The sequence below is a fragment of the Chenopodium quinoa genome, unplaced genomic scaffold (assembly GCF_001683475.1).
Source record: "Chenopodium quinoa cultivar QQ74 unplaced genomic scaffold, ASM168347v1, whole genome shotgun sequence".
Classification (NCBI taxonomy): domain Eukaryota; kingdom Viridiplantae; phylum Streptophyta; class Magnoliopsida; order Caryophyllales; family Amaranthaceae; genus Chenopodium; species Chenopodium quinoa.
In genome coordinates, this window is record NW_018742899.1 from 2,726,248 (window position 1) to 2,787,195 (window position 60,948).

The following is a 60,948-nucleotide window of genomic DNA, read 5'->3' on the forward strand; positions in this document are numbered from 1 at the left end:
ACTAAGACAATACCATAAGTATCAATCCCAAAAGAGGACGGGGTCGACTACATGAACCAAGATTTTATCTCCTTAAGTCGTCTAATCATTTTTAACTCCTACCATCCAATTCATTTTTACAAACAATCAACAACAAATAAAATTAAAAACAAATCAACAAAGAAAAAAAAAGTGAAATAATCTTACCTCTTACTTGTAGTAGAGTAATGGAAAAATTCACCAATATGAAGAAGATCCAAGTAGAGATTCAAGAACCAAAAACTTAACTTTATCACTAAAATATAAAAACCCAAGTTAGAATTTTTTAGATAAAATATTTAACCTCTTGAAATTTGTATAAGTAAGCAAAAAAAAACTCAAGAAAACAGGGGAAGATATAAGAAGGAAGAAGAAAAAGGGGAGAAAGAAGGCAAGTTGTATTAGTTGGTAAGCAAAAATTTGTGGGTGAGAGAAGCCAATAAAATGACAGGAAAAATACAATAAACAAACCAAATCATATTTGTGGTTGAGAAAGCTTCTCATCAAAAAATGAAAAATTATTGGTGCACGTGTCATAAATGGGTCCCACATAAATCAAATTTGTGGTTCACCTTGGTTTGTGGGACCCAATCAACAAGTACTAGGTTGTTACTTGTATCTCTCCTTAATACAGTCATAAGGAATTGGTGTTAGATATGCTTGCTTTTAATTTAATCCCAAAAAGGTTAGGGTGTGAAAGAGGATTGGAAAGACTAAAAAAGTCAAAATGGGAAAAATGTGGGTTGAATTTATAATCAAAGTGTTGATTTGTATGATACTATGAGTCTATGATTAGTATGAGGTATACATAAGAAAGTGAAATTTTAAAAATAGTTTTTAAAAATTCAAATGGTATACAAAAAAAAAACTCGTTCTTTATTTTGTATTTATTTAGTTTGTAGTTTTTTAAACCGAAATGCTGCAACTATAAAAATAAATATGAAGGAAGTGCCAAATTATGTACTTCTGTAAATGTTTTTTGGTATTTGGTTAAACATTTGAGAAATTTTAACATAATTATAAAATGTCGGCCAACTTGGTCTCATACATATTGTAGTGAATTAATGACTCCTTCATCCATATATGAGTAGCTCCTATATATACTAATCGTAAATATGATTGCTGATTTTTATTGATCCAAAACATCACATATAGCTCACTTTTCTTAAGCTTAGATATTTTGTACACAAACTAATAGTTATAGTCCTTTTGTTTTAAGGAGACATGCCCCTTGATTAAAAAAATTGATCCTATAATTAATTAAGCTATAAACAAAAGTAATGGTTACTTGACTTGAAAGTCAAAAGAGGAGCTCAAACTTAAAGGCAAGCATGGTCTAATTAATTAATTTAAATTAAGAAATAAATAATCTAAAAATTAAAAATTAAAAAAAAAAATACTGTAAAAAAAAAAAAAAAAAAAAAAAAAAGCTCCTACAAAGAGGCAACAGCTGGGAAAACCAAATCAAGTTTGTGGTGGACGTTGTGTTGGGGTGGGACCCATTAAGCGAGTACTTGAGGTTGATAATTGAAGCTCTCATACAGTCATTCTAGATATGCTTTCTTTTTCTTTTCTTTTTTTTTAAATTTCAAGCTATGCTATTCAAAGAAAAAGTAGATGCTGAACTTTTTAATAATAGACTATGGTCTAGGATTGTAGAGGATATTATGAGTACAAGTGTGACATGTTCAAATAAAGTTCATTTTTATAATTAAATGATATGTGGATATGATTTTTTTTAAATCTTTATATAAAAAATGTAAAAAATAAAATGGTTTCAAGGGTGAGGAGAGAGAGGTCTTTATAAAAAAGGGTGAGGAGAGAGAGATGGTTTAGGAGAGGGGAAAGGCACGTGTGTGATTTCAGAGCATAATCAACCAAACTTATTCATTTTGTAGTCATTAAAGTATTTAGTGTAACTTTTGTAAAAGATCAAAGGTATTAGTTCCTCCATTTTTCTTTTTATTGCACCGTAAGAACTTTTACACTATTTACATAATCTTTTTTGACCATCTTTTATGATTTATCTGTAATGAAAAATATAGTCATGTGGGATCTAGTTAGATTCGTCTCCAAATGTACTTTTCAAATATTAACTTTTTATAATTTTTACAAAAGTGTAATTAAAGATATTAATAGTCAAAGTAATGCATTGACAAGCGTTAAACCCTTCATGGTGCAATAAAAACGGAGGAAGTGTATAATGTATTTTAAAAAGACAATAAACTAAAAAAAAAAAAACAACTGAATAACGTGCTCGTTTGGCATTACTGTGGTTTTTTGTTTTTTGGTTTTTTTTTTTCAAAATTATATAATATATGTCATATAATGAAAAAAAATTTGTCAAACTTATGTTTTTTTTTTAAAAAAAAAGAAAACTGAAAACTAGAAACGATGCCAAACAAAAGTCTTGCTCAGCCTTCCTTGCTGAAGTCATGTTCCTTCGTAATGGCCTCCTCTTAGCTAAGGATCACAATATTTATCATATTTTTATTAAAGGTGATAACGATTATTGATATTTTACAAGGTCATAATAGCTGACTCTGCTAATGGAGCTAGGATACCAAGACTATTTTGAAATCTTTTTTAGCCATCAATCCCAACATATCTATCGTAAAGGAAATCGAGCAGCTAATTGTCTATCTTGAATATTCTACCTCGATGCACTAGGATATTGACCCTTTTATAGATAGCAAATTCTCTTATTTTTTTCTTTACTTCTTGACAGATTAGGGCACGGTCTTGCAAGAAGATGTTCATAATCTACATCTCATGTCTTACCTTTAAAAAATATAAAAAATCTAATGCCTACTTGTTGGTTTATTATCATGGGAATTTACGGAAAATTAGGCATTATCAAGCGTAAATATTACCTGTAACAACATCTCCAATGGTTTATTGTAGGGACTTGCTTGCAAATTTAAAAAGCATCAAAGCAGTAGCTTTACCATTGGAACAACATTGGCAGACCTGCTTCAATGAGCAACATGCTCACTTGAGCAACACTGCTTGAAAATTCGGCAAATACAATTTATTTATTTTTAATTTAAAAAATAATGCAAATTTATTTCCATTATTTGGAATACTACTTTGTGTAAAATAGTTTGGCATGCAAAATGCTACAAAGTAGATGATAGATAAAATGTGCAGCATTGAATATGTATGATTTGCATCAGTTTTTTTTTTTTTTTTTTTGGGGTCCATCATCACGTACTTTTTAAACATTTTAATTTTTCTTAATCAGAAATTGTTTTTTTTTTGTGGTATTATTTGTAGACTAAAATGTAAACATATCATTTAAAAAAAATATCCACAATCATTTATGATATACGATTAATAAATAAAAATTCATTACACTATCCAATAATTTTAATAAAATATTAAACATAAAAAAAAGAAATATTAAACAAATGTTTGATGAGGCAAGCTACAAGGTGTTGTAGCCAACCAATGTGTAACTTTGTAGCTCGAAACCTTTGTAGTTTAATAATCTGATGTGACAAGACAAGCTACAATATATTGTAGCTTGCCATTGGAGATGCTCTAATTGGCTTGGTTTTCCATCACTTTGGAAGCAAAATCTTTGAAAAATAAGTGTTTTTGGTTGGAAAGTGTACTCGGTAATTTAGAGTATACTAAACTTTAACTAATTCGAACTCAAGCCAAGTCAATCCCTAATTGGGGGAAAACTCTCCTAATAGTGTCGTTGCGTTCTCAAGTCTCAATCTCAAGACTTTGGTTAAGTTACAACATCTTCCTTATCATCTAATTCAAGCACTCGTAGATTATGGAAAATAAACATAAAAAATTTATCCCATTTGCTCAACTTTATAATGAAATCTACCTTATTTGTGCAACTTTATTTGTTTTTCAATTTATTTCTTTGTAAAAAGTAGATATTGCAAAATAAAAAATTTGCACATTTTTAGTACAACTCACTCATTACTCCCTTAGACTATCTGATATTGCCTCGCCTAGTCCCTCCATGGCTTAGGTCTCTTCGGTTTGTTTTATTTTTCGCTTTTCTTGCTTGTTTTTGTTTGGTTTGTTAGCTCTGCTTTTCGGTTCCTTTAAACTTCAGTTGAATAAAAAAAAAACTATCTGATATTGCCTCAATTTCTTTTTTAGAATTTTATGGACTCTACCTCTTTAGTTAGTATGAGTGTATGAAGTTGACAATCTCTCTCTACTGTAAATTATTTATCTCATGTACTAAATGTCTAAACTACCTACCAACTCAATACAACTCTTAAAAAGGCGAAAGTTAAGATTTGAAACAAACATTACGGGATCAAAAATTTATTCATAGTGTGTTAACGTTTATGGTTCCAATGGGGACTTTTCATCGGGACCATTTGGGACCCGGCCCCCGATAAATTATTGTAATTAATTAGTTAATGAACCTCATTTTAATTATAAAATATTATAACATAGTGATTATTTTTGAGTAAGAGCTAAAAGATTTAAATCTCGACCCCTCTAATATTTTCGGCCAAGATCCGCACTATTTTTATAATAGATATTAAAAAGAGGGAAGTTAAGGCATAGTCAGTACTTTGTAGACACGAGTGTGTTAGCAATTGGCACTTAGAAAGTGGCTTCAGGAAACGTGGCAATCTGAATCTGAACCATCTGCCTTGGGAGAATAAAATAGGTGCTGCAGAAAAGTACTGAATGAATGATAGCAGTTGCAGCATCAGACCCTGACATCATTCAGTACTTTTTCTGCAGCGCCACCTCCTGCCTCAAGGGGCAGGGGAATGTGTCAGGACACGGATTACGAGCCCTTTTTAAAAAAAAATATTGTTATGGACACCGTATGTCTGGGTGAAATAAAAGAGGTCTTGAGATAGAATCTGGACATATAAAGCAACATTTGTTGAGAGAGCTTTATGCTACTTGAGACCGGTTCAGGTCAGATCTGAATTAGTTGGCGAAAAGGTAAACTGGTAATTTGTACTACATTAAAAGTAAAACTCTGCTGCCTTTTTAACCATACAGATGAGATGATACAGTAAAAATTTGGAAGATAGAGGTATACAATATAATCAAACATAGTAAGAACTAAGAACAAAGTCTACTTATGATGGTTATTTTTTGCAAGTTTACCTATAATGGTAATTTTTTGCAAAGTCTACCCAACTAAACATGGAATAAACAACTATGAGGGCTAAGCTTTTGCATAGGGTGGGAGACTAAATTTTGTAGATCTATCAACATCCAGGTCCGGTCACAGCCATAGCGCTTCAGCTCCTCACCCATTTATGATTTCTGCAAGTTACAAGAGTATTTAGTTTTTCAAAGCCAAGGGTGATAGGTAAATTTAAGAACAGCTCTGCATACTTGTATGGAATGTTTATTCAACTTGCCTGCATGGGGAGATATAGCTTGAACTCCGGAGGAAGTTCTTCTTCTGAATAAAGGCGGTCCGAGAAATAGATCCGCCTCAGGCGACAGTTTGCGTGGACTTGAACCCGCAATGTCTCTACATAGTTGGTTCCATATGCTCGTTTGGTAAAATCAGCAAGATTTAACTGGATTTGATTCCATCCTTCATCCAACTTCAGAGGCATGGTGCATATGTAAGGCTTCACTCGTGTCAGAGACTGCATTATTAGAAAAAACAGTCAATGATTAGCACTTCCTTGTGACCAAGGACAAAGGAAGTGAGACGTCAGTCGGAAGAAAAACACAATAAATATATTGCAAAAGCCAACAATGTGATCAAAGGTACGGAACAAGTGATAGTGACTCTGTCTTCAGGTCACTAAAAAAATTAATTTCAATATTGAGAAGAGGCAGTGGACAATTTTTCTCTGAGCTGCCACTCCCTTTAATAGACTCACTTTCTATTTTGGGATTTTTGCTCAGTTCCAGTTTATTCTTTATTTGGCAGCTCCATAATACCATCTTACCCAATTACCCCCCAACATTACACCTTTCTGCACTCTCTTACTTTATTCACCCGCCCACCTTTTCATTCCATCTCCCTTACTTTATTCACCGATACACCGACTCACGCTTTCTAAACTTCTCTAAAAAAAAGAGTATATGGTAACTGAATCAAACTTTCAGGTACAGAGGAAGTACTGAAGTTGGCGAAGTATAATAATTGCAAAAATATTGAATGCTCACAGTATGCTCCATCAACGTCAACCTTATCCTAACGCCCCTAAAAAGGTTCCCGATGAGGTAATGATAGAAGGCTGGAATGCTGGATGTCGGCAGTTGCACAAGGAAGCCTTACTCCTACTATAACAAAAAGGCTGGACCAATCAAGCATAGAGAGCAATTCTATTTAATTTATTACGAGTATCATTATTTTGTTTTCCAAGCAAAAAATTTATGTCATACCAATAAAATTGTCATGTCTTGCTTTCAAAAGGCACACTTATCTTAAGAAACTTTTATTCTTGATATAATAAGGGGAAAAAAAAACCGTCACATTCTTGCATAGAGATACATAGAAATCATTCCGTCTGGAGTTGCACGCATATCACAAATTCAAATTGGCATCCTATTAGTATCATAATGAATCCATGTCCCTGATGTCCTCACAACAGGAAAAAGATGCATCTTCCCCACACACAAATTGAAAGTGTCAAACAACATCACTCATTAAGTAGAATTCAATGAGGAGCTATTGTTTTCAGTAAGATGAACAATTATCAGAAAAACATAGTTTGAACACGGTCAACAAATGAATACAAGACAATACAATAATTTGGCAGACTTACAGACTTGATAATTTGAAGCACGAAACCGACGCCTCACATTCTTATCATCAAGGATTTGAATCTCAAAGGTGAAGTATTTCTTTAAATTCTTCACAATGATAACCAAGAATGGCAATTTTATACCAAGTGTTGCAGCTGGATCTGCAGGGCATGTGATATATGTCGACTGTATGTTTGATCCCACGATCTCAAGGACATTTGACTGAATATCCTCATCCTTCGGACGCTTGATATGGCCATTAGAAACTGCAATTAGTCAGATTCAAAACCTTTGAGAAACTTTCTTCTGCCACCTTCAATGGTAGAAGGGTGTCATTATAGAAAAATAGGGCATCACTATCTCTATTATGTAAAGTTGTTCAAACTTGTGCTTAGATTAACTACTCCCCCCATCCCTATTTACTTGCCCCATAGTCATATGCATGGAATTTTATGCAAATAAAAAGTAGTGAGAAATAATAGGTGTATGGGGCCCATGAAATGGGGCAAGTAAATTGAGTTACCCCAATAAGAAAATGGGACAAGTATTTTGAGGAGAGAGAGTACAAGTTCAATTCTTATTAGGTAGGAATGAAGTGAAAAAAAAAAAAAAAAAAAAAAATTCAAAACTTTACTCCCTCCATCCTTAATTTGATCATCACACCAAGCTTTGGACGGGGCTATGTTCAGCTTACCTACTGTATCTAAATAGAAAAGTAGATGTGATGGGAGATGGCAGAAGAATTTTTTGAGTAAATGTGAAAGGGTGTGGGACCCTAACTTTTCGTAGTGGGAAGAGAAGTAATAAGATATTAGTAGTTTCATGCCATATAGGACATATGACAATTAAATTGGAACTGATGTAAAAGAATAGTGTAAATATTAACGGAAGTACTATAAAAGCAGAAAAACTTTCAGACACCCTAAACAATAAAATGCAATGCAGCATTGAGTATCATGTAGCTGCAAACAATGGGCAGCTTTATTTGACTTTACTCCAGATGAATTATTTAATAATATACTCCATTTACAAGTTTTCATCCTTTTATGAGACAGATACTTCGCTCATTCATGGTCTATACAATTACATTGAACGTTCATGAAGCACACAAAAACAGAAAGTATATCATATAGAAAGCTAATGCTTAATCGGATTTCAAGTAAAGGCCCAATCAAAACAAAAGAAACAGGGAACATAAAGCAGATTCCAGAAACTAGAAAGCAGGAAATTGCATATATTATTTCAGAGGACACGTTATACCTACAATTTTTCCCATTTATTTTAAAGAACCAAGATATACCTACATAGTGAAACAAAACTATACAACCAATATCATTAATGTTTAATGAGGTTGGTAGCACATGGCTATAGGACTTGGGTCATCAAAAATATTATTTTGGATAACAAGTACTCCGTCTGTCCCATATAATTTTTTCCATTTGATGAAGTTCCACAGGAATTAAGAAATGGGGGGAGGAAGTACATGAAGTACATTAAAATGAGAGAAAATTACAAAAAATGTGAGTGGGCACAAAAAATTAAGTACATGAAAAAAAATACATGCACATGAGCAGGGGCACAAAAATGTAGAGAAAATATGAGGGTATTTTAGGTAGTTGAGTGAATAAAGATAAAAAAATGAAGGCAATTTGGTCTTTTCATAGTGTCCAAAATTGGGAAAAAATGAAACGGGAAGATTATTTTGGGACACCCAAAATGGAAAATGGGAAAAACAACATGAGACGGAGGGAGTATAATTTTGATAAACATTGAACATCAAGAGAGGACAATGTGAGTATATAACCTCTGATATAATTCAATGCAGTATTAATCATCATTAAGGACAGACTTATGAATTGCCCATACAAATTTGCAATTGCAGCGAGGAAAGGAATATAAATTAATCTATCCCGTAAAAACTCATGCCTAGGACAGCTTCCATGGTAAATTCTATCATTTTGCTCTACCAACAGAAGCCAAAAAATAGCTAAGCATGTTGATTGCTAAAAGTACTTTCCTCTGCCGAAATAGATGGCAAAGCAGGCCAAACATGGAACACCCATGATTTCAAACAATTCATTTTATAGACAAGCTGCCACCTTAGTTGGTTTCTTGTCTCACAGCACAGTATGCATAACATACACACATCAAGGGCATACACTTCACTGGACACCAAAAATGCATTGAACCTTTCACAATATGCCGTGCCCATAAAAATGTCTTTGCTTCCATATGAGGATTATAATGCTAACCATCTTTTTTACTTCCTTTGTTTCTAGATAAAAGCATCAATTGGTTGGGCAGATAGTTTTAGGAGGGTTAATTTTGTAGACTATTAATGTGCAAGTGGGTAAGCAAGTAAATTATTTATTGAAAGAAAATGGTAGTGGTTGAATTCTTTATTCTAAGAAAGTGATAGTGTGAATGGGTGAGGATTGTGGGAAGAGAGAAAAAGTAAAAGTATAGAAGTGGGGTAAGTAGGAGGACGAAGAAATGATAAAACATATACTTCCTCCATTCTTTTTTACTTGACCCGCTTTGACTTTTACACTATTTACCACTCCTCCTCTGACCGTCTTCTGTGAATAATATATAAGGAAAAATCTATTCATGTGAGATCTTTTTGAAATTGACTCAATAAGTACTATCATAATATATAACTTTTATAATTTTTACTTATGGAGAATTAAAGTTATTGATCGTGAAAGTTTTGCATTGACAAGCGTGATAAAAGAAACATGATAAAAGAAACAGGTCAAGTAAAAAACAAAGGAAGTAGGATAGTTACCATTTATGTAAGTAATGCACTTATTTGGAAATGATCGAATAAGGCACGTAATGCCCTTATTCAAAATGGAGGGACTATCGAGTATCTCAATTTTTAATTTATTAAACCTTGTCCCTGAGGATTTTGGCCAGCTCATGCAAATACATATAGACCAAAGAGGGAAGCAAAGAAGGGAAGAAACTTCCTATACCCTAGTAAACCTTATTGATGCATCACTACTAAGAAAAGTGGTCATGCCAGTCGCTCCTACCAACCCCTAGAAACTTCAACATCAATGTCACACAAAAGGCTACTGCAAGAAAACATGTTCATTTGTCATATTTGTATTATGATAAGTTGAACAAGCATCAACACAACAACCTTAAGAGCCCACCTCTACAGTAGGTTGTTGCCTATAAGTTTGATAAAGACAATGTTTCAAAGAATTTAAACAAAAGCTTTGACCTAGCCCTACTATGTGTTTGGATGATAGTCTGACACTAATCACACTATGGCTATGCCATTTAACCCATATATTTGGTTCAAAGGAAAGATTTAGAATCGACATGAATTCCAAATGAATTGGCGACAAGGAGAGGATGTGAGAAGTTAAGCGATGAAATTTTGGAGTTTAAAAAAATAAATTAATTAATTAAATAAAAAAAAACACACACACACGCACGCACACACTAGGCTATGAAATTTCCATTTTGGAAACAAATGCTAGAAATTCAGCAAGTGAAAAAGCAAAAAATTATCTAATCCCAACTTGTGAATATGTGACAAATAAAGGAAAATCAGAAAACAATAGAGCTATGCAGAATATTGAAGTAATATTACAAGATTTACGGCATATAGGACAATAGGCTATAGCGGCAAGAGGAAGGTGACAACTATATGAGAATTACCAGATGGTATCCTTCTACAAGAATATTGTAATCTTGTCTTTTTCGACTTTAAGATTCCCAAGAGACAAGAAAGAGAACCTTATAGGTACATTTCTCAAGATCCGCACAAATGTGGTGTATAAAGCCTTAATAAGGTGCCAAGGTATAACATCTGCTCTATAAGCCTCCTGATAACCATGCGCCATATAGCGCACAAGAAAGAGTCTTAATTACTAGAGAAAAAGATGGTACCCTCATCACTCAGCCCCTCTACCAAGCATCTTTCAACACTTCTCAAACCATCAAATAATGACATAAGGATGAACAGTAAAGAGGGGAAGATAAGTGAATTGTTTGTCTAGCACAGCTAGTTGCGTCCATTAAAGAGCTCAACCAATAAAAAAAACTGTATAAGAAGCAGAGCTCCAACATATATAATGACCTTTTGTGTAGCCACACTTGCCAGTCCCACAATATATACGATAATGAATAAGGGGAAGTCTGAGAATATACATACAGTTGCAAAAACTAAAGGAACTAGAAAACACAATCTGAAGCAACTAGCTTTTACCTTCGGTTTTATACTTTGTACTATAATATACAGTACAAATATCGTTTCTCAAATCCAGTTCTCCACGGTATATAAAAAAAAACCAACATCTTTCATATAACATACCAGATAGGCAGATACCACATTACAACCCCAATAAAACCTAATCGAGATTCGAGATTCTCAAATTGGGCAATTAGGTAATAGCACAGTAGGCATCAATGCATCATCATACAAGAAAACAAAAGCATCTAAGTGGTTTCACTAAATTGTTACTCGTATCATTTTCCAACAATTAAAAAATTACACAAACATAATGCTTATAACAATAATAGCATAATCGAGAACAATATAAACATGCAAAATCTCCCTCTTACAATTCTAAACTAAATCTTAAAACTTTAAAATCAAAAAAATACCTTCTTTATCCCATATTTGCAAAGGCTTGCTCCTGAACAATATACAAATTAGATAATGTATAAGAAAACCCCTAAAAAATATACTTCGTATATACTTATGACAAATAAATGCAAAAAAAAATATAGAATTCAATTGAAAATAATGAAAAAAATAGCATACCCAAGGCTGTATAAAATGGATAGAAATCCCGACTGGAATGTATTCTTAAACATTGCTGAGCCCCACAAAATTGAAGCTGAAATTACGACAAAAATACAATCAAAAACAATGTTACTCCGTAAAATTAAATGCATATGAAAAAGAAAAGGAAATTGTTTTTACCTAATTAAATTAAAATACAGGAACAATAATCAAAAGATTGTGAAAAGTAAGAAACCCTAATTTGATCGTTGTACCTTATCGTAGTGGGTGGCGACGGGATGGAGAACGGAGGAGTAAATACTCTCACAATGATGCGGAATTCTGAGTTTTTTTGTTTGTGTATATTTTATTCTTTAATTTATTTTAAGTTTTATGTTAATTTCTTTTTCAGTTTACTTTGTTAGTATTTTTTTAGTTTATTTGATTTGGTTTTTGGTAGTTATTTTTCTTATAATTTTTTTTATGTGTATAAATTTTTTAATTTTTTGATTTTTTGATTTTTTGAAGGTGTCGCATTTTTGCTATGGTGCGAGGAAGAATATAGATGACCATGATATGCCACCGGCCACTGCCGTGGATGCGGTATGTGTCATTAAACATTTATTGTTGTGTTTTTGTAATTGATATATATCGTTATTCAATATAATTTTTTTTTGTGTGTAGTGGATGGGAAAGTTGATGCAAGTGGGACAGAAACTCTCTCAGGAGAGGGACAACATGACGACTGTATCTTCACAGACGAAGAAGACTGGATGACGATGTACGAGGCGTTATCCTGATTGTATATCACAATCCTGTATTCTTATACTGTTATACAATCGTAGTTATCTTTTGAAGCCGCCTGAAATTTACCGAATTTGGGTTGAAGTCGTGTTAAATTTCTTCCGCTGCTTGTTAATTTCTTCAATTTTTGGTACTATCGTTCTTTTTTCTAATCAATTTCCTTGCTTTTGTGCTTGAATATCATTCAGATATACTTGGATTTATTGATTTATTTTGAAATTACATTGAATTTTTATTTATTGTGTAGTAGTAGAAAGCCATTGTATTTAAATCTAGGGTTTAACAGTATGGCGTGTTGCGTGCATGGGGTTTATTGAGCGTTTTAGTTGATTTACGTTTCAATTATTTTGGGTTTTAGTCTAATTGACTACCTATCTCAAATGTTGCAGAATTTCATTTAATTTGGTTTTGTTTTGTTACTCAGATCCTCCTTTTTCGTTTTCTCGGCTGGGTTTTGCGCTATGGACTCAAGAATTGGCCTGGATAGATTGGGTTTCAATTTTATGGAATTTCTTAAATATTAAATGACAATACATCATACCATGTCGCCGTCTAGAGTCCTTGAGAGATTTCTGAGTTGCTAGTACTAAACAAAAATCAGATCTAATTGCAACTTGTTTTGCCCAATCAATCGCTTGTTGAGCATCTTCGAAGGGACCATCATGTACAAAAATCCTACTATGCCATATTATTTTTAAATACATATAATTATATAAAGATTAATTAATACATTTAACACAAAATAACACAAGTAATTTCTAAAATTTTTATTTGTAAATTTCATTTCTATATATAATTTACACATAAAAAATTAAACATAATTTTATTAACATATATTTAAAACATAATTTCAGATTAAAACAATTATTTTTTTTGAACTTATTAACACATATTTAATTTCAAATTTATCAAAGTTAAAAAACCACAAAAAAAATTAAATAAAATTAAAAATTATGAAACAAAAAGTTTAAATAAAATAAAAAAAAAAGTTTAAACAAAATTACAAAATAAAAAAGAAAACAAAAATAAAAAAATTACAAAAAGTTTAAATAAAATTACAAAAAGTTTAAATAACATTACAAAAAAAAAAACAAAAAAAATTACAAAAAGTAGGAGTGGCGCCGTCCTGGCCAGGCGCCACAGCCATGGTGGCGGCGTCCTGGTCAGGCGCCACTGCCACGGTTACGTCCTCCCGGCCAGACGCCACCCCTACTTTTCGTAATTTTTTCCCCGGATTATCTCGCTTTCCGGCGACGATGACGGCTCTCCGATGTCCCTCGGCGATCCACTCAAGTTCCACATTCTACGTGAGAGTGAATTACGATTTCGGTAAAAATTAGAAAAGGGGCAAATGAGTCAAAGTAAAAATAATTGTGGGCTTTATGTAGAGATTTGTGGGCGATGTTTAACAAATCCCTTTATGGCTTCCCCATCTCTCACCTCAAATGGAAAATTTGTAATTAATTGAAAAAAATAAAATATTCTTGTGAAACGGCTAACACCCCCGGGAATTGTTAAACGTCGCACTTATGTTACTAGGTACCCGTATTTAAATATGAATGGACAAACATATCCTCGCATGTATTCCATGTTTTCTTCCCTGTCCTTTAACTCAATCTAACATTCTTTCCTCCCAACAAACCACCACCGACTGAGAGCAAGGTTATCGGATACATTGCCGGAATTAAAATCATTTATTTTTCCACCCGTAGAATTTTCCAGTTTTTTTACGTTTTTTGTTTTTATCATAACTTTTGATCCAGAATTCGGATTAAGACAACTAATATATTGTTTAAAAGATCTAGTAGTCTACTTTCTAACCCAATTGAAATCAGATCAATATCATTTCTAGATCTTAAGATATGGCTAAAATACTAAGTTTGGTCCAAAACCAACACCCTTTCACTATTTCGATCATAATTTAGGATCTAGAAATTATATTGACTTGATTCAAAGTGGGTTAGAAAGTAGACTTCCAGACTTTCCGAAGATTTATTATTTGACTTAATCCGAATTTGGGATCAAAAGTTATGATAAAAACAAAAAACGCAAAAATTCTGAAAAATTATATAGGGTAAAACGCCAAGAATCTTCGAATCTCCTAGAGACTTTTGAAATTTCTAAGAGTTTCTCCCCTAGAGTTTTGAAAGAATTAGGCGTTTGGCCTCCACTTAAAGAAAAAAACTATTTTAATTCCGGCGATGTGTCTGATGACCTTGCCCTCGATCAGTGGTGGTTTGTTGGGAGGAGAGAATGTTAGATTGAGTGAACATGGAATACACGCGAGAGTATGTTTGTCCATTCATATTTAAATGTGGTGTTACCCGATTAAATAAGGGCGTCGCTTAACTTGTCACAAAAAAGTTGATTAATGGTGTGTTTGGATTGAAGGAAATGGAGGAAGGAAGAGAATTAGAGAGGAGAGAAATTGAGGGATTAAATTGTAGGAAATTGATCCCTCTGACAATGGAGAGATTTGGAAGGAAAACTCACCATTCTTTCCTCCCCTCCTTTTCTCCTCCCTCCCTTCTTTTCCTTCCCCTTTCTTTATCCAAACACACTGCAAAAGAAAAAGTAATGCACCTAAAAAAAATTAACTAGATAAATCCCAAGCCATCAGTTTTTTTAATTAATAGTTTTTGAAATATTGATTTTTTATAGAGAAATGTAACTCAACGACCAATTATAATAATCAATAAGTAATAAATAAATAACTACGGAGTAATAAAGTTCTTAGGCAAATTAATGCTTTTGCAAATAAAATTAAAGAACCATAGTGTTTAATAGAAATTTACCTCTATAAACCATTTTAGTATAGGTATATGTTTTGACTTTGCAAATTTACCAATGTACTTGTTTGACCATAATTATCTTAAATTGCATACTAATATAACGATTGAATATTACTTCTTGAGACGAATAAAAAAAATTCATGTGATTATACTATATCTTATATATTTGTTTAAGTAGTGTGAGGTTCATTGTGCACTATATATGACTTGCTGGTCACAAATCTGTGAGTCTGACATTCAGTTTCAAAATGAATTAATTTGTCAATTATTGTCTGCTACAAACGTTTTCCCTTGAGCTCTAAAAATTGTTGTTGATCTCCCAATACCGTCTCTTCTTTTATAGTGTGCCTTTGGTAATGTAGTATATATTGCTATGCAAATTGAACTTTAAGAAATTAAGAAGGGCGGGTCTACTACAAGATTGTGCTTCTTTCATGTGTGCATAACATGTGCTCAATTTCTATTCACAGATTTTTCGATATTGATAATATCATGTCTCTAACAAATTCTATATATCTTCTTATAAATACAAAATTAATGACCTAATTTTTCCTTAACCCTTGTTGTATTTGAAGACAACTCTCAAACAAGTGGAAGTCTAATATATTTGCATTTGGGGGAAATTCTCTGTTTCTCATATTGTCAGATCATACCAAGATTACCAGCTGGTAAGTCTGCTCCAATTACTACATTTTGTATTATAGTTCACTAATGATATTCATCTTTTGTTGTATATATTAGGAACCATGCTTTAAATAGTGGCAGGCAATTAGATTTTTCTTTGTGCTTGGGTTTTTATCTCTACTCTGTAGCAGGTGAACTTTTGTAACAAACAAGCAACATTTTGTACTTTTAAATGTGTTATTTAAGACCATGAATCAAATCTTGTTTTGTGCTTGTATATACGAAGTGATACTCAGTTTAGATTTTTCAAATTATCCCTTTCAGTTATGTTTTGTGCTACTTTTCTTGTCATAAAACTAAGGTAGTTGATGGTGCCAGTTATTGCACCTCTGATTATGGAAAGATAGTATAACTATTAATCTATAATCAATCATCAGCGACATTGGTTATGTTTAAATAAACTTAATGTTTGAGTTGGAGGCTGCTTGTTTGAGACATTGTAGCAGCATAATAATTTAAGTCTGATTAAAAATATATAGATACATATCACTTGCAATGCAATTCTATCTTATAGGCAACTTAAAATCCTGAATAATTAAAAAGGAGATATGATTTCATGCTTACTAAATCTAATTTCATCATCCAAACTATAATTTTAAATGGTCATATGGATTTATTATGACTAAAATGTACTCTGTATTATTTACATTCATTTAGAAGAATATTTTTTACCAAAAACTTTGAAAGAATGGAGCAGAAAAGGGAATTTGAGCAATGTATTAAATATCTATCTTTTTCTCACTTTTTTCTTGCGAGGGAGACTGTCGGGTGTTCATAACCTGGACCATTATATTGGAGAAAGGCTTAAGTAATTGCCACAATTTTTTTTAGTCGATAGGTGTTACATCATACTAATTTCATTCAGAATATCTCCTACTTGTACCAGACTTGTTTCAGGATTTGAAATTTTTTTACGGTATAGTTTTAGTAGTTAAAACAGCTATGTAAAGAATATTATTCGAATCTTCATTATCATTTATACTTATTGATTATAAGAAATTGTTACAACTAATTTCAGATGTTGATGATATTGTAGTTATAAGTATTTGGATTAGAGCGCTAGATACTCTAGCTTTGCATATAGAGCTGACTCACAGGCCAAGTCAATTAAGTCAGCCAGTCAACACCAATATTGACTACTTCTTTTGTGTTACATATTTCTAAATGTGGACTACCTGAGACTATCTATATACCAGTACCTGTATTTCAAAAAGACCTTGTGTGTCAATTGTTCGGGTGGAAGTTGAGATCAACATTGTAATTTCATTTTCGGAATGGCATAATGGAATTTTCTACCTTTTAATGATCCTGACTAAAATATACTACTAGGACTATGCAATTTTGTGGTTAATATTGATATTTCTTAGAATGCAGCATTATGCATGTGTGTCGATATAACTACAACCTCTACTAATGCTATTGCTAATGCACGTTTTAGTTGCTCTTATTATTGCATATCTGTGTTCATGCTTATATGAATCAGATGACAAGTAATTAGTTACATCATAATGTCATTTAAATTCTCCAATAAATCAACTTAGAGTAGCCTGATATTAATAATAATATAAGTTTGACATAAATCAACTTAGAGTAGCTTGATATAAATCAATTGTAAGTTTGACGTAAAGAGCCCTTATATTATGCATAAAATTATAACTATGCATGGTATCACCACTTCTTTTCAATTCCAAGTAATTATTCATAAAATTATTTTATAACTATGCATGGTATCACAATTGCTTTATTTAACCATGCCTTTTTTTTCATTTACAATATATTTTAATAGACTTTACTATCCGTAATCACCTAAGTTCATCGCAATTGCATCTTCCCAAGGATAATTTGGCCAAATTGGGGGGATCCACAGTGGCAACAGCAGGCACAGTTTCTTGGAGATTCCATGCTCATGAGGATGTAACTTACTGCAAACAACAAAAGGATAAACTAAGAAACTAATCAAACAAACCGATTCCTTTATGTATAATCCCAATCAAATGATTTCCATCCAGAGTTGAGAAAAAGTAATTAATTGAAACAAAACTTACATTTTGTCGTTGTCGTTGATTGTTGGGTCGATGAGCCCCATCAATGTGTTCTTGCAGCTGAATACCATCTTTGAATTTTGAATTACAATATTTGCATACGTATTTACAATCACGATGAACAATATAACTATGTTCTTTAAGACTTTTGTTATTGTCGTACTCTCGGCCGCAGTTATGATAGAGAACCATGGAGAGAGATAGAGTAAGAGAGAAAAGAAATGCAATTTGTGAGTTTACATTTTTATTGTATCGTGAATTGTATATATAGACTCAATGTTATGTTAATTTTGTGGGTTAGGTAATAATTTTTTTTTGAAATTGTTTGTAATTCGGTGGTGAGGGAGGGAAGTAACTATACTGGGCACTTGCATATTGAAAAAGTGTGAAAATGTATGTAATTCAGTGTGTAAAATGGAATGTAATTCTGTGGTAAGGGAGGGAGGGTAGCGAAGTAACGATACTTTTAGTAAAAAGTGTTTGCAGAAACTGGCGCAAATCGTTTAAAAAAAACATCAAAGCTAAAGCTTTTAATTTGTCCTCTTCTAGGTACTAAGGATGCATACTCCAACGAACTTGCTGAGCTCAACGTATGACAAAATAGGCAAACTAGAAAGGGGATTAACTTACAAAATACGCATTTGTTAATAATTGGTGTTTGATATGCATTCCTCCTGATGACAGGACAATGTCCACTATGCTTTAATCAAGTCTCAATTAAACTTCAGATTACACCGCGACTATTAAGTGGGAACATGGAGATGTTATTAAGGAGTTGTATTAAGCATTGTATTATTTGTACAAGTTGAAGTTGTTGGTGCTGGTAATAACTACTTTAACTGGTAAGGAAAAGTTAAAGCACATACAGACTTCATATGACGATCAATATTTTGGTGCACTTTTGTGTCGTTTAAGGCAATGTACTTGGATTTAAATACGAGTATTCGACCTACTCGTAGGTAGTTTAAAAATATTCCACTGATTTATATACGAGTACTCGGCCTACTCGTAGGAAGTTTAGATCATTTTCTAAAAACGGCAAAATGTTTAAATATATGTATAATCTTGTATATGAGTTATGTAAAACAATCATTTAGAAAGGAATAACATAGCATTTTTTTTTTTGAAACATTAACATATCTATTTTTAGAGATTTGTTTATTATTTGTCTTAAAACTGACTTCTTTTACATTCTTAAAACTTTATTAATAACATCAAATTAAGGTAGGTCAATCAGTCAGTGTAACATAAATTATTTTTTCTAAAACATCATTGGTAGGATTTCATTATTTTTCTGTAATTTATACTCTTTAAGAACAAACATTACCATGAAAGATGTCGTTGTTCGTTGTACATTGTATATGAATAGAGAGAGTTCCTAGTATAATACAAAGTAAATTACATTACTAATTAAAAAGAAATTTATTTTTTTCCCTACCGTCTTATTACATGAGTCATTACTAAAATATTTCCTCCGTTTAAAATTAGTTTACAATTTTAACTTATACAATGTTCACAAATTTCTCATAACATGTCAATAATAGTTAGTTTTAGGTGTTTATGACTTGAAATATAAAAATAAAAAAAAATAAAAAAATAAAAACCGATTAACTAAGTTTTAGGAACCATTTTCATCCTAATATGCCCTAAATGACTTCTACTTTGCCCATTTTCTTCATTTCTTAACAAATGAACTATTTCTTTCTCATAACATGTCAATATTAGGTAATTTTAGGTGTATAGGGCTTAAAATCACAAAAACTGACCAATTACCTAAGTTTTATGAACCATTTTCATCCAAATTCATCAAAATATGGCCTAAATGACTTCTACTTTGCCCGTTTTCTTCATTTCTTATCAAATGAACTCTTTCTTTCTCATAACATGTCAATAATAAGTAGTTTTAGGTGTCTATGACTTGAAATCACAAAAAAAAAAAAAAAACCAATTTACTAAGTTTTAGGAACCATTTTCATCCAAATATAGCCTAAATGACTTCTACTTTGCCCATTTTCTTCATTTCTTATCAAATGAACTCTTTCTTTCTCATAACATGTCAATAATAAGTAGTTTAAGGTGTCTATGACTTGAAATTACAAAAAAAAAAAAAAAAACAATTTACTAAGTTTTAGGAACCATTTTCATCCAAATATAGCCTAAATGACTTCTATTTTGCCCATTTTCTTCATTTCTTATCAAATGAACTCTTTTTTTCTCATAACATGTCAATAATAAGTAGTTTTAGGTGTCTATGACTTGAAATCACAAAGAAAAAAAAAAACGAATTTACTAAGTTTTAGGAACCATTTTCATCCAAATATATCCTAAATGACTTCTACTTTGCCCATTTTCTTCATTTCTTATCAAATGAACTCTTTCTTTCTCATAACATGTCAGTAATAGTTAATTTTAGGTGTTTCTGACTTGAAATCACAAAAAAGACCAACTACCTAAGTTTTAGGAACCATTTTCATCCAACATTATCCAAATATAGCCTAAATGACGTCTGCTTTGCCCATTTTATTCATTTCTTATCAAATGAACTCTTTCTTTCTCATAACATGTTAATAATAGTTAGTTTTAGGTTTTTATGACTTGAAATCATAAAAAAGACCAACTATCAATATAGGACCAAATACATCTATAATAATTTCTACTTATCCCAATTTCATGAAATCAATCAAGTTAGTTTAGATTCTAAGTTATATTGAAGTTGTTAATGCAATTTGCTTCGCTTTGGTGTTGGCTGGCACTGTGCCTTTCCCAGGCACATCCTTGAAGTGCGTCTGCAGAAAAAGCTCATGAGTTTTTGGTAACTGGCCTTGATTCTTCGCCGCCTTTGATTGTACATACAGAAAATCATCGTTAACATGTCACACCACCATTACATAGTAATACACAAATGCCTTCTATTTTACTTGCCTATTAAACAAACTTACCATCCTTTTTGCATGTTGTATAGCTGACATAGAACCCTGATAGTGGGTTGGTTCAACGATATTTTTCATGGAACCGCCCCTTCTGTTATTCCTATTTTGGGCAGACCGCTTCTTATACGTCGGATCTGTGGCAACAATATCCATCATCTTCTTGTGGACTTCCTCATTGGGCCAGCTTGGCTTGGCGCCATTCATCTTGTGTGTGACTGTGTAGAACATGTCACGTAGGCGAGTTGCAAACTTGCTTTTGAAGGTTTGCTTCACATGCTCGTTCAACTGAGGTGCCCATGTAAATTGTTTCTGTGAATGATAAACTTTAAAAGTTAAAAACTCAGCTCCACCAATACACTTAATAAAACATGTATTAACTAAGTTAAAAATAGCATACGCTGAACAAGTTCCATCAGTGTTCTTTCGTTCCTTCATCAACCTCTCCATAGATCCTCCAAGGGTGTCGTAGTATCTAGTTAGCGTACCGGAGACCATACTCCTCACCTTGTTATCATCAAACCTACATTAAACGAGAAAAAACCATGTTAGATGATCGTCAACCAAAAGTAATATAGAACTTGTTAGAAGTAATAAATAGGTTAATTTTACGAAAATAAGAATATAAGCCCAATTCATTAAATGTATGTACGTACCAGAGCGTAATAGGGTCTAATACCGGCAACTCATAAGACTGCGAACCCACTTGCCCCTGAAGCTATTGCCCATGCTGCTGTGTCTGAATTTGTGCTTGGGTGAAGGCAGGTTCCTGAGTGGCACCCAAATCATGTGCCTTCGCTTCCTCCATTTCTTCGTCGTCGTCATAGATCACCATGTGAGCTTTCCCCTTCCCCTTTGTTTTCTTCAACAATTCTCCATTTTTACCCCCCGCCATGACCACCTGAAATAGTTGTTAGTAACATGACATGATATTATAAATTACAATTATAGTGCAATGTAACAAAATTTTATACAAAAATTAATGATTCATTATACGACCAAGTCATATTTTGATTTTACAATAACAAGAAAATTCTTAAAAGAGTTTAACATATTCTTCTATTCATTAATCTCATCACTACTATCATCTAATAATACATCGATGTCATTAATCTCTTCACTATCACTAGAGTCGATGCTAGATTCATCATCTTCATCGCTTGAGATAACATAGTCATCGTCATCTTCTTCATCATCATCATCTAGGACATAGTCTAGAATGTCATTCGGTGGGTAAAACGTTGTATGTACTTGTGGGGATGGGGCCTGCAAAAACTCTAAGTCCATTGGAGCATCAACCACTGACCTTGCTTGTGTTTTAAACACAGCCCACTATTGAACTCGATCCCGTTTCAGGCTAGGGTATGATGCGTAATACACTTGAGTCACTTGGTAAGATAATACAAAGGGATCATACTTGGGGTATTTCTTAGTATGATTTACTTTGACAAGCTTGTATTGTTCATGTATGTTCATTCCCCTACCACAATTCATCCAACTACACTTAAACAAAATAGTCTTGTACTCTTTTTCGGGACCAGTGTAGACAAGTTCAATTATGTCGTCTAAAATGCCGAAGTACTCTCCACCATCCTCACTTGATACACACACACCATAATTCATTGTAGATTTGTGTTTGCCATGGGAATGTGTATGGAAATTAAATCCACTACCAAAAATCTGCCTCTAAGTTCGAACACGCTTGAAAGGACGCATGCACAACACTCGCAGGACATCCGAATTTGGTTTCTCTTCAATCACCTATCAACGTTTTGAATATAAACGTCACAATTCATGAATTGAATATATTGAAGTGCAAGATGTAAAATTTATAATTATGTCACGGTTAGAACGTTTATATCACTTTGTGATGCAACCAATCAGAGAATTCAGCTTCGCATTTCTCCATGACTTCTTCTCTACGCAGATAAGGTCGAGTATTAAGAATGTAGTCCTCAAACTTCCTAGGAGGTCAAAGACACAAGGTAAATCAGCATTGCAATCATTTTAATTGTTCATAACTTTGAATACAATTCATTCCTAAACATGTTATTCCTTTCGTATTCACCAAGAATGCCGCTGTTTCGTAGCACTAACAAATAAGCACACTCGAGTTCCTTTTCATTTAAAAACCAAGTTTTACCCTCATTTGATACACGACCGCTATCCGCCGTGAACAACTCTGGTATTTCAGCGTTGTCCACTGTGGAGTCCACGCCGACATTCACATTTCGACCGAGATCTCGTGTTTTTGTGTCAACTGACGCCTGAAAATAATTAGAGCAGAAGTTTGCTATCTCTTCGGTGAGATAAGCGTTGCATATAGAACCTTCAACTCGAGCCTTGTTCCCAGTGATTGAGGAACCTACAATTATAGTTATATAAATGTATAAATAAGTCATGACAATGAATGGGATGTAAAAAAGAGGATGTGAAAGGGTCTTTAATTACCTTTCGAAGGGATACATCCATCTATAGCCAATTAGGATTCTCGAGTCGGGCTGACGCGGCAGGTATCACTGGATGTCTGACTTTATTACAGACCTGGATATACAAGTATTTTCCTGCATTTCGACCACACCGCGACCCGGTTCCTATTGGGGATGGGATGCCACATGCTCGTGCGTGGAGTCCGCGGTTCGAGAAGAAGTTCGTTGACCGCCTCTGATCGATACGGTTATTGCTTGACACGATGTCCCCCTTAGAGGTAAAGTGTTATATTGTGATGCATTTATTATATGAATCTTACTAATTTGAAAAAATGTGCAGGTGAACTGGATGCCTTTCAGCGAGAACCCTAGTAATAGGGTACCCAGGACCCTTTACACGGGACTGATTCAGTATCGTGAGATCGTAGAGGCGTACATGCCCCAGTGCTGTCTTTGCTAGCTTGGATTTGTCCAAGTTGTCCCTCCTCCACCAGCATGGCCCAGTAAGGCGGTCCGACCTGCGTCGTCGAAGAAGTACGTCGTCGAATGGCCAGAAAGCATGATTGCCACGTAGGAGCAGTTTTCGATGGTTGCCCGCCTATGGCTGCGGAGCTGCAGAGGCCGCCAACTAGGGTGCCTCCCATGTGTGACCACCACTACATGGAATGGTACAACCGGTATTCGCACCCGAGGTTGTTCAGAGACTTCCACCATTACGACGCCGATGATGATGATGTGCCACCGCCCACTGCCGTGGATGCGGTATGTCTCATAAAACATTTACTGTAGTGTGTTTTTTTTTATTATTTTATATCGTTATTGAAATTCATGTGTTTTTTGTTATGTGTAGTGGATGGGAAAGATGATGCAGGTGGGACAAAGACTCTTTCAGGAGAGGGACAGCATGATGACTGCATCCGGCAAAACGCTATTGATGATATGGAACGTGCCCTTGCGCAGTGGCAGTGGGCGTCAAAGAAGGATTACTGATCTGTTGGCAGTTTATTAATAGAACATTTTGTACATTATCATACTAGTTTGTAAAATCTGACATTATCGTTTAAGTTTGTAACATTTGACACTATCATTTTAAGTTTTTAAAATTTGACATTATCTTTTTAGTTTGTAACGCGCAAATACTAATTAGTACGCATGCAAGATATAAATGTAGTCAAGATTAGAATACAGAAAATAAATAAATGGAATAAAAATAACAATACAAATACAAGGTTACAGAAAAGTTATACGCATGAAAAACTAAAAGGTAGCTAGGTTGTTCCAATGGTGGATGCAGTCATGATACAACACATCCCAACCCTCTACGCTTGGTGTCCGAATGGTGTATCACCGAGGTATGATCGGTGGCACCAGAAAATCGGATGACAGGTCCAATCGGATGAAATGTCTGTATGACGACCCCAGAAATGCAATAGCTAAATCTCTTACTAGTCTGGTGATGGTCGCATGCGAACACCAAGGGAGAACCGTGGTACATGGAAAATAAGCTCGACTACGCAAACCAAGCCCGGAATGCATGACTGCACACTTGTAGATGTTTGCAACGGCAAAGAGATCAAGTGGCTCGTCGAACCAATGATTTTGACTACAAGGTCTTCCTCCCCACCGGATACGCCGCAGAGAACTATCCAAGTCTTGATCGTAAACATGACGATAAACATCTCGGTTTGAGGCAATTTCATTGTACATCAACTGACGCACTAAAGCGTAGTTGTCTTCACCCATCTAAAGCACATCAGCCACGACCCGGAATCCGCAGTTACCATCTGCAACCACATCATTCCACCCGTCCAAGTATTCCATGATGATGTTAGGGATCCTGTCCTTATATGGAAACTGATCAATATCCACTCTTCCTGTTGCATATATCAATAAACACAATTAACAAGTCAGTAGTAAACTAAACAAACATTCTAAAAAGTAAATTAAATTAAAGTACTGTAGCGGTTCCGGGCATATTCACCGACGAAGAAGATTGGCTACGACTGGATGACGATGAACGACCACGAATGTACTCAAACGCACTCCTGTTCCGCTGTGCTTGTCGACCTCTAGGTCGCTCGACCCCTTTCAGGTTCCTCGTAATCCAAGCATGACGTGTTGAACATGTCATGAAGTACGTGGGTAGCATCACGAATGATTGAAGGGTGACCGGAGGAAACTCGGTCAAACATCGAATGAAACTGCTCCAACTCCTCCTGTTCACGGTTGACCGTCTGTGGAGCAGCATGCTCTCCAATAACGAGCGTCCGCCAGAATGGATGAACCTGATCAACATGTAACGACACCCTATCTTGGGTAATTACGCAGTGAATGGTGCATACACAAGGTAGTCCATGAGTCACTGATATAGCACATCCGCACCGAATAGCCACTTCATCACCCAACTCCTTCATCCTGTTGTGCTCGCTCAGAATTAACCCCAAGCAGTAGTGTGACACACGACCATGGAGAATCTTAAATATGAAATGGTCGTACATCATACCATGTCGCCGTCTAGAGTCCTCGAGAGAGTTCTTGATGCTGTTCTTTGAGTATCAATAGCCTTGTTTATTCTCTCGAACAGTGTATCCTGAGCGGAGGTGGAAGAATCAATCCAATCTTCAAAGCTCTATGAGCGCTCTCAACTCTACATGTCGTAGTGTTTCCAAAATGAAGAACTTGGTTTGTCCAATATTTGGCAAACTTTTCCATGTGAGGTATCCACTGCTGCATCACATAGTTTCCACTGTTGCATCACATAGTTTACCACTGTCGGACACCATTGATACGCATCCTTGAAGTTATCTAAGGCTCGATCGTACTCTGCCTCTGTGGTAGCTTGCAGGATCTTCCGCCACTTACCATTTACCAATCTCTTTGCTGAATCTAAATTCTTGTTTAAAAAGTTGTAGGCTTTGACTTTCACACAATTGTTGATGTGCCATGTGCACAGTAAATGCTTTGATTCTCAAAACAGCTCCGCTATAGGGGAAAAAAGACCTCCCTCACAATCACTGACGATGGCTGATGGCAGAACATTAGGGTCGATGTAGTTTCTCAACTTCTCCAACACCCAATAATAACTCGCAGCCATCTCATCCTTGATGACTGCATAACCAATCAGAAAGTTCTGGTTCGTTAGAGCCATCCCAATCATCTCAACTAGTGGGATCTTGTACTTGTTTGTCTTGTATGTTGAATCGATCAAAATTAAAGATGGCCAAGACTTGATCATATCAGCACAATCAAGATGCACAAGGAATAAATGAGTCACCTCTAATGTCTCTTCATCATAATTAAACCAAAACAGGTAACCACGTGCTTGTGCCTGGTGTAGACGCTGTTGTATAGGGTTCCTTCCCTCTGACCGTTCAAACCTCAGTTTCTATCTGACGTTGTAGATGTGTCTTCAGTTTGGCTGATCTTCAGAAAATTTCTCTAACATAGATGCTAATATTTTAGCAGGCTTCACATGAGCATCACTCATTTCTTTGACAACTAATTTTACAGCATGACTTAGGCCACTTAACTGTCAATGACCCACTTCATATACTATCATCTCATGGTTGTGATACCCCCACTTAGAGTAACCCTTCAATTCCCAACCATCACGACTTTGGTGTTGTTGAACTTTTACTCTGAACTCACACCCACAACCTTTCCGCTTTGTATCAAACCGAATCGCTGTACTAAAATCTTGTTCCTCCCTTTTGCGATAACGGTCGCATCTCAAAATGCGATCCATTCTACCATCCTGTTGAGATTTATGAGTTGCACTACTAAACAAAAACCAGATCTAATTGCAACCTGTTTTGCCCAATCAATCGCTTGTTGAGCATCTTCGAAGGGACCATCATGTACAAAAATCCCACTGTAATCATTTCTGTCTCCACCATAATCCTACAACAATGACATATTATATTTAAATACATAAAATTATATAAAGATTAAATTAATACATTTAACACAAAATTAACACATAAGTAATTTCTAAATTTTTTATTTGTAAATTTACTTTCTATATTTAACGCATAATACATTTAATTTCTAAATTAACATATAATTATTTATAAAAGTATTTATACACATACAAAATTAAAACATAATTTATTTTATTTTTGAAATTATTAACACATATTTAATTTACACATAAAAAATTAAAACATAATTTTATTAATATATATATAAAACATAATTTTGTTTTTTTTATGAAATTATTAACACATATTTAAAACATAAATTTACACATACAAAATTAAAACATAATTTTATTTTATTTTTGAAATTATTAACACACATTTAATTTCAAATTTATCAAAGTTAAAAAACAAAAAAAAAAATGACGAAATTATGGTCGGCGTTTGGCCAGGCCGCCGCCACCGTGGCGTTGGCATCTTGCCGGTACACGCTAGATGCCACTACCATGGTGGCGGCGTCTTGGCCAGGCGCCACCGCCACGGTGGCGGCTAGGCCAAACGCCGGCCAGCGTTTCGTCATTTTTTACCTCTACGTACCTCGTTTTCTGGCGACGATGACGGTTCTCCGGTGTCCCTTGGAGATCCAATCCTGCTCCACAATTTTCGTGAGAGAGAATTTCGTTTTGGCTACAAATTAGAAAAAGGGCAAAAGCGTCAAAGTAAAAATGATTGTGGGCTTTATGTAGAGATTTGTGGGGGATGTTTAGCAGTTGAAAAATCAAAACCCATGTTGAATACTTTCACTCCTTTTTTTTTCTTTCTTTTTTAATTTTTTCTCATTAACTCCAAAATAGCAAAATAATTGAAGTACTCCATTATTTCTCCACTGCTCCCATTTTAATTATTTTTCAACAACATGTCAAGATTGTGAATATATAATTAGGATTCAGTTATACTCTGTAAACAATGTGCAAATATGGAATTTAGCTTAAAGTATTATCAAGTATTACCTAAAACTTCAAAGTGAATATAGGATTAATCCCAAAATCACGAGCTGTTTTTTGAGTTTTTTTTTTGGGAAGCAAATGGACCACCCTCTTCCATTCTATTGAAGCCAAATATATATTCTCTTTGTGAGGACAAGTAGGCTTAGTGTGGTCGGGTTGTTTGCATATGGAACAAGATTTAGTTTTCTTCCCAACTCTTTTCCACCTTTCTCACGTCGTTTTTTTAGATGCCCTTTTGTCTTAGATTTAGGGGGCAAATACACATTAGTTTCATGTGTAGGTTCATCATCCATGAGATCAGATTCTTCTTCTGTCAAAATTTCATCTTCTCCTCCATCAACACTACAAGTACCACCTTGAACAACGTTACTAGAATTCAAGACCCCTCCTTGACCAACAGTAGTAGTTTGCACAAGGCACCCATTCACTTTGTATGTGGTATCAAACACAATCACATCACCATACTTTTGATAAAGTTCAAAGCTTTGGCCTTGACACCAAAACAAATGTTCAAGCCTCCTACTATCATCCACTGTGTATGTGTATCGAAACAATTCATTCTATTGTTTTGAAGATTGAATATACTCTAAAAGACTCTTAACATCATCATCTCCAAGCACTCTCTTAACTTTAGCAAAAAGATTACGAACATCTCTTTCAATAAATGATAGCTCACCATGTCTAATGTTTTTTTCAAGCTCTGCCCATGACTCGAATGATTTGTCTTACCGAAAGTCCAACTTCTTTATAGAGTAAATTTTTTTTTCATCCTCTTGACTAATAAAACGATTAGCTGCCAGAAGATGCATTTCATCAGATGACAATAGCTCGTGATTATGCTCTTTCACAAACTTTGTGATATGCCATTCTTTGGGAAATATATCAAAACACCTTTTCAGTACCGTAGACACCTGATTATGTCTCCCCAAAAACCAAACCCAGTGATGAGTACCTTTCACGTCTTTGATTATCGAGTTAGGTGAAGAGTTGAAGAGTCTCGTGAAATTCCCTTTAGCCTTGACCATCTCTAACCTTTCCTTAATGTTTTAATCCAAAATCATTCATTTCTTGTCCTTAAATAAAAAATCATTCATTTCGTGTCTTTAAACCAATCATTCATTTCGTGTCTTTGAAAATTATTCATTTCGTGTTCTCTTTATAAAACGTCCAAACCAGTCTATTTTGGTCCATAATCCTGGTAATTGTTTAGTTGGATGGGCTTGAAAAGAGCTTTCCAACGATATATTATAAGCCCTAATCCGAGTTATTACGAATAAGTTATGGCCAAGAGCCCAAACCGAGCCTTAATTATCTACGATCCAATGACCGTGTGGAGGGTCCATTAACCTTAACCTCATTCCAAAACCAATTAGGATTTATTATGAGCTTCCAGAATCCTTTAGAAGGTTGTTTTCAATCCTAAATCCATTAGGATTTATTAGCTTCTAAAATCCTCTATAAGGTTCTAATTTATCCAATTTTTGAAAAGATAAATACGTAAGAATTTTATATCGGATAAAACACTTGTTTTTCAATGATTTTAATTCAGATAAAATTAGAATTCGTACAGAAATTTGATTAACCCAATTTGATTGGAAGTCGAATTCCGTACGGATTCTATCTTCCAAAACCATCGCTAAGCGATAAAACAATCGCGTCGCAATAAGCCTGTCGCACCGTTTCGACTCTCTTTTATTATAAATAGAGGTTGTTTTCCTCCGTTTTCAATCATCAACAAGCTTGATCACCAACAATCATCATCTAATCCCCTTTCTCTAAACTATAAGCTTTCTCTCTCTCTCTCTCTCTCTCTCTTTCTAGTCTTAGCCTAAACACATCCCAACACCTTCTTGATATCATACACCATACCTCCTTCACGAGCCTTGAATACTCCAAGCTAATCTCAAAGTTGCCTTCGACCTCGACGTGAAAGATTAATAGTTCTGAGGGTTTGGTCCCAAATCTATATTTCAATTATTATTTGATTTATTTACTTTGTTGATTTAATCTTTCTTGAATTTACTAACGCGTGTATTGTTTTGATAGAAAGAGATACGAGGCATCGAATTAAGTAATTCGATTACTTATTTGTTCCTTTGATATAGAAATCATGCTTAGGATGTTATCTTAATTCTTAGTATTATGTTAGGATGCTTTTGTGATTTCTAGTATCATGCTAGGATGTTTATATTAATTCCTAGTATCATGTTAGGATATTTATATTAATATTCCTAATGTCATGCTTTCTAGTATCATGTTTAGGCTAATGCTTTGATTTTGATTATTAGTGACATGCTAGGGTTTGTTATTAATCTGTTTAGTATCATGCCTAAGATCTTGCTAATAATGTTTTGAGGATATTATGATGATGATGATTATTGTGTTAATTATACATTACTTGATTATTCTTGATTATTGTTATTGCTTGATCACGCCTCTTTTGGCAGGTTTAAAGGGAATTTGTACTTGGAATCACGCTTAATAAGATAATTAATAATTTGTTTTAGGCTAATATGATTTTAATTCAAGTGATCGCCAATAATATATTTATTTGTGCATTGACAATCAACCAACATAGATTAAACAGGTTTCGGGCTAACTTGTTGTATGTATGTTAGATCGGAAAGCGCACATGAATATCATAAGAATTAAGTAAAGACCGATTTAAGGCGGGTTCAATCTCTTTTAGGTCGGATTCGTACCATCTTCCCCGAATATCCAATCATGGTTCCGGACCACTATGGAGTTAGCGATCTCCGTGATTGTGAATGGGGTGTAACCTTCACACTCGTGAACGGTTTAGAAGTTCCTAAAACTTGTTGGTGACTCTTTTATCTCTAGCTTCCTTCCCTTTGGACGCCACCATGCTTAAAGGCATGATCACAGTGGGGCTCAAAGTTGATGTTTGAAATATTCCCTACAAAACTATACGCATATGTGCCTTGCAATCACATCTACATACTCCTTTTGTCTTTGAGGTTTCGACATATCAACCACTTTCAAAGGTTTTTTCCCTCCACGATGGCAATACAAATCACGTCTCATAGCCCTTCCATGTTTAGTGTCCGAGCAATCTTTGCGAACAACACACCCATGTCGTTCTGCATAGTTGTTATAGTACAGATAAGCCTTTTCTTGCCTCTCAAAAGTTTGGCCAATAAAAGGTTCATTTTCATCCTCCTCAATAACAGGATCGTTCAAGTCAAAGTCTAACATTTGCACTAACTGTACACAAAAGTTTATATTCATCAAACCACTACTACTACTATCAACAAATAAATAAAGAAAGACATCTACATATGTCTAATGTAGGTAGAGGAGAAACCAAATGGGTTCAAAATAAATTGAAAAATATTAGACAATTCATTGAACAGGTTGTGGCAATTATACTATCACGAAATTTTCTCAAGTAATTCCAAAATATCAATTATGATGGTTAATTTCTTATTGAAACTCATATATTAATCCAATGTAAGACAAGAAGACTTACCAATATGGTCCAGAAAGCACTTCAATGTTCAACCTCTTGCTCAATTGTTTTTTCCTTCACAAGTAATAGATAGAAAGTTGTGAACGTTTTTCCAATTTGAGCTCTAAACGTAAACTATTGACAAAAATGGTAGCGTGGAAAAACTATTTACCAAACTAAGCTTCCAGGGTAAATCGCTGTCTCGGACAGCGTTTTACCCCTGGTTTTTTTTTTTAAAAAAATTCAACTGGTAAACGCTGTCCCAGACAGAAAAATACCTTCTGTATTTTTTTAAATTCAGTAGGGCATAAAACGCTGTCTTGGACAGCGTTTTATCCTTGGGTTTTTTTAAAAAAAAAATTCAATGGGTAAAACGCTGTCCGAGACAGCGTTTTATGCCCTGTTTTTTTTTTTAAATGAAACGCTGTCCGGGACAGCGTTTCATGGCCATATATCAGCATGTTCACTTCAGCAGAATGCGCAAGAACTCAACCTCAACCTCAACGCTTTCCCTCCTCCCTCTCACACTAAACCACGACCGTACTCAAACACCCGCATTGCCGCCGCCGCCCACCCTTGCGCCACCGCTGCTGCCGCCACCTTGCTGCTGCCCTCCTCCCTCTCACACTCACTCACTCAATTTCGTGGTTAGCCCTAAACTGAATTTAGTGTAATTGCATAGTTATTGTGGTTAATTATTGTGAATTGTATGTAATTGCTCTTACTTGTTGTTAATTCATGTCAATTGCATGTAATTGTTGCTAATTATTAATGAAAATGTGGTACATTGTTGATAATTATTGATGGTGATGTGGTACATTGTTATTGAAATTGTTCATGACATTGGTGAAGTTGATGATGGTGAAAATGTTGAAGTTGTTAATGGTTGAAATTGGTGAGAAGAGATGAAATTGTTGAAATTATTGAAATAGTTTAGGTTGAAATTGTTGAAATAATTCAAATTGTTCATGAAATTGTTGAAATTGGTGAAGTTGTTGAAAGTGAAGTTGTTATAGGTGAGAAGAGTCTTATTTCAGTGTTGATAATTTACCTCGCTCTAGATTTTGATAATCCTAAAATGTGTTTTGGTTATGTAGAATATGGCGTCACAAAATGTAGTTTTGTTATGCCGGTGGGGAGGAGAAATTCTGTTTGATGGACCCCGGGTCGAGTATAGTGGGGGAAATATGGAACCACTAACACTAGAACCGAACATGACTATGAATGATTTGATAACATTTGGAACATTTGATCGTTAACATTTTGGTTAATTGCTAATGCGTTAACTCTGTTGGGATTTGTTAAATTGCATGTGAACAGATACGATGGACGGTGAAGATCGTACGCCTGGACCCGTTGACCCTTCTGTGCTTACACTACAGGGCACACACCGCAGCGTTGCCGTATGGGATCAGACGGTAATATTGCATTTGTTTGTTCATGGACTACAGCTTGTTGAGTTTATATGGTATATGATCTTAATTTCTTTCTAACAGGTTGATCCGGCAAAGCAGCTCGTTTGCAGGCATTACACCACCAGGTTCATGGTGGGGTGGGGAATCGATCCTCGCGTTTTGGCGTACGTCGAGTTTGTCGGTTTAGGTGGTTTTCACCGTATGGCGTATAGGGAGATCGATCGAGCGCTTGTCACTGCGCTCGCGGAGAGGTGGAGACAGGAGACGCACTCCTTCCACCTACCTGTTGGTGAGACGACCGTTACGTTACGGGACGTGGCGATTCTTACGCGCCTTCCAGTACATGGGTCTGCGGTGACAGGACACGCGTTAGTCGATCCCGTCGGTTTGGTTGGTCGGGTACTTGGTGTCCAGCCAGGTCCCGCCGATATTAGGGGATCCGGGTTGAGGACCGGCTGGGTCCGTGAGACTTTCCGTGAGCTACCACCAGGGGCTGATGACGCCCAGGTTTAGAGATACGCCCGGGCGTACTTGTTCTTCCTCATCTCGGGCGTGTTGTTCGGGAATAAGAGCGGGAGCCATCTCCAGCTCATTTACATGCAGCTGTTGGACCACGACTGGGATCATATCCGAGGCTACAGCTGGGGTAGCGCCTGTCTGGCGACGTTGTATCGCCAGCTGTGCAGAGCATCCCACGTAGGTGCTAACGAGATTGGAGGTCCCCTGATTGTCACCTGCCCGACCGAGTCATGAGGCAGTTTGGACTACGCCAGACTATCCCACAGGGGTGTGACACTAGTGTACAGCTTCACGGCATTGATCGTCGGGGAAAGGGGGAGACCAGCTGGGCGCTGGAGCATTGGCGTTTCCTTCAGCTATGGGAGCAACGGTTGGAGTTCATCGTTGGAGGTGATCTAATGCAGGGGGCTATGGATCCCGACGATCCGTACATGGTGTGGTACAGGCGTATCACACGACGCTTCATCAACCCCAGCTACGCACCACCATCCACACATTACCATCCAGCATATGACATCATTAGCGGATATGTGAGTTATTATTTTTCTACACCTTTTCAACAATTTCCATATTTGTATGCCATAGATCTGACTGATCGATGATTACTGCAGGCGGCGGATATGGTGGCGATGGTTGATGCGCTATCAGTCTCCCTTGAGTGCGGACCCACTAGAGCCCAAGTCGAGCAGGTGCGAGATATGGGCGTCGCTACCTTACGGAGATATGGTCACGCTCATCTCGCCCACCGGCGGGACGGTCATGATGGCAACTCACAGTTCGATCTCGGCCAGAGCAGCGGTGGATGTGATCCTACGTCACCCAGACACGCAGAGGATTACAACATCCACAGTATTGCGCCCTCTGGTACCCAGGAGGACCCCTCGTCCAGTCAGCTGACTCCCCCACCGCCCCGAGACCCATTCACCACCGTCACTCATTACAGGCGGCGACGTGTCAGACGGAGGGCCGACACTCAGGAGGCCGGACCTTTACCCCGAATAAATGAGTCGGGCTAGTATTATCTGTTGTATTCCCTGTTATTTTGTATAATGATGTACATAACACTTATGAAATTAATATAATAAATCTTTTTTGAATGACTCCGTGTGTGCTTTGAAGTTAATTTGGTGGTTGGACTGTTGTTGGGCTGTTTCGAGTTTTCTGCAGTGCTTAAAGTTGACGGAACTCCCAGAATATGGTGGTGGTACGTGGTGGGGAGTGGCGGAGTTGGTGGTCGACGGTGGTGGGGTAGGGCTGTGGAGCTGGCTGTTGTGGTGGCTGTTGGAGGACTGCAGCATGCAAGCTGTTTGCTGAAGCTTGTTTTCTGCCTGGATGCTGGTTGCTGTTTCCAGCAGAAAAGCGCTGTCTGAGACAGCGTTTTATGTTCAAGCATAAAGCGCTGTCTGAGTCAGCGCTTTATGTTGAACATATAAAATAGTTGTAGTTGAATTTTTTTTTAAAAAAAACCCAAGGATAAAACGCTGTCCGAGACAGCGTTTTATGCCCTACTGAATTTAAAAAAATACAGAAGGTAAAACGCTGTCTGGGACAGCGTTTACTAGTTGAATTTTTTTTAAAAAAATACCAGGGGTAAAACGCTGTCCGAGACAGCGATTTACCCTGGAAGCTTAGTTTGGTAAATAGTTTTTCCACGCTACCATTTTTGTCAATAGTTTACGTTTAGAGCTCAAATTGGAAAAACGTTCGAAAGTTGTTGTTTGGTGGGCATGGATAATTGGACGAGTATGTGTCTCTAATAAAAATAAATATGAGTTGTGTTGCATATAGAGTAAATTTCTACTTTTATATTTCCATGAAAGGTAATTGAAGAAAGATGAAAAGGCAGAGCAAATTTTAGGCGACAAAGTTGTAGAGATAGAATAGAAAAGAGCCATTAGCATTGGTAATTGATGGGGTATGTGCAACTGTTAATTAATTGCAAGGGTAATAAGTACCTTGTATTGCTTACTTTTGTTTTCAATAGCATTCATTTTTAATATTGAAAATATAAAAGAATCTAGACAATATTAATTCTTATATATAGTCCTAAGAGCTACATACTTCCTCCGTTACGTATTATCCGCAACAAATAGGTTGACACTGCACGAACTCCAAGACAAAAGATATTAAGCCTTGATTAGTAAGATTGAAGGGTAAGTGATTATGTGAAGGAGAGAGAATGGTATGACTAATAATCCACCACATCACCACCAACTAACACCCTTCCACCACCACTATTATATTCGTACTCCACCTGAACCTTCACCACCAGCACCACAACCAGAAACTCCACCACCAGCACCACAACCAGAAACCCCCACCACCAGCGAAATCCACCACAAAACTAGAAACCACTAGCGAAATCCTGAAACCACCACCACCACCAACGAAATCCCGAAATCCCCACCACCAGAGAAATCCACCACGAAAACACCGTACCAGCGAAATCCCGAGCTTTAGATCTGAGATCTTAGATCTGAAATCCACCAGCGAAATCGCATACCCAATTCTCTTTCTCTTTCGTTTCGATCTAAGATCCTTAATCCAAACGAAGAAGACTACAACTAGTGGTGGTGGTGTACACAAACTGGCCTGGACCTGAAAATCGACCTGAAGTGGACCTGTTCGGAATCGGACCGGTGAATTTAGGTCCGGTCTCGGTCCTTAAAAATCCATGATTCCGGGTTTTAGGTCCGATCTCGGTCCTTAAAAATCCATGATTTCGGGTTTCAAGTCCGGTCCGGATAAAACCCGAAATTTTTTAGGTCTTGACCTGAAATCGGTAAAGTTGGTATTTTTTTATCTAACAAGTCTAAATAGGTCCAAACAGGTCCATATTAGGTCTAAACAGGTCCATAAACATGTTCAACAGGTTTTTTATTTAAAAAATTAAAAAAAAAAACGAGACAAATTAATAATCAGGTTTATTTAGGTTCAAACCCGGACTGGACCTGATTTTTCAGGTCTAGACCTGAACGGGACCTGATTTTTCAAGTCTGGACCTGAACCGGACCTGTTGATTCAGGTCCCATCTCCAGTCCTTAAAAATCAATGATTCAAGTCCCGGTCCATTCAGGTCCGGTCCGGTTTTGGACCGGTGTACAACTCTAGTGGTGGCGGCGGCGGCGGTAGGGAAGATGAAACCTAAATGAAGATGAAAAAGTTGATGTTGGTGGTTGTAATGGTCCGGTGTCGAAGGTGTTTATGGTGGCCTAAATGTCGGTGGTCTGGTGTCGAAGGTGTTGATGGTCTGGTACGGTGGTTCTCATGGGTGGTTGGTGACGATGGTGGTGGTGGCAGTTGTAGACAGAGGAAAGGAGTTTTTTTTTTCTAATTATATGTTAAGTAATCTAATTAATTTAAATTAGTAAATAAAAAAATGCTTTTAGTTCTTAAACAGGGGGTATTATAGTAATTTCATTTATAAAAACTTACTAAAAAAGAAAAGAAAAAGTTTATTGCACGTAATGTGTAATTTTCCTTTTTAACAAATGTTGCACATAATACGTAACGGAGGAAGATAACATTTGCCTTAAATTAAATAGCCGCAAAAACAAAAATAAACCTTTTTTTTTTTTTTTTTTTTTTGTTAAAACTAAAATCCAACTAAATCCACCACTCTTGCTGACTCAATCCCTTTCTCTCTCCTCTCTTTCTCGAATCCCTCTTCTCGTACTGTAGTTTCAGAATGCAGTGAACTTGATTTGTTGCCTTTTCCTGGTAAGTAAGCTTGTAAAAATGGCGACTTCCATTGATTCTTTATGAAACCCTTTAATCTTTTTTCTTTATATTTAGATCCGTTGTCATTTTTAATTCTTGAATATTGTCATGATTATAATGCTGAATTTATCAATTTTTTCATAGATTTTGGAGTATTTTTACATCAATGATGGTTTTATTTGATGAAGCTATTTGTCAAATTGGGTCTGTTAATCTTGATGTAGTTACATGAAATCTTAACATTTGATATATTTTCAAAAAATTTCAAAATTTATTTAATTATTATTTTTCTGATGGGATTTTGATATTGGGTGAGATTACTTCTTTTGCTAGGTAAAATTGGTGGTGCATACATTTGCAACTGAATTCAATGGAAGGGTATGTGGAATACTCCATTTCATTTCTGTTTAAATCATATTGCTTTGATTTCTGCAATGTGGAATTGTCATATTCTTTTGGTGGGTTTTTAATTTGTATTGTTGTATTAGGGAGAGTGAGCTAGAGCTTCTACAACGATATCGACGTGACCGGCGTGTGCTTCTGAATTTTATGCTTTCTGGTAGTTTGATTAAGAAAGTTATACTTCCTCCTGGGGCTGTTTCATTAGATGATGTGGATCTAGATCAAGTCAGTGTTGATTATGTTCTGAACTGTGTTAGAAAAGGTGGGATGTTAAGCTTTGTTTGAACTCGAAACGCTAACTGTTGTATTAATTGTTTTTGATTGGATGTTTGCTTATTTCATTGATGTTAATAATGTAGGTGAAATGCTTGAACTCTCTGAAGCTATCAGAGATTATCATGATGGTTCAGAGTTCCCTTTTATGGTGAGATAATGCTTAACTAATTCAATGGTGGCATGAGACTATGAGAGTACTTGTAAGGTCTGTTGTTGTATAATAATTGTGGTCGTTATCTTTGCAGAATAATGGAGGGGCTAGTGATGAGTATTTTCTTGTTACAAACCATGAACTTTCTGGTTCACCCCCGAGACGAGCACCACCACCAGCACCATTAGTTGCCCCATCAACCATTCTTCCGAGTTTGTCAAAATCGGAGTCGGTTGATGACGACATGGAATCGAACTCAGAGCCTTCTATGCAAGATCCGTCTTCAAATGTTGATTTTCTGTCTAGGAGGAGTATGTCTCAGGCTGAATCTTTCAGTTCAAATCAAGCTAAAGAGTTGACAGTGGACGACATTGAGGACTTTGAGGATGATGACGACTTGGAAGAAGTTGATAGCAGAAGAGTTTCAAGGCGAATGCCAAATGATGCGTCTGATCTTGTGGCAGTATTACCAAGTTTTGCTACAGGCAAGTATGGTTAGGCATTTATGTCATGCATGTTATTTCCATGTCTTATAAGCAGAGCCTGCTTGCATTTAAGATTAATACTGACAATCCACGTAATGTTTGAGTCTTGAGTGCTGAATATTCTGAAAAAATTGTTGCCACATCAGTGGTTTTCAGTTAAGATAGTGTATTATCTAGAATGGTTATTCGATATATTGCTTGTGATTAGTAGTGGTTGATGCATGTGCAAGGTGATAAAGGCCTGTTTTTGTAGATCTCTACTACTACTACTACTACCAAATCTCCAAGATTTATGTATGCTTAGTACTCCTTATGGCTTATGATGATAATAAAAAAAAGGAGAGAAAAAATTCGATGATTAAAGAAAATTTTCATCAAATGAGCCTTATGTTGATAGTTAAGAATTAAAAATGATTAGAACTGGATTACCAGTAGCTGGATTGATAAAATTTCCTCTTGAATCAATTGCACCAACACCATAGCTTGGGCCATAATTCTTGAAGCTTGCTTTCTGAATTTATGTTCTGAGCACATGAATATTCAAAGTTCCTTCAAAAATGCGTATGTGCAAGATCTTCAAATTAAACACGTGGTAGAATATTCCAGGATGTAATTGGAAACTTTTACAAAACGAGTAGTAGACTGGTCGTCTTTGGAAAGTCATCCTTGGCATTAAATGGTCTACACGACTACACTACTCTCTCAAATTATTTAAGAAAACAGCCAAAGTGATAGCTAATGTTTTTCGGGCTTGATCTATGAAGTGGATTTGAGCTGTATGCTTTTGGAATGGTCAAAACTTATACCCTTGTGAGATATTAATTGTTGCAAGTATATTATAAATAGCATGAAAAGTAATAAATTGAAAAACCTAAATTGGAATAGAGGTGCTTCACTAATATGAATCACTTTCGTGGAAAAGAATCTACAAACTTCATATGAAGTTTTACTCACTTTCCGCTTTGGTTTGTTCTTTGAAGTTCTACGACTTCTACCCACTTAGATATTTCCTTCTACTCGTAAACTCTATACTCCGTGCATTCTCGAAAGTTCGACTTGCTTTCCATTTTGTATTGTTTCAAAAAGTTGGACTTATTTCTACTTTATTCCTTTTTTGGCAGCCCTTTATACTAGTTTATCCTTCCTAACTCACACTATTTACACCTTTTTATACACACATACACACACTCTCTCTCTTACTTTATCTGCCATTTTCTTACGCCCACCCACCTTTTTACTCCATCTCTCTTACTTCACTTTTTTCTTATACCTACCCAATTTATCCAAAGCATTCCTAGAAATAAGAGTCTATAGTAAGCTAGTCAAACTTACGGAAGCGGTGGGAGTATATTTATTTATGGACCTTTGGCCTACTCTCTCCCTCTTTTCCTTGAAATGTATTAAACTCCGCTTTTTCTTCTTTCTGTAATTAAGTAAATGAAGCAAGTGGCACCAAAACTTATACTCTCTCTTATTGCATTAAACTACGTACCTACAGGAGTTTGATGGAACTTCAAAGAACAAAGGTATTATATAGATAGATTGATCATGTAAAATATATATTTGCCATTGTGAGATATTGCTTTGAATATACTAAGGACTTAATTATGAAAGTGGTTGAAGTGCATGAATATATTAAATACAACTAACGAATCCTCTCTCTATTGTGCTTTGTCTGCTAGTGAAGTTTCGCTCTGACAAATGCTTCTGCGTTACATTTCCCACAAGTATATTTCAAATAATTATCTATTGCTGCATAAGGCTGATGATTCATATTTATAAAATTTCTTTAGGAAGATGTTTTGTCATGATGGGAATGCTAATATTTTGATTTTTATGTTCACAGGTATCACTGATGATGATCTTCGTGAAACTGCTTATGAGATCCTTTTAGCATGTGCTGGAGCTTCAGGGTATGCTGTCAGTCATGGGCTGCACATTATATTCATTTGATCATCATGTACTATCAGATAATGCACAATAATGTCATTGCATTCCTTCCCTTTCCTCTTCTAATCAATGAGCATCTTTCTCATTCTGCATCTCCCTGTATCTGATGAGTAGAGGCCTCATAGTACCATCAAAGGAAAAGAAGAAAGAGAAAAAGTCATCCAAACTACTGAAAAAGCTTGGGCGTAGTAAAACTGAGCATGTTGCAGCTGAGCCCCAACGTGCACCTGGCTTGGTTGGTTTGTTAGAGACTATGCGGGTTCAAATGGAGGTAAGTCCTTAAAGCTTTTAGTCTCCATCCATAATTGTTTCCATTTTGTTGACCCTGTTTCTAATCAAGAGGGCAGTTCTAACAGCTTCCTTATTTGTTCTTGTAACTGTTGTATGGAGCTGAAATTCAATTGTGGTCCTTAAAGTGACACAGTGTAAAAGCCTTGAATTATTTATTGAAAAGAGTATCTTATATAACCAAGCGATTTCTACTTAGTCCCTTGTGCTAATCTTGGATGTAAATCTGACTTGTGCGTTGTAAAATAATATATATATTAGTGCTTTGGCCTTGTGGGTAGTCACTTACTCACTTACTTCTAAAGGTCAAAATTTTTAAGGGTTGGTGAGGAGAAAAATAAAGCTAATATGGTTATAACATGACATTATTGGGGATTTAGTATGTTGAATTATCTTGGACTAAAATATGGTTCATTAAGGGTGTGGGTGGGGAAATAAGTAATATTTTAACAAAGGGTATAGGCCTTGTTTCATGACTAGTCGAATGTATTCCCCGGGTGTGGGTTGTAGGAACCTGGGTCCAAAATGCTGAATAAATTGCTGCTCACTATAATCCAAGTTAGCATGTTGGAGTGAGAGAGTAAGCTTGTTAAGAATATTTCAAACCGTGTTAGAATTAGATTCATCTGGCATCTGACACATCTCTGATTTTAAAGTTAGATAGCATGCTAAAATGTTGCCTTTTCTACCTTATTTTGGCTTTTAAATTCAGATTTCAGAAGCTATGGATATCAGAACAAGACAGGGCTTGCTTAATGCTCTTGCTGGAAAGGCAGGAAAAAGAATGGATACCCTTTTAGTACCTTTGGAATTGTTATGCTGTATTTCGCGCACAGAGTTTCCTGACAAAAAGGCATATATACGGTGGCAGAAAAGACAGGTAACATCCTCCGTTTCTTTCACTTACCCTGTGCGTGCTGTCACTGCCGTTTCTGTAGTTAATACTTGCCTCCACACTTTTTACTGGCATGAATTTGGACAAATTTATATATGCATAGGGTCCATCTCTTGGTTTATGGTTGACACCATGATGCTAGTTTCTAGATATTCTACAATTGATATCTATGCTCTATATAATTTTGTGTCAGTGTAGTTAAACATGTTGGAGGAGGGGCTCATTAATCATCCCGTTGTTGGTTTTGGTGAATCTGGACGGAAGGCCAATGAAGTGAGGATTCTTCTAGCTAAAATCGAGGAATCTGAGGTGGGTATTCTTGTACGACTTTCTCTGTGTCACCCTCCAAATATTGTTCTTGTTTATCCCAGTAATTCAAAGCTCTTCTTACTCACTTATTGGAGTGAAATATTGTTGCAATTGGGCCCATTATATATTAAAATCTCTGTGTTGATGGTGTTCTCAATCTAAAACTACAATAAATGTGCTTTGGTCAATGTGACTATATCTCTTATGGTGCTTGTTGGTTAGTGAAGGAATTTACAAATTTAGATTTAGTGTAAGTCAATTTTTTTTAATTATTTGACCACAAATAATCACTAATATAGAAGAAATGATATAGTCGTATGGAATCCTGCTGGATTTGTTTCAATGTCTATTTTTGTAATATCACATTTTAATAATATTTGCATAAACAGAGTTAGGAGATATTTACGTTTTAAAACGTGTCTTGGAGATCATGATAAATCATATGGGGCAAACAAATAGGGATAGATAGAGTAAATGGTAAAAGGGGAAAGGCATGCATTACCCACAAAACCCAAGTGGGTAAGGAACTTAAGTGTTGCTAGTAAGGGCATGTTGGGTATTTGTTGTCTATAAAGAAACATTGCAATATTTATGAAACTTCTTTAAATGGTAAACGTAGCAATATTTATGGCATAGAGGATTTATTCAACATACCTTGTGACGTATCTTAAGAATTACTTTACAACAAAATTCATTATGAAACTTTTACAAGTTTAAAGATAATATATTTTGATCCAACTTATGTGCGTGTTAGTGTACAAAATTTCATATAATATATATGTCAAAGAAATATTTCCATGGCATTGGAAGCGGTACCTCATATATTTTTATACTTATCTAATATTTATTTTAATTCATGTACGATAAGTTGGGGTTTTAATAACATGATAAAATGAATGGATTAAACAATTTTATTTTTATTGTTGAAGAAGACTTATTAGGTAATTTAAAAGATGACTTGAATATAAGTTTTATGTAGGGAGGGTTTAAATTTTCTGATCAATTTTTATTATTCTTATCAATGCCAATATGCAGCAACATTCTACAAACCTGTGTGACAATGTGATGCGAGTAACCTGGTCTGGCAACGCACGATTTTAACAACTAGTATATAATACTGTTGCATAATGAACAAAAGAGGCAGAAATAAAAGCATTTGAGATATTCTTTATTTTTTGTCGTTTAATTACTCCCTCCGTTTACGAAAGATGTACCCATATTCCGTTTAGAGGTGTTTCTATTTGATGTACTTATTTGAGTTATTTCTACTTAAATTTTATTTTGGATATGCAAATTTTACTATCATACCCCCTTACTCCACAATATTAACACCTTCCACTCACTCACTCACTCTGACTTGTTATATTCCCCCTTTTCTTACACCCACCTACCCACCTTTTTATTCTCTTACTTTATCCACCTTTTTTGTACATCAACTCAACTCTCCTAGAAACAAGAGTCAACAATGAATGGGTACACAGAAAAATGCAATTATTTTGTTTGGTATTTTTTAGCTTTCACTTGCTCTTTGCCATATGACTTGTATACCTAATACTCAACTTTACACTTTGGTTGACTTTGCCAGTATATTGGCTCAATTCATCTTATTGCTTGTCTTTATTGACACAGCTAGTGAAGAAAAATTTAGGTACATCTGTCTGATAAGATGTTTTGTTTCCTCTTTTCCCCGAGTATAATGAATTGCCTTAATCTTACTTCATACATATATTTGTATTTTTTTTCAGTTCCTTCCAGCAACTACAGGAGAACTTCAAAGGTCGGAATGTTTAAAATCTCTTAGGGATGTTTCTAATACTCTTGCAGAAAGGGCAGCTCGTGGTGACTTAACTGGTGAAATTTGTCACTGGGCTGATGGTTATCATCTTAATGTTCGGCTGTATGAGAAGTTGCTGCTTAGTGTCTTTGACATTCTGGATGAGGGAAAGCTTACAGAGGTCAGTATTCATAGTTCCTGCCCTCAAAAAAAAAAAAAAAAAAATCTGGGGATGCTGGGAATTGAAAACGAACGTATGGTATTTCCTTGTAATATTATTCCATGATGATAGACTAAGAAGTCTCAGAATCGTGGCTTTTAGCTTATCAGCTTTATAAATGATTCTCATTGGAATTTACCCTGTGCTTAATCCTTGAGTTGCTGTGTATCACATTAATGGTCAATCAGAAACAACCTCTGTGTTATCACATGGGCAAAGCTGCTGACCTCTGACCTTCTTACCCCGCACAGAGAAGGAATATTGATAGAGGCATTTTGGAGTTGGGACTTTGGGGTTATGTTGCTTTTATAAAGGAGGTTTGGATGTTTACAAGTTTACAACCATACTCATGTAGAATCTTTGAGTTGAATGGAATAAATCTACTGACCATTTGAGATAATTAATTTCATTTCTTAGTATAATTCATCTATGATAAATGTAGGATGTAGGCCTCCCTAGCCTCTCAAAGCATGTCACTTTATTACCTTTTATTTTGCTGAAGGTTGATATGTTTAGGGTACGGTTCTCATGAAGTCATGAGTCAGCCCTTTTGGATTCCTTTTTGGTTTGATCTTTTGAATTGGCTGGTATAGTGCATATCTTAGCATTTCTATTTCCAATAACCCATCTGTAATACAGGAAGTGGAAGAGATTCTTGAGCTTCTGAAGGCAACATGGCGTGTGTTGGGAATAACAGAGACCATCCACTATACATGTTATGCTTGGGTATTATTTCGTCAGGTATATGATTTATGATACTCCTTTACCTTGAACTCATTGAAATTATGCCTAATAAATTAGCATTGCATTAAATATAATACCTGAAAATCATTGATGATTCTGTTTCTTTTGTGTGTGTGTGTGTTTGTGTATGGAAAAGGTTGAGTGGGTGTAAGAAAAAGTAAGAGAGAGAGTTTGGAAAGGTATATATTGTGGGATAAGAAGGGTAAGATGGTATAGGGGTATGCCAAAAATGAAAGAAAAAAACCATAAACAGAAAGTGAGACATCATGAGAGTATTTTATTGGTTATCCTAAACAAAACAAGCTTTTACTTTACAAAAACTGTAAACTTTTCCCAATTAATATCAATGTGAGTATACATGATGTCGCAATTCCTACATCATTTATCTTTGATAAATCTTGCTTAACATAATTTTCATTTGGAATTGAGACAATTGTTTTGGATTAAAGGATAATTTTAGCTGGCATTTTGTCAGCTAATCGAAGTGATAAACAAAATAAGTAGCTAAAGGAAATTGATTTCTAAAGAACAGATTATATAAATGCTTTGGTTGGATGAATCATTAAGAGTGCTCTGTTCTCTTATCTGCCAAAACAGCAAACTCTATCAGTGTTCATTCTTGTCAAACAATAAGAAGAAGAAAGAAAAAAAGAAGCAATTCTCATATATTTTCTGTTTGGAGATCTTTTTTGTCAGAGTTGGAGCTCTTTAAGTTTCTTACGAAATTAGGATGAAAAGTGGTCTTGCTCTTCTGTCAGAGTGTTTAATCTTGGTATTCTGTTAGACTGTTAGGTGATGTCCCACCACTCCCCCCCTGCTAGCATCAATGTGACATGTACCCCTCCCCCCCCCCCCACCCCTCCCTCCTTTTTATGTGATGTATTTGACACATTTGACAGCCTCCATATTTTTTCCTATTACTTACAGAGCTTCCACACCCCCCCCCCCAAATGTCATTTTCTTATCTTCCCTTTTAAAAATAATCAAAAATGCTACTTTGTACTGCATTTCATTTTATAAATGTGTGGCGAACTATAACTAATAGTATTTGTGCTATTATTAATTCATTTATTGCTACCATGTTTTTGTTGGTGGGAATATTTTTAAAGAAATTTTACTAAATTTTGTGCCTTGATTATGATAGGCATACGCCTAGGCTCTAGGAACCCTTTGCACTTTGATGCACTTTGCAAGCTTTTTGGAATCTTGGCTTGTTAAAGTTCTAGTTGAATTTCGAAGCTGTAAAATGTTGTGGACTTTTTTAAAATAATTTTTTATTTTATTTTTTTTATTTTTTTAAATTTGTAAATAGTTATAGGAAGTATGACGTGTGAAAACACCAGAAGAAGAATCACATGACCATCAAGACCGCACTCTTTAATCTCACAAGTGTGCCTAGTGAAAAAAAAAGTATCATGTTCATCCTACAAGTTTGCAAGCTTACTTAACTCCCAATCAATAAGGTTCTTCTTATAATAAAGATGTCTTAAGAAGTATTGCTCCCATAATGGCACAAGAAAGTCGAAGTAGTTGCATGATGAATTATGTGATATTTGTTAGAAGCTTGGAAAAGAAATACAGAAAGGTGTTCCCTGCCGAATCTTCTTCTAAAGCCTTAGGTCAATAATTCTGTTATCCACGGTGTAATTGGCTAAAGAGCAAAGATTATTTATTTATTTTTTTATTTGTGTGTTCTTTGTCTCCTCTTTTTGGCTGAATCTGTTGCATTTGTAAACCCGTGGCCTGCTAGTTGTACAAAATTTTTCCTATGTTTTGCCTCTTTGTTTTTCTATGTATTCATCTTTAGTTGTTTTGTACTGCTATATCTCTTTGATATTTCTAGCAATACTTGACGGTCATTTATATTAATATATACTCATATATATTCATTCAATAATTGCTTATTACTTATAGTCATTTGGGGTATTGCATTACAGTATGTGATTACAAGTGAGAAAGGAATGCTTCAACATGCCATTGAGCAGTTGAAGAGAATCCCTTTAAAAGAACAACGTGGCCCACAGGAGAGGTTGCACTTGAATAGCTTGCAATCAAAGACAGATTGTGAAACAGGATCCCAAAGTACATCTTTTCTTCAAGCATTCCTTGGGCCAATCCAGAGGTGGGCTAATAGACAGCTTGCAGACTATCACCTGCATTTTTCCGAGGTCAGTTACATACATGAATTGAGATCTTTACTAATATAGCTGAGGCAATTGCTGAGCTTGTGGTGTGCCGTGTTCATTTATCATTTCAGTTAAAGTTAGTTTTATATGTGGATTTTGGGTCAGTCATCACTCTTTCAGCAAGGCTTTTAATATGCTTATGCATTTTTCTTTCTTTCTTTTTTTAATTTTTAAATTATGCTCAATTTTGCTTGCTTGCTTTTTTTTTTCGTGATACTTTGAGATTTACTATTGATTCAAAAACATCATGTATATGTCTCTGAAATTTGTCTAAGAAACCTTAGTCAGAGCGCTATTTGTAATTTGTTTGAATAACCATTTTATGTAATAGTCACACATGTATATTAACTTGTTGTCACTTTGTGTGTTTGTTTTGTTTTTAGATACTGGTTGAACAATACAAAATGTTGTTGGAATCAGAACCAAATTGTTGTAACGTGTAATTTCAGATCAAAATCATGTGCTACTATTTTTAATTGGGTTCCCTTCTTGATATGCAATCGAATATGCTCAGGGAACTTTTTTTCTTCTAATCTTTTGGTTCAGCTGCATAGGTTGCGAGAAATTACAAATTATGCCATTTATGGATGATGCTACTATCTATCATTAAATTTAAATCATTGAACAATCCAGATGCCTTCTCATCCTTCTAAATTTATCCTGCCTCTTTCCATGTGTGATTCATTAGGACAATTCTTGTACCTAATTTATCATCCCTCTATTAATTTAATGCTTACCCACTTTTCTTATTATTTTCTATATCTTACCCACTATGAATCTTTCCTGAAATGATGAAATTTTGTCATGCGTTTTTTTTTTTTTTTTTTTTATATATGACTGATCCTTAGATATTGAATTCACTACAATCTACAAAGCCCCTCTCTCTCTTTCTCCCCTTTTTTTCAATTCTCTTGCAAAATACTACCAAACCATGTTTAGAATACAGAACTATGGAGTATAAGTTAGTAACGTTATTTTTTATACTTTTAAAAACGAACTCAATTAACCTACCTTATAACAAGAATTCAACAGTAGACATATCTTTAAATTTTTCTTACATGCATTTGAAGACGCTTTAACCATACTGAAATTAATGCTCATATATGCTGATTCAAGCATGGAAATGCACATGCATGTAGATTTTGTGACAAACCAAACTTGTACACACTCATAGTGTAGAAAGAGGCAGACCGACAGAGCATTATATACCTGGATTTCTATCATCTAAAACACCTCCCTATTGAACTTCTCAAGCTATGGAACCTTAATTTAGTCACACACCTATGTATGTAGAGCAATAGCAGACTAGCAGTCATATATTGTCAAAAAGTTGTGTGTACACATTTAATCGGCAATGGTGGGTGTTGCTTTTGCTTGAGAATTGACAAATTGGAAAATTATCTCTTCTTCCGCATAGCTCAAGTGTTTCTTTCAATATTTTCTTTTCTAGTTATTACTTAAAAATGTTCTTTCCAAATCTATATGTTATTTTAGTGACGAAACCAAGCGTGAATTGTAAAAGTTTTAACTTTCAATACATGTAATGATTATATTAATGAATCATGAGTTTAGGATTGTTGATGTGGTATTATAACAACCTATAACAGATTTGTTGGGGTGTGTTTGAATCACCTGATGCAGAATTCCTTTTAGTGAAACGACAAGTGAAAATTATTTTGAGAAAAGCCTTAATTTAACAGAACAGGCTTTGCTTGAATCAATTGTTGCATCTGCATATTCATTTGATTAAACATATTCTGAAGTACTAGACACTATTATTTGTGATATCATTTTGCCCTCAATGTTCCATTTTGCTATTGTTTCCTTATGCTACTCCGAATGAGAAGTTAGAAGTTTTTTTATTTTATTTTTATATATATCTGATAGGATTCACACAAGATGGAGAATATTGCAACTGTCGCAATGGTTTCTCGCAGACTACTTGTGGAGGAATCAGAATCTGTATGTTTCCTGTTTCCCTTCTTTATGTAAAACAACTCTTAAAAGTATTTCTTTGTCCTTTTCCCATGTCAGAGTAATTCTTTTTATTTACTAGGCTAACATTTTCCTCCTTTCCCCCCTTGAAAATTCATGCAGTCTACTATCAGCGATCAGGAACAGATTGAATCGTATGTAAACTCGTCAATTAAAAGTGTATTTGCCCGGGTAAGTCACTCAATTTGCTTAAGATGCCTATTGAAGATGCATGTTTGAGAATTTTATTTTCTGTATGATGGGCTTAAAAGTTTTGATTGGTATCATTTTGAGGGGTAGATGATTTATGCATTGTATGGGTATATTGGTATTATTATGAGGGTAATGATTCTAGAATATTGCACATACAACTGAGGAATGCTAGTTGATACTCATAATGTATTTTCTCTATGTATGATATCCAAAAAATACTGTAGGTTAAGGATCTTACTTGGCTCTTGCTTGCTTTAATCATAATGTTCTATTTTATTTTTTCATAATCCCGAAAGTTTGTCTCACTTTTCATTTTGGTGGTTTTAGAAAGTTTGAATAACTTTAATTATTCCGGTTTTTGTCATACCTTTTTTACTACCTCACCCCTTTTACCCCACACTATTTTCATCTTTCCATTCCCTCTCTCTTATTTTATCCACCTTTTTATTACACTCACCCTCCTCTTACTCTCTCTCTCATACTTAATACATTTTTATCTTACACACAAACACACACTTTTCTCAAACTTTTCAAAAAAAAAAATAAAATAAAAGACAATAGTCTATAGTGAGTTGACTTTTCGGGAACGGAGGGAGTATTTATATGTACTGTAGCTTCATTGGTCTTATACGATTGTTCGTTACGTAGCGGTGCACTTCTTGCCAGAATTCATAAAATTGCTCTCTAAACATGCTTAATGTTGACCTAAGCTTTATCCCTGTTGAAAATGGTCCTCCTTTAGACTTCATGGTCGGAGAGAATGTCAGGTCAAATAACTTGGGATAGGGGTCTGTGGCTTGCTTCCATCGATGTTATTCTGGGATAACATGTGACTAAGCTTTACTTGTTTTGTACATTGATTTTGTATGGAGAACTTATCCTGCAGACGTTAAAAGATTTTATGACCCTGCAGACGTTACATGCAGTTGACACAACTTCAGAAACAGTGCATGAACATCCATTGACGTTGCTTGCTGAAGAAATTAGGAAATTACTGAAGAAAGAGACTACATTGTTTGTCCCAGTTTTGTCTTGGTGGCATCCACAAGCACTTGTTGTTTCAACATCTCTTCTTCACAAGCTTTATGGAATGAAATTGGTACGTTTATGTCTCTCTCCTGGATATGTTTCTCGGTGTTCTTCCTTGTCCATTCCTATAAATGTGGTTTTACAAAAGAGTAACGGCCTGTAATTATTTCTCTAGAAACCATTCCTTGATGGTGCTGAGCATTTGACTGAGGATATAGTATCTGTATTTCCAGCAGCTCATAGTCTTGAGCAGCATATTCTGGGCCTTTTGACTTCTACTTTTGGTGAAGAGGTTTCTGAGACATACTGCAAAAAACTTGGGAGATATCAGGTGAGTAGATGCTGTTTACAGTACATTTATTTCTAGAAATGGTCAAAATATGTAGTGTTACATGCTCATGTAGTTGCCAATTGAGTGATTGACTTTGTGATTCATCAATTTTGTTAGTTGTCCATTTGTGTTTTGGTCCACGATGACATTTTATTGTTCTAATAATTTTCATGTTCATTTACAGTATTTATGGTTTATTGGTGTATTTAGTTGGTAATTCAAAATCTGAAACCTAACAAACTTCTTTGACCAACGAGATTATTTGGTAGCAAGAAAAAGCACCACAATCTTCCTTCTGACTTTGAGATATTACCAAATATCTTAACAGAAATTGCATGTTGTTCGAAGAGATGTTTGGGCATCTTGAGTTCTGTCAAGCATCATGCTTAATATAGGTATTAATGATTTTCGCTTTAAGGATAAGTTAATTTAGATGAAGACTTTCCTTCCAAATATGATGTTTGTGGTCTTGGAGTTTCACCTTGGTTGAATAGCCTCAAGTGAAGGAGATGATGTTTAAGAGTCAAGAGAGAGAGAGAGAGGATTAACATGGCTGGAAGAATCGTCAATAATCATGGTCATTGTTTATTCAGTAGGATCTATAGGTATGCAATTTGAAAGATCAACATAATTTGAGCTACGGGTTGACGAGCAAGTGTGTTGTATCTGAGCATTGAGTTTCTATTATTAGAGAAGCTATTACATGGATTACGAAACAATAAATCAATGCGTGGTATCAATTCAATGGAGAATCTATTATTCTACTCTTTTTAATCCTAATTGTTCTTCCCACTTTGACATTTTTTTGTTTCACAAAATGATTCCAAATGGGAGAAACAAAAAGGATTTGAAGGAGTATATCTTATAATGAACTGGAATATGAAGATTCCACATATTGCTGGAATTTGCAAGTATGTTTCTAGACTGAAGACACAGAAGTGTTTATATAGCTCTTTATAATGAAAGGGTGTTTGATTTCTGAAATCAAGCATTTTCCAATTGTTTGACTGTGAGCTTCTTGTCCCTCTATAGTTTTGCTTTTAAGTTGGCTTTTGATTTTGAATGGAGGGAATAATATAATAAAGTCTAACTAGATATTGATATTTCTTATGTTAATTCATCTAAGTTGCTAGTGTGTTTCTGGGTGAAGATGCCTTTTATCTCTGTACCAACTAAAATCACTCTTTCTTTTTGAATTTCATGACTGGAATCAGGCTTTTTGTGGATTTTCCATTTTTTTTTTCCTATTTCATAGATCATATTCTTGGGTATGTTGATTCACTTTATTGGTTCTTCCTTCCTTTGTGTAGATCGAAAGTTTATCTGGAACATTAGTAATGCGCTGGGTCAATGCACAGCTGCAAAGGATACAGAACTGGGTTGAGCGTGCCATTCAACAGGAGGTAACTACATAGCTTTCTTATGTTTTTTTAATGCATGTATTTCTTTCACTTATGATTATAACCCATATATGTACTCTGTGTTTGGGAACTCTAAGTTTATGAGGACATCTGTTTGAAAGTGTAAATGTAAGGAAACCATTAGCTTGTTGATCAAGAAACTATGTATTAGTAAAAACTGAGGAATTATGTGTATTTGTGACTTTGTGTAACCTCTCAATTATTTTTGCCTCCTTTGTTGCCCCTTCAAAAGTGATGGATAGGCTGGAAATCTAAGCACCATGTTTATCTGGTTCATTTCCTTGCCTCTAGTTACAGAATTTGAATCCCTCTCTGCATATTATTACATAGTTTCATGATGAACAGCCAAGTGGAAACTAAAGATTTCTTTCATTTCAACTTTTCTGCAGAATTTTATAGTTTTTTTTTTTTTTTTCTGTAGTTTCATTAGATTGGTTGCCAAGCAGACTTCGCATGCAGCTAGTTACTTATATTTTTTTATTCTTACCTTCAGTAAATTAAGGATAGCTAGAATTTTGTCCTAGTTTGATATATAAGGTGACACTTTGCACGTTAAATAAAAGAAGGCTGACAAGCACAAGGTTTGTGAAAGATAAAAGGTGATCCTCCATCACATTTATCATTCTTATATGGATGCAAATACTTTATAGCTGATTGTGCTGTCTAGTGTCTGCACATGGTAATTTCTTCTTGAAGATATAGGCTTGTTTGGTTTTTGGGCAGATGGAATCCAGTAAACACCCATTGGCAAGCATTATGGATTGAAAACAACTATGGAAAAGAAAGCATATGTGCTGTACAAATTTGGAGTCTTTTTTACACATCTGTCATTTGTCAAAGTTAAACTCGGGTTCTTACAGAATTTGAGTGAATCCTTTTAAAAAAAATCTGTATTGTACTACTGTGAAGTATTCCACAAGAACTTTTGGGAGACATACATGGCCTACCTTCTAATGGGAAGAAATATCTTCAATTACTTTTGAACAGTTGAACAGGTAAAGTATAGTGGTAGAAGCCTCGCAGATATGGTAGTCATTTCTTCAATATACTAATGGGAGGAAATGAAAGAACATTAGCCAGAAGAAATAGGTTAAAAGGCTATAAATTTAGTAATTACAAATGAAGCACGCAATAGAATTATGAAGGACAGGAAAGGTAAGGGCCCAATGAACCATTAGAGCTATTTAGCTAGTGGCTGCTTAGCAAGGATTACAACTATTTCTGTCAACAAGCTTTTGATATGCCTAGTTTAATATGACTACTAGTGCCTAGCTCTTCCTAGTTCTATCTCTTGTATACTCCTTTTGAATGATGATATCTTCTCACTGTAGCTACTGGATTCATCTCTCAATGTGCCAGAACCATTAAGTGGAGCTTTTCATTTATTATTTAATTGAGGTCATTCTCAACCTTGTGCGCGTTATTAATAATTAATTCTCATTTGTACTGCCACTTATATACAGAAGATGTGGCCTTATTGTTGGCCATCTGTGCCTCATAATAGTCGTGAAGGACAGTCAACTTGATGGCCTGTAAATAGGATGTTTTCTTAGTTTGTGTAAAATTTATCTATTGGTATAATGCTGTGATATTTTTTACTTAATTTTCACTAACCGTGTAAACTTAATTTCCTGAAGTATAGCATCTACCCCACCCACTCAATCTTTTTTTGAATTTTGAGGCCTTCCTACTGCCAATAATGTCATACTTAAATTTCATTTCACGTAAATCCTGTTCCTTAAATTCATCACTTTAAAGTTCATTGGCTTGAGTTTTGTGAGTGTAATTCAGTGTTTATAGTTGGGTTTCCTGTCCAGATCATTGCTCCCATGCAAAAGAATATGTATCAATTTCTGTTTCTATAGGAAAAAAAAAATTGTTTCTATAGGAATTTATTTATTATTTTTTTTGGTAACATATCATTTTCTGTCCAGAATTCCAGATCATTGCTCTCATAATTTTTTTTTTTTGGGTAACATATCAATTTCTATTTCTATAGAAAAAAAAATTCACTCATCTTTAAAAAATAAAAAATAAAAAATTAGAAAGTGCTTTTACTAAGTGATGTGTTTCATTTTCTGTTACTTATTAATTATTCCATTTCCTTTCTTGTCTCCACCATGGATTATGATCTTTAATTCTTGTACTTCCACAGAGATGGGATCCAGTATCACCTCAGCAGTGCCATGGAACTTCAATTGTTGAAGTCTACAGGATTATCGAAGAGGTATTTTCACCATTATTTACTTGGTGTTAATATGGAGCTTACTTCTTCTATGAATGGCAATTTTGTTTAGTATCTATACAAAGGAGTTGACATAACCAAACACCCAAACTCTTATCTTGATTTCTTTTTTTGGCCTTACTTCTTCAACATAGATAGGGTTGTTGTCAACTATGAGGATGATGAATATTTATCACTCCTAATGTTGTTTCAACATTGGCCTTGTGTATTGGCCATTTACATCCAAGTTGAAAAGGTCTTTAACTCTGTTTATTTTATTTCTATTTATCATGCAGACAGTGGACCAATTCTTTGATCTTAAAGTTCCAATGGGTTCTGGGGAGCTTAGTAGCTTATGCCGTGGTATTGATAATGCATTTCAAGGGTATTCTAATCTTATTGTCGCTAATTTGGGTAAGCGTACATGCTATATATGCAAATTCATGCTTTTTTCTGGTTGTATTATAATGTTAGATTTTTAGTAGTCCTGTTGGTTGTGAATCTACTCTACAAATTTGGCGTTTTAATATTAGTTCAACGTGTCATCTACCAATGAGAACAGAGGATGTTTCCGTATTTTATCATGAGGCATAAGGTACCAGCAAGGAGGCACTATATAGGTTGGGGATGATGCTAACGGGATTAATATGATGGAAATTTTAATGAATACTCTACTGTTGGCAGTGAGCTGATCCTAACTAGAACTGCAGTGAAGACCTAAAACTTTATCTTTTCTGTTTAGGGGCAATTTTCATATTATCTCGCTTTCTCATTTTCTAGTAACTATGTAACATGTCTACTTTTACAAAGGTGTAAGTACATTATTAATTTACCTTTTCTCTGTATGTTTTCATCACACATGCTCTTCATCGGTGTCAATAATTCTGGTAATTTTTATTGTTTGACTTGATGTATAGCCAGCAAAGAGGATCTCATGCCACCTGTGCCCATCCTCACGCGATATCGGAAGGAAGCTGGTATTAAGGCTTTTGTGAAAAAAGAGCTTCTGGACCACCAAAAACTCCCTGAAGAGAGAAAATCTAGTGAGATCAGTGTTTTACCTACCCCAGTTTTGTGTGTTCAACTAAATACTCTTCATGTAAGTTGATTCTTTTTTTAAAATTAAATTACTGAATTTTAATTTGAAGAAAATATTTGGGTAGTGAAGTTGATCATAAAAAAAATAAAAATGCCATTATCTCTGTTATTTCTACAATCTGATTTTCAAAAATGCGGAAACATACTTTGGACAAAATTATGATGTTTGTTATTTATTATAGATATTTCTAATGTTCAGTACTGAGTTGTTGAGATAAGTTGATAACAATAACTGCACTGATATTGAAAGTGAAACTAAAGCATGAATAAATTACTTTTTAGGCCAATCAAGGATATGAAGTTTGGACAGCATGACTTTGTTTGTTATCTTCTATAATATTCCAGATATCAATCATTATACAGTATAGTTTCTTTCCTAGCAATCTGCATGATTGTAACTTCAAAAAAAAAAAAAAAAAAAAATAATAATAATAATAATTAAAAAAATCTCCATTTTTAGTGCCATTACTTGTCAATTTTTCCAAATCTGGATGTCCCTGAAATGAGTGAAATCCTGAATGTTGTCAAAATTCTAATTATAGTATATAACATTCAAAATGCAAAAATTGAAATAATGATCGACTGCAATAAAATTAAAATAATTAATAAATAAAAGAGTTGGGAGATATCGTAACGATGATGTTTGCCTATACTGATATTTGACCAATGATACTCCCTCCAACCCTAAATTGTAGGCCATGTTTGACTGGAAGTCATTTATAAAAATTAAAAAAAAAAAAAAAGGTATTATAGACTTATAGTTATCCTTTTGTATGCAACTTTTTACTTCCCATCTTGTGGAGTCAGTAGACTTTTTTTGAAATTTGTTTTTACTTTAAGGTATTAATACAAGTGTATAGCTAATTAGTGGCATATTATTTTTAAAGTGCTCAAATCAGATGTGTGGCCAATAATGGGCAGAGAGAGTGGACATAAAAAGTTGTATTTTTACATGGAATTATATATGCTCCCTCCAATCCTCTATGCGTTTCTGAAATTTGTGCCTTGGACAAATGAGACAGATATCATGAAAGAAATGAAATCCTTTTTCAATTATAAAAATTTAGCATATCTGGGTTTCTCTTTGATGTTCTTTTTTCCCCTAATATATGCTGATGTGGATCCTTCTACAATCACAGTATGCAGTTAGTCATCTTGGTAAGCTGGAAGACAGCATATCAGAGCGATGGTTGAAGAAGAAGCCAACTGACAAGTTTACCAGTATGTTTCATCACATTTTTTTATTCTTCAGTTGCCCCATTGCTCAGATTATAGATTGTAGCTTCTGAATAGGCAGCTCATAGATTAGTGGTGCCTTAGTTAATGGGTCGATTTGCTGCAAAGCCTTATAAAAGTTTATCATAAGTAAGGAGTTATATTGTTGCAAACTTGACTTAAAGTCCTCCCTAAACATCTTGACTTAATTTGGCCCATAAATCTTTCTTACCATTAGAACTGCTTGTATGTGAAAATATGGAAGCTATGTGAGAGAACGACTTGTTTTAATTTGTGATCACTGCTATATGCACCATCTATCACTTATATGTTGTATCTACTTTATGTATAGTTCCTGTGCAACTTCACCCATGTCTTAGATGGCTAAGCTTAGCAATTTTATTTATTTTTATTTAATTTGGGACTAACGGAGTGTATTTGAGGAAATCTGATATAAAATAACATTATATAATGCTTAGTATTTTCTTTGAAGCAATTGTAACATGAAACGTGCATCCAAGAAATAAAGGATCAAGTCCCCCCGCCCCCTCAAAAATATGCAGAGAGAATCTTCCAAATAGCATTGTTCTACAACCTTTTTCTGTTTGTTCACTTTTTTGGATTTGCAGAGAAGAGTTTCAATGAAAATTCAAAAGGCTTCAACCAAAGTAACACTTTTGAGGGTAGCAGAAAAGATTTCAATGCTGCTATTGACAGAATCTGTGAATATACTGGTGAGACTGACTTGTGTATAAAAACACCTAAGTTGACTTAATTTTTACTGTTTATCCCCTTTCTTTTCGTCCCACCCTTCTCGACATATCTCCACGTAGCTTTTGACTTTGTTTCTCTTCTATATAATGTAGGTACCAAGATCATTTTTTGTGAGTTAAGGGAACCGTTTATTGACAATTTGTACAAGCCCAGTGTCTCTCAAACTAGATTGGAAGCATTAATTGAACCGCTTGACCTGGTAAGGACTTAAAATTGCATTCTGTGTGGTATTGTTTGTATGAGCTAAATGAGTGTAAAGTTTGTTCTTCATTCTTCAGCATTTGTGTCTGGAAAATTTCTGGAATTGATTGCATTTCTGGTGTTAAACTGTAGTCCTTTTTTTGTAGGCACTAAATCAGTTATGTGTTATAATCATGGAGCCTCTACGTGATCGACTCGTGACTAGTCTTCTACAAGCATCTCTTGTCAGTGCCTCATTAATTATCTTTGGGAAAGCAAAATAATTTTTTTTTCTAATTTTTTCTGCACATTTCTTAAATTTACTTCTTACTTTCTTAGTTCTCTGTCCACTTTGTAATATCATGGATTTTTTTTCCTGAGTACCTTTATTATCTTTCAGGATGGTCTGATACGGGTATTGTTAGATGGAGGCCCATCTCGTATCTTCTCCCAAAGTGACGCCAAACTGATCGAAGAAGATTTAGATATTTTAAAGGTAGAGCCAGTGTCCCAACTGTACTAGATATATTCTGTTATATATCTCCTACTGGAAATTAAACAGTTTGATTTTTTGAAATGTGGTGATTTGATCTGATTTTGTGTAATTGAATCTGATTTCAAGTTTTTTAAAATGTAAATGTCTCTATTATGGAATTGTTTAGTGGTCCGAATATTGATTTAATACTTGCTTATCTGATATTTGCCTTTTTAAGAAAAAAAATTGTAAATCTTATCATGTAAAAGAACCCTTAATTAATTTATACTGATATGTGAAACAAGGTGAAATTAACAAGCTCTAATATGTTAATCAGAACCACCTATGCATAGGTCTGGAAACTAAAATTATTGTTTAACGGAAGTGCTTCTCATGTTCATTGAAGTTTCAGTCTTATAATTCCGGTATGTTTTTGCAGGAGTTTTTTATTTCTGGAGGAGATGGTCTTCCTCGAGGAGTTGTGGAAAATCTAGTGTCTCGTGCACGACATATAACACAATTGCTCGGATATGAGGTAAGTTGTAGTGATAAGATTAGTTCCATGTTGATGCCAATCAGATGATTATGGACTTGTTATATTCTTAAAGTGTCTCATTTAGGATACTGGTACTTTGGGCTTAAATTTTTCTCGTACTCTCATCCATGGTAATTCTACTGCTTCCAGTCTTGACTAGTAATTAGGGTAAGACCCTCTTCACCCTAACCTTCCCAAGTCTAGCAGCAGGGCAATTTGTTCATGGAGCTAGGCTAGCAATTTTGATCTTGTTTGGTAGGCATAGTTCATGGTGATTCATGTCAAACAAGTTTTAGCATTCATTCTTTAAAATGAGGTTCAGCTGTGAGACGGATAAGGAGTCCACATCTTGACCTCTTTAGACCACGTTAACGGCTGGAGTCGTGCTAAGCTGTTTTGGTGGTCTTGGCCCTCTTGATACTTCAGGAGAGGTTGGTGGGGAAGTTAGTATGAGAATAGCAGGTTGCTATGGAAAGAGGAACTTTTTCTGAAAGTGCCAACTGAATGAAAGATGTTCTTGCTAGTTTTACCAATTCAGACACTACTGATGCCTCTAAATCAAAGCTAAATCATTGTATTAAACGTGAATTTTAATTTGACGCATCATGAGGATTGACATTTTCAGCCTCTTTGTCATATAAACTGAAAAACCTAGGGTTTTAGAAGTTCCTGAGGGAGGGAGTTATAAACAGTCTATTGTAACCTCATGTTTGGTTTTTTGCTTGTCACTGTTTGCAGACCCGAGAATTGATTGAAGACTTGAAATCCACAGTTGGACATGGAGGAAGAAGTAAACTAGGAGCTGATACTGAGACCTTGCTGAGAATATTGTGCCATCGAGGTGATTGGGAGGCTTCCCAGTATGTCAAGAAACAATTCAAGATACCCAAGTCAGCTTCGTAAGTGTATAAATGCAGTCATTACAATATGTAGTACAAAAGAGAAATTGTGTCGACATGTCGTAATTGTAGACTTGTAGAGTGATGTAGTCTGATTTGAGATTTGCTGTGTAGCATAGCATATTGTCTTTGCAAGTCCTGTTGCCAAATTTTGTATTAATTCTATCTTTGTACATTCTGTTTATCTGTGTCTTTGTCTTTCTTAGGGATGATCAGAAGTCAGTGACAATGAATCACTGGATAGATTTATTTGCCAAAACATCTTCACTATTTAAAAAGAGTTGTACAAAAACATCCTTAAGCATGTATAACATTCGTCTTTGACATTGGTTGATTGTAATTGTTTGTTAAATAAAATACTCCTGTACAAGTTTCAAAGATTAATGGGAGTGTAAAAGTTCAATTTGCTTTAGATAAAAAGATGAGCAACCACCAAAATTTTAAAACTCGAAAAAATGTACGGTTGGGCAAAACATACAAGGCTGACATATGCAATTCATGAAGAGTTGCCTAGGCAAGATATCATCTAGTACTTGCTACAGCTTGCTGAGCACCTGCACCATCTCTAGTGGCGAAGGGCAGCTGGCAATGATAATATGCACTGCTCTTTGATCTTTGCGCACTGGGTGAAGCAAAACTCCAAAGGCGACAAGCAGATGATGAAAGGGTTACGGTGTTGAAATCACAATGATTTGATGCGGTTATGAAGGTTTATTGTCTTAAACGACTAATAAGCAAGCTAGTCAAAGAGGGTCTAAATAAAACTTGCACTTGCCTTCCATTGAATATATTGACATAAGTGGCTTGTAATGGGAGATAAAACTTATTGAAATGTTGAAATATTGTGTTAATTTCACAAAAGAAATGATAAATATTATGTCATTCGATGTAAAAAAAATTGACCCAATCAGAAAAACTGACCTGAATTGGCAATGACCCGAACTCGACTTGTACTTAACAATGGGTGATACTAGTGACTCGTATTCCGCTCTAAACCTAATCCAACATTAACCAACAACTTATTTGACGAGACACGCTTTGACCTTGATCCAAACCTTCACCTGACTTGATATTAACCAATAAACGATTTAATTTGATTCACCTAGTTCGACAATGATTTGAACCCAAACTAGTTCTCAACCCGATGGGAATCTAAAAGCAATTATACCCTGACACAACTTACTATTATCCCACTTAGATACCAATTTAAATGTCAAACTCGATTTATTTTTACCCAACTTGAGTGTCTGCTTGTGTGTTTTTTTAAAACAAAGAATAATGTGTAATTATCTACGGTAATCATAACATTAGAAAGATCACAAGGTATCTCAAATTATACCGAAAGAAACAATGAAAAAATTATTATATCTATTTGCAAAGAAGTGTTATATGTGAGACATAAAAATTCTTTTGTTGCAAATAATAAGAAACGAAGGTAGTACCTAATACCTAAAATATCGAGGCACCTTTTTTTGACGCAATTGGTTACTATGACCACACTTCTTCTTACAGCAATTGGTAGCATGAGGTGAAAGACGGGCGTAACACTTGCGACATATCTTTTTGTTTAAGTTGGAATGGTACGCCAATTTTCTTAATTTAGCAGGAATCAAAATATTGCAACCGAGCCAACCACCAACTAGTCTAGAGGTAAGTTGGAGGGTTGTGTCCTTGTTGATGTTGTAATCTGCTAAGG

General features: G+C 35.1%; 4 protein-coding genes across 7 annotated transcripts in view; 2 read left to right on the top strand and 2 right to left on the bottom strand.

The window, feature by feature from the left end:
* The window catches only part of LOC110727148 (protein LNK3-like), a 4,828-nt gene extending 4,396 nt beyond the window's left edge, over positions 1 to 432 (bottom strand). Inside the window, exon 1 of one of the 3 annotated variants that reach the window (XM_021906702.1) lies at positions 187 to 429. The gene's annotated coding sequence lies outside the window, so the exon portion shown is untranslated. Of the gene's footprint in view, positions 1 to 186 lie in introns of all 3 variants that reach the window. The other 2 variants (XM_021906703.1, XM_021906705.1) reach the window with 2 other exon arrangements.
* Positions 433 to 4,948: 4,516 nt separating this feature from the next.
* Positions 4,949 to 11,896, bottom strand: LOC110727149 (cilia- and flagella-associated protein 20). Of its 2 annotated transcripts, XM_021906706.1 has the most exons (6): positions 11,755 to 11,896; positions 11,519 to 11,594; positions 11,359 to 11,390; positions 6,760 to 7,001; positions 5,388 to 5,624; positions 4,949 to 5,289 (listed from the first exon to the last, which is right to left on the bottom strand). In XM_021906706.1, exons 2-6 carry the CDS (start codon positions 11,569 to 11,571, stop codon positions 5,281 to 5,283), a joined length of 573 nt encoding a protein of 190 aa, XP_021762398.1. In that variant the 5' UTR covers positions 11,572 to 11,594; positions 11,755 to 11,896; the 3' UTR covers positions 4,949 to 5,280. The 2 variants fall into 2 exon arrangements, with proteins under 2 accessions (XP_021762398.1, XP_021762399.1); XM_021906707.1 differs by lacking the exon at positions 4,949 to 5,289 and having other exon boundaries at positions 5,379 to 5,624.
* A 20,026-nt stretch (positions 11,897 to 31,922) lies between these two features.
* LOC110727150 (serine/threonine-protein phosphatase 7 long form homolog) lies at positions 31,923 to 33,691 on the top strand. Its single transcript, XM_021906708.1, has 3 exons — positions 31,923 to 32,197; positions 32,871 to 32,968; positions 33,047 to 33,691. The coding sequence occupies exons 2-3, from the start codon at positions 32,876 to 32,878 to the stop codon at positions 33,476 to 33,478; spliced, it is 525 nt and encodes a 174-aa protein (XP_021762400.1). The 5' UTR covers positions 31,923 to 32,197; positions 32,871 to 32,875; the 3' UTR covers positions 33,479 to 33,691.
* Positions 33,692 to 36,930: 3,239 nt separating this feature from the next.
* On the top strand, positions 36,931 to 59,636 carry LOC110727151. Its single transcript, XM_021906709.1, has 27 exons — positions 36,931 to 37,204; positions 37,538 to 37,582; positions 37,693 to 37,868; positions 37,966 to 38,030; positions 38,128 to 38,518; positions 40,365 to 40,431; positions 40,583 to 40,739; positions 41,469 to 41,636; positions 41,850 to 41,960; positions 43,706 to 43,915; positions 44,594 to 44,695; positions 46,636 to 46,866; positions 48,772 to 48,846; positions 48,982 to 49,050; positions 49,985 to 50,170; positions 50,276 to 50,431; positions 51,742 to 51,834; positions 54,008 to 54,079; positions 54,373 to 54,490; positions 54,994 to 55,175; positions 56,314 to 56,395; positions 57,019 to 57,123; positions 57,256 to 57,362; positions 57,511 to 57,588; positions 57,744 to 57,839; positions 58,258 to 58,353; positions 59,092 to 59,636. The coding sequence occupies exons 2-27, from the start codon at positions 37,575 to 37,577 to the stop codon at positions 59,254 to 59,256; spliced, it is 3,366 nt and encodes a 1,121-aa protein (XP_021762401.1). The 5' UTR covers positions 36,931 to 37,204; positions 37,538 to 37,574; the 3' UTR covers positions 59,257 to 59,636.
* Positions 59,637 to 60,948: the final 1,312 nt, after the last annotated feature.

Coding starts and splice junctions, on each gene's coding strand:
- LOC110727149 (XM_021906706.1), bottom strand. CDS start 11,571: ATGTTTAAGAATACATTCCAGTCGGGATTTCTATCCATTTTATACAGC. Junction 11,391..11,518: donor TCCATTTTATACAGCCTTGG/GTATGCTATTTT, acceptor TATATTGTTCAG/GAGCAAGCCTTTGCAAATAT. Junction 7,002..11,358: donor GCAAATATGGGATAAAGAAG/GTATTTTTTTGA, acceptor GACTAATTGCAG/TTTCTAATGGCCATATCAAG.
- LOC110727150 (XM_021906708.1), top strand. CDS start 32,876: ATGGACGGTGAAGATCGTACGCCTGGACCCGTTGACCCTTCTGTGCTT. Junction 32,969..33,046: donor TTGCCGTATGGGATCAGACG/GTAATATTGCAT, acceptor TCTTTCTAACAG/GTTGATCCGGCAAAGCAGCT.
- LOC110727151 (XM_021906709.1), top strand. Junction 40,432..40,582: donor GCATGTGCTGGAGCTTCAGG/GTATGCTGTCAG, acceptor TCTGATGAGTAG/AGGCCTCATAGTACCATCAA. Junction 49,051..49,984: donor TTAAAAGTGTATTTGCCCGG/GTAAGTCACTCA, acceptor ATGACCCTGCAG/ACGTTACATGCAGTTGACAC.